A 70888-nucleotide genomic window follows, 5' to 3' on the forward strand; every position below is an offset into this window, starting at 1 on the left:
AAGCCCTTAAAATATAATTAGTAAACCAAAAACAATACGATAGGCTTAAAATTAGCCACATCAATAATTACATTAATGGAAATCAACTGAAACTTACAATATTTTAAGGACAATTCTGTAGAAGTTGCACGTAAGCTAGAGAAAACTGCCATCCTTCCATGACTGGGTATGGCTTATTCCCTCCTTGATATTTGTGTGCTAAGATTGCAAGTATGTAGGGGCACCTGCCTGGCTCGTCTGTGGTACATGCGACTCTTGTTCTTGGGGTTGTGATTTCAAGCCCCACATTGGGTGTAGAGATTACTTTTTAAAAAATCCCAGTAAAAAGGCAGAGTTTGTGATGAGCACTGTGTTTTGTATATAAGTGATGAATCATTAAATTCTGCACCTGGAACTAATATTTCACTGTAAGTGCACTAACTGGAAATTAAATTAAAACTTGGGAAGGAGGGAGGCAGAGGTTATTAGACTAGATAAACACAACAGGACAAAATTACAAATTATCCAGAAGAAATGCACTTTAAATATAACGGCACATATACATTGAAAGTTATTGGATCGAAAAAGCCATACCATGTAATAAGTAATCATACAAAGCCTAGAATGGTCTTACTAAAATTAGCCAAAATATACTTCAATTAAAGGAGTTTTTCACCCTAGAATACCAGAGATTTAAAAAAGGACATTTTTATAATGATAAAGAGACAATTCATCAAGAAAATATAACAATCCTAAATATGTATGGTCCTAATACAAAGCTTTAAATTACATGAAACAAAACTTATCTTCAATCACAGTTAAGAGATTTTAGTACCACTTAATAATTGACAGGAGCAGACGAAAATATCAGTTAATAGACGTTTTCAACAACCCTATTAATCAACTTCACCTACTTGAAAGGAAGTAAGTCTCACTATTTCAACATTACATTATGCTGGAAGTTTTAGCCAGTGCAATAATGCAAGGAAAAGAAATAAAGGCATAAAAGATTGGAAAAGAAGAAGTAAAACTGTCTTTATTTACAGATTAAATAATCTTTTGTGTGGAAAACTCTAATAAAACAATCAACAAAATGAAGGTACAACATATGGAATGGAAGAAAATGTTAGCAAACTGTGTATCAGATAAGGAATAAATATCTAGAATATATAAGGAACTCATGCAACTCAATAGCAAACAAACAAAAACCAAATAATCTAATTTAAAGATAGGCAGAAGACTTGAATAAACATTTTTCCAAAGAAGACATACAAATGACCAACAGGTACATGAAAAGCTATTCAACATAACTAATCTTCAGGGAAATGCAAATCAAAACCTCAGTGAGATTATCACCTCACACCTGTTAGAATGGCTAGTTTCATAAAGACAAGAAATAACAAGTGTTAGCAAGCATCTGGAGAAAATGAAACTTTTTTTCACTGTTAAAGGGCATGAAAATTGGTGCAACCACTAAGGAAAGCAATATGGAATTTCCTCAAAAAATTAAAAATACAACTACTATATGATCTAGCAATCCCACTTCCATCAAAAGAAACAAAATCACTGTCTCAAAGAGATATTTGTATAACCCATGCTCACTGCAGCATTATTCACACTAACCAAGACGTGAAAACAACCTAAGTGCTCACTGACAAATGAATGGGTAAAGAAAATGTGTTATATATGTATATATCCAGTGGGATGCTATTTAACCACAAAAAGGAAGCAAACCCTAACGTTTGCAACCACATGGATGAATCTTGAGAACATTATGCTAAGTGAAATCAACCAAAGACAAACATTTCATGATATCATTTTTAAAATTTCTCTTTTAATGTTTATTTGAGAGAGAGAGAGAATAGGTGAGCAGTCAAGGGACAGAGACAGAGAGAGAGAGAGAGAGAGAGAGAGAGACTGAGACAGAATCTGAAGCAGGCTCCAGTCTCTGAGCTGTCAACACAGAGCCTGACGTGGGGCTCTGACTCACAAGCCATGAGATCATGACCTGAGCTGAAGTTGGACACCCAACTGACTGAGCCACCCAGGTGTCCCTGTATGATATCATTTATATGTGTAATCTACAAAAAACCAAACTCATAGAAACAGGGAATAGAATGGTAGAATGGTGGTGTTTGCCAGGGGCTGAGGGGTAGAACTAGTGGAGGTTGTTGGCCAAAGTGTACAACCTTCCAGTTATGAGATAAATATGACTGGGGGATCTAATATAAAGAGTGGGGGGGAGACAGATTTGTTAGAACTAATAAGTGAATATAGTAAGATTTCAGGATATAAAGTCAATATATTAAACTCTAGTTTACTTTTGTATCCTAGCAGCAAATAATTGGAAATAAAATATCACTTATAATTCAACAAAATTATAAACTACTGAAGAATAAATTTAACAAAAGATATAAAAAATCTACACTGTAAATTATAAAACAGAGCATACACAAAAAAGGTCTAAATAAATGGAAAGCTATTTATGCCGTGTTCATAGATTAGAAGATGCAATATTGTGGAAATGAAAATTCTCTCCAAATTGATATGTATATTCAGTGCAATATCAAACAAAAATTCCAGCAAGCATTTTTCTTGAGAAACTGGTACATGCCTTACAACATTTATATAGATAAGCAAAGGAATTATCACAGCCCATATAATTTTAAAAAGGAAGAACAAAGTTGGAGGAATCACACCATCTGATTTCAACACTTATAAAGCCACATTAATGAGCACTTGTGGTATTGACATGAGAATAGGCAAATAGGTCCATGAAACCAAAAAAAGTACATCAATAGACACACATGTATACCATGAACTGAGTTTTGATAATGGCTTCTACGAAACTCAATAGAAAAAGATTTCAGAAAATTTTCCTGGAATAGCTGGATATCTATATGGAAACAAAAATAAAACAATGAAACTCACCCACTACTTTGAATGAGTCATAAGAATTTAATTTGTCACAGTCCATATCCCTAAACATAAAAGCTAAAAGTGTAAAGCTTCTAGAATTAAACACGAGAGAACATATTTCAACCTTGGAGTAGACAGTAATTTCTTAGAGGGGACATAAAAAAATTAATCATAAAAGAAAAATTTGGTAAATTGGACTTCATCAGAATTTAAAACTTCTCCTCAAAAACTTTCTTAAGAAAATGAAAATTTGGGATGCCTGGGTGGCTCGGTCCATAAACATCCCAGTCTTAATTTCAGCTCAGGTTATGATCTCACGGTTTGAGGATTGAGCCCTGCATCAGGCTCCGTGCTGACAGTGCAGAGCCTGCTTGGGATTCTCTTTCTCCTTCTTTCTCTGCCCTTTCCCTACTCATTCTCTCTCTCTCTCTCTCTCTCTCTCTCTCTCTCTCTCTCTCTCTCTTTCTCCCTGCCCCTCTCCCTCTCCTCTCTCTCAAAATAAATAAATAAACTTGAAAGAAAATGAAAATTGCAGCCGTCTGAAACTTGGCTGGGCTGCCATGTACAAGATGATCACTCACATGATTGTCAATTTGTGCTTTTAGCTGTGAGCTCAGCTGATATCAATGGATGTGAGCTCAGCTGATATCAATGGATATCAGCTGGAGTGCCTGGGTGTCTTCTATATGGTCTCTGAATATATCAGGTAGTGTGCCTGGGTTCTCTTCCATATGGTCTCTGCACACAGCTCAGAACTCTCACGGCATAGCCGTGGGGTTCCAAGAAGGAGCATTCCACCAAAAGACCAAGGTGAAAGCTGAAGATATACGTTTGTAAATTACACGGCATTGCTCCTGCAAAAGTATATTGATCAAAATGAGTAAGAGACACAGTTCACATGATGAGTATAAAAAATAGATGCCACATTTCAATGAGAAGAAAGGCAACAGATTTATGGCTATCTTTAGTCAACAATACACAAAAATATTTTATAATGTTTCTAGCTGCTTTATTCATAATAGCCAAATTGTTAACCAAAAACTGGAAATGGTCCAAATGTCCATCCACAAATGAATGGATAAACACATTTTCATATAGTTGAATAATTGAATACTTCACTTCAATTATTCAAGGCATATTCAACGTAATAAAAAGGAATATGTTACTATTATTCACGGTAACATGGATTTATCTCACAAAGTTTAGCAAAAGGAACCAAACATAAAAGAATACATATTGGATAGTTCCATTTATGCAAAGTCAGGTGTAGACCAAACTAAAAATCAGAATAGTAGTTTTCTTTGGAAATGATAGATTGAATTAAAAAGTAGAGGTTGTCTGAGACAATGAAAACAGTCTATATTTTAAGTAATTGTTTTCATTTTTCAAAATTCAACGATCTATATATTTATACTCAAGGTGTATGCATTTCACTGTGCAAATTTTATCTCAGTTGAAAACATAAAAATTAAGAAAATATTTTCAAAAGTTATCATAGCTATCCTGTTTGTTCCTTTCAATATAGCCTTGTGAAAAAAATAAAAGGTATTGGTAGTTTCATTTAAAGAAGTGATACATTTTTGTAAGATTACACATAAAGTTAGTGGCATAGAAAATAGATAGAATCCAAAAATAAATAAATAAATAAAAAATAAAAAATAAAAAATAAAAAAATAAAAGAAATTAAAAAAAAAAAGAAAGAAAATAGATAGAATCCAAATAAGGCAATAATTAATGACTGAAGAAATGTCTTTTTTCTTTTCAGAATTTAATTTTTAAATTTTTAAAATAGGCTTTATTTTTTTAGAGCAGTTTTAGGTTCACAGCAAAATTAAGAAGAAGGTACAGAGATTGCCTATGTATTCCCTTCCTTGACATATGCTTAGCCACCTCTGTTTTCAACACCCTCCCCCATCAGAGTGGTGCATTTGTTACAACTGATGACCTATATCTGGAGTCCACAGTTAACATTAGTGTTTACTCTTGGTGTTGTATATTCTATGGATTTGCACAAATATATAATGGCAGGTATCAACCATTACAGTATCACACGGAGTAGTTTCACTGCTCTAAATATCCTCTGTGCTCCTTCTCTCTAACACCTAACCCCCTGGCAACCATTGATCCTTTTACTGTCTCCACAGTTTGGCCTTTTCTAGAATGTCATATAGTGGGAATCGTATGGCTTTTCACATTGGCTTCTTTCGCTCATTAATACTCATTTAAGCTTTCTCCATGTCTTTTCTTCTCAGCCCTGAATAACACTCCACTGTCTGAATGTACCACAGTTTATTTGTTAATCTAATGAATCTTGCTTGTTTCCAACTTTTGGCAATTATGAATAAAGCTCCTATAAATACCCATTTGCAGATTTAAATGCAGACATAGTTTTCACCTCCTTTGGGTAAATACCAAGGAACATGATTGCTGGAGAGTCCTGTTTAGTTTTGTAAGAAACTGCCATTTTACATTCTCAACAGCAATGTATAAGAGTTTCTGTTGTTCCATGACTTCACCAGCTGTTGGTTACTGATATTCTGGATTTGACCATTCAAATAGGTGTGTGGTGATATTTCATTGTTTTTTTAATTTGCATTTCCCTGATGATATATGATGTGGACCATCTTTTCATATGCTCATTTGCCATCTGTATATATATTTTCAGTGTGGCGCCTATTAAGGTATTTGTGAGATTTTTCAATCATACCATTTGTTTTCTTATTGTTGAGTTTTAAGCATTCTTTGCCTATTTTGGACAACAGTCGTTTATCAGACATGTCTTTTGCAAGTATTTAATCCCAGTCTGTGGCTCAACTTTTCATTTTCTTGGTAGTGTCTCTACAGAACAGAAAATTTTAATGTTACTAAAGTTCAGCTTGCCAAGTTTTTCCTTCACCAATTGTACTGCCTCAATTTACATTATGATTTTATTTTCAAACCATCATAGAAAGCTAATTGGGTATACTTCATATACAACTTTCATAACTTTCATTTATTACAAAAAACTAACTTTCACATAATGACATTATAAAAGAAACCAGTGTTGGTCTTCTTCAAGTACATTAGAGATACTATTTTCATCTTTTCTATGACATAGTCCTTGGTCATAGCATTTATCATTCTGGTTCTCAAATTTAAAACAGGGAAAATTAAATTGTTTCCAAAAGGACATCCTGTTCCAAAGAAAATTACCTCCCATCTGATTTACTAATACTGAATTTTTGGGAAACCAAAATGATTCAAAGCAAAGCATTCTGGTGAAGTGGTTTCGTCGATTTACTCTCCAGCAAGAAGCCATGTTTTAAAATCTCAACTTGTTAATAAGATACTCATAGTTCAGCAGTAGCCAGAATTTCTAGGATTTTGTGACTTGCTTTGGCATTGCAACACTTCTATGTCAATGGGATCAATTTCCTAATTCTTAACAATTTTGTTTTAGTTATGTGTCCATTCTGACCCATTAACTGTGGCCAGGGAGAAAGGGGTTTTTTTCTTTCTTTCTTTCTTTTTTTTTTTTTTTTTTGGTAAATTTTTAATTAATCAAATGTTTTTAAATTGAAGTATAGTTGGCATACAACATTATATTAGTTTCAAGTGCACAACATATTGATTGGACAACTGTATACATTATGCTATGCTCACCACAAATGTAGCTACTATATGTCACCGTACAATGCTATTACAATATCATTGACTATATTCCCTATGCTGTACCTTTCATCCCCATGATTTCTTCATTCCACAACTGGAAGCTCCCATTTCCTTCACCCATTTTGCTTAACCCCCACTCCCTCCTTTTTGGCAATGTTTCAAAAATGCATAAAAGTAGTTATTCACTAAGAATTCATAATCAGATTTACGAAAAAATTTGTGGCAAGAAATCAACTATAAGATATGCTCTGTTCCTATTTTTCCCTTGATCTTATAAACAACAGAAATTTATTTCTCACAGTTCTGGACACTGGGAAGTTCAAGATCAAGGTGCTGGCAGGTTCAGTGTCTGGTGAGAGCCTGCTTCCTGGTTCATAGATGGCACCTCACTCGTGCCTTCACTTGGTAGGAAGGGGTGCAGGAGCTCTGTGGGGACTCTCTTATAAGGACGCTAATCGCATTCATGAGGGATCTGCCTGCATGACTTAATTACTTCCTAAAGGTCTAGCCTCCTATTACAATCCTACAATGTTAGGAATTTCAATATACGAATTTGGGGAGGGAAGCACAAACATTTAGACTGGAGTATTGTTGCCGTTGATGGTGGCGGTGTGTGTGTGTGTGTGTGTGTATGTGTGTGTGACTTTTAAGTTCATGGACATCAGCTATTCAAGTGATGACAAAGGAAGACAACAGAGAGGGTTTTGATTATCTACAGAGTATATAAGCCACAGACAGGCAAATACATCACAATTATTCCTACTAAATCAGCTATCAAGGAGATTCTAATACATGTTAAATGAGAATGAAAGATATTGTGAGTTCATGAAGAAATGGATATTCTCCTAAATTAAAAAAGAAAAGGTAGGAAGGTAAATGGTAGTCAAAACACAGTATAGTAAATGACCATTATTATGCAAGCATTAGAAGCCTAATTTTTCATAAAGGACTCCGCAGTCAGTATCAGATAAATGACATCTCAAAGAAGTTATTTAAAATAGCTAAACCCCTAAAAGACTTTTGTTGTTTTGCTGAGCCCAAAACAAATTTCTGAAGAAAGTAATGAATGCTTCCTATTTCTGAGAAATCCAGGGTTTTTCAAAACATTTATGTTTTTAATCCTCATCTTTGTATCTTCTCTTGTCAACAAAACATTTTGCATCTTTGCACAGAGGAACAAAAATTACTAGCTACCCCATCCAACCAGGAAATTTCAAGAAAATGTTCCCTTAGGGTTCTCTGGAGTCCTGCTGAGTTTGGATTCAATTAAGGTTCGTTGATTTACTCCTTTCTCAAGCAGATTTCATCTGAAATGGGCAGCAAGGCAAATTAGATAATGGACAATAGAAGGGAAAACATTCCTGACATTTCACAGTGCAATTGGGGCAACTTTGAAGCAATGCTGTTCCCTACATAATACTGTTTCTTCATGGGACTGCCAAGCCAGTGTGGAAGCAGACAGAATGCATGGATATTGCAAAGTTAACCCAAGATGTAGCTGGCTTCTTCCTTTTTTTTTTTTTTTTTTTTTTTTTTTTTTTTTGCGTGCAAGCAAGTAACTCTATCCTCTACTTAAACTCTTAGTGATTGAGAAATTCTTATACCGATATCCTTGATGCACCTAACCTGACAATTATATGTCTACATCTTTAATTACTGTAAGGCATATAGCATTTCTTAAAAGTAATATGAAGAGTAGTACAAATAAAGAACAATAGAAACTTAGAAAAATATTTTACAAGGCCTAAGGCATGATCATACAATTAAAGCTCTCTTTGATTATGTTGGAAGAGATCAATTTAGAATAATAGTCCCACTGTGAACATCCAATACAGCATAACTCAACCAGAAATTTCCCTTATCATTTATCTCCAACAATTTCTAAGTCCCAGAAAATACGTAATTTGGTTGATACTGTAGTTGTATCTGTACTGTTGATACTGTTTTCTTTCAATATCGAATATCCTGCTGGTTTCTGAACATTCTTTTGACTAGTTCAAGTTCCAAAGACTGAAAATATCATCTGAATTGTCCCTAATAATAATCAAGAAACAATTTCCAACACAGGCAAAGCTAATTCAAAATTGAGGAGTTCAAATGACTAATGTCAGCAAACCACCCTATTCTTTTCTCCTTGACTTTAACAGCCATTTGTAATTCAAAGAACACTGCAAAATAAAAGGTTATCATCATCTGTCATTAAATGTTCTTAGACTGTTACTGAACCTGGAACTTACAGAGATTAGGTGAAAGATGTAAGACATTACCACTGATCTTATTTTTTTAAGTTTTTATTTAAATTCAAGTTAGTTAAGGGGCACCTGGGTGGCTCAGCCCGTTCAGTGACTCTTGATTTTGGCTCAGATCATGATCCCAGGGTCACAGGATCGAGCACTGTTTCAGGCTCCAGTATGGAGTCTGCTTAAGATTCTCTCTCTCCCCGTCTCCCTCTGCTCCTCCCCTGCTTGTGCGCTTGCTCGCTCTCTCTCTCTCAAAATAAGTAAATAAACTTTAAAAAAAAACAAATTCCAGTTAGTTAATATACAATGTATTGGTTTCAGGTGTACAATGTAGTGATTCAACACTTCCATTGTCCCTGATTTATAGTTGACTGGAAAGAGACAAAAGCACAATTAAGGAATAAGTAAACTCTGTTAATCAGATAGTTATTGCAAGTACATTAGATGTTCAAAGGCTGAAGATGAAAAGAAAATACATATTAATTGGCTTTGTCAGGATAAACCTTTCTCAAAGAAGATGGGACTTCACACAGGTCTTGAAGGAAGAGAGGAATTTGGAAAGCAGGTGATGGTTTCAGGCTGGAGAACCTGGAAATCTCTCAGATGTTTGACATCATTGTTGCTTCAAAGGCTAGGAATACACAGACTGAGGATTTCAACAGATTAAAATATGGTTGTTGGGCAATACAAGTGGCTAACCAGATGTGGACAGCCATGGGGTATTTGCTAGTGACTGTGTAGAACATGGTTTGTAATCTGAAAAACATTAACATTTTTTTGTGAAAAGAAAAAATAAACAAATGGGATTACGTTAAAACAAAGAGCTCCTGCACAGCAAAAGAAATCATCATCAACCTATTGCATAGGAAAAGATTTTTGCAAATCATACGAAGATTTTTGCAACTCCTTATCCGTTACATAAGGAATTAATATCCAAAATATATAAAGACCTCATACAGTTCAAAAACAAAGAAAAAAATCCAATTTAAAAAATGGAAAGAGGATCTAAATAGACAGTTTTCCAAAGAGGACATGCAGATAGACAACAGCGTCCAACTTCGTCTCAGGTCATGATCTTGTGGTTTGTGGGTTCAAGTTCTCCCAAACTGTGAGATCATGACCTGAGCCGAAGTCAGACGCTTCACTGACTGAGCCACCCAGGTGTCCCCAAAAATCTATTGCTTCTGTCAAACAAATAAATCTTTCAGGCTATCAAGATATCAATGTCATTTTGCAGATTGTTTTATTATAGTTTGGGACAAAAATATCATGTTGCCTTTCTCCACTACCTAGACAGAGTGCCGGAAAGGCAAATGGCTTCCCTTTAAAAGGGGAATAAAGAAACAACTGCTTTTATTTTTTTTTTAAATAATTTATTGTCAAGTTGGTTTCCATACAACACCCAGTGCTCGTCCCAACAAGGGCCCTCCTCAATGAGCATCACCCACTTTCCCCTGTCCTCCGCCCCCCATCAACCCTCAGTTTGTTCTCTGTATTTAAGTCTCCTTGGGGCACCTGGGTGGCTCAGTTGGGTCATGATCTCATGGTTTGTGAGTTCGAGCCCCGCATCAGGCTCTGGGCTGACAGCTCAGAGCCTGGAAACTGCTTCGGATTCTGGGTCTCATTCGCTCTCCGCCCCTGCCCCACTTGTGCTCTGTCTCTCTCTCTCTCTGTCTCTCAAAAATAAATGTAAAAAAAAAAAAATTAACAGTCTCTTATGGTTTGCCTCCCTCCCTCTCTGTTTTTAACTTTTTTTTCCCCTTCCCCTCCTGCATGGTCTTCTGTTAAGCTTCTCAAGATCCACATATGAGTGAAAACATCTGATATCTATCTTTCTCTGACTGATTTATTTCACTTAGCATAATACCCTGCAGTTCCATCCACGTTGCTGCAAATGGCTTGGCCATGAGAAAGAAGAAACAACTGCTTTTAAAGAACTCTGCCTCCTATGGTACTTGGTGCTTTCATTCCCAACTGCAGGGAGTCTTTGGATCATCCCCATGCTTATCTGTCTTTGCAGAAGGCCCACACCAGCATTGCCTAGACAAGAGTTACACATGGGCAAAGGGCCAGCATGATTTCAGTGAGAACCCAGGTTAAGTTGCACACTGTTTCCCGGTTAGGTTGGGCAACCCAACAACCCACTTCTAGCGGGGACTTTCTATTATCTGCTTGCCAGCTGCAAAAAAAAATTTTTTTTGCCTTATATTTCACAAATAATCCACGGCAAGTTGATTCAGAGTACAAACCAAGTGAAGCAAGAAAAGCTATAAGAGTATCAGGAGGAACTGGAAATCACGTCTCATGACCGTTCTCCAAACTCACCATTTCATGCCAAAATAACTCATATGTTCATTTATATTTAAAATAGATTATTTGGAACTAACCTAAATACACACACACACACACACACACACACACACACACACACACCCCTCAATAACCTATGTCATTATGGTGGGTTTTTTCCCCCAGAGTCTTATCATATTGTGGTTTCCCCGCTTCGGTCAAGTTGAATTTAATTGCCCACGATTTTTAGTCACATTTTTGAACTTTTATTTTCTCCGTATCAGTGAGGTTTACCTTTGGTCTTTATATGCAGTCTAATCTCTAAAAAGCCAATCTAAAAAATCTGCAGGCTGTTTTCCCAGATTACCACTCCCTAGAAGGACGAAGGGTTGTATCAGCTGAGTCAGGTCTGATGCTGATGGTATCAGGAAGCTGTGCAGGATAGCGAACTTCCCATCTAGCTTCCCCACAAAGTGAGGCCAAGCCTCCCAGCCTCCCTCCACTAGAGAATTTTTCAAGTTTCCTTCCAGACCAAAAGTTCTAAAGGTTTATGAGACTTCCCCCTTGCCCGCCAAGGTGGTGGTGATGTTCTGCCCAGGAAGGTACATGGAGGAGTCAATGCAACTCCCCAGGGTCTTGAGGGACAAGGAAAGTAGTAGCTTCCAACTGCCATCATGTTTACCCATCGCCTTTGCTGGCCTACCGTGAGGACAAGGGTACCGAGAACAATCCCGAAGAGGATCTAGTTAGATTGCCATGAAAGAAAATCTAGGTGTCATTCCAATATCATACTCATGCCTTGCACGGAGGTAGACGCGTGAAAGGCCTGGCCATTAATACTTGAGTGTTCTAACCGTTTCCACAGTTATGAGAGAGGGTGAGGAAGGCACTTCACCTCTTAACTTCAGGGGGCAGCTCCGAGCTCACTTGGATTACAGCAGGCCTGTGCATTAAAGCAGCCACTAACCATGAAGCTAAATCATTCCAGAAGCCAATGTCTTTGATCCCCCTTTCCTTCTGTGAAGTTGAGTGAGGCCAGAGTGGGTGCTGTCTTGCTACGAAATTGATTCAAATGCCCAGACCAAACGCCCAGAAGAATCCCTCAGACTTGGCAGCCTGCCACAGCTTGGCCAAATTGGGTCAGTTACACACCTGGCTAGAGTCTGGAGCTGGACGAGGCTCAGCTCTCTGTCACCGCTTAAGTCTGCGCTCACCCAACCCCATCACATCCCCCAAAGACCGTACCTCCTCGGCTTCACTAGCGTACTGAACAGTGGAAAGCAAGTCACTATCTTCCAGGCCAGTTTGCTGAGTGAGCTGAGTGATTTTTGAAGATTTTTAAAGACCACCCGGACGCGCATATGCTTGCTGCAAACTACAAGGGTGGCATTTCCAGTTAGAATTGCTTTGGGAGTCCCTTCCTGCCACTGACTCCAAGCTGGAGTAGAGACACCTCCATCGAAGTATCTTGGCCTCTGAGGCTAGCCGAAGTCCAAAGGATGGTAAGTTGATTCGAAGAACCTAGAATGACCCGCCTGAAAGCAGGAGAGGAGTGCCTTTCAGTTCAGCGCAGTTTCCACCACCGCTGACATTTCCTGAATGGTGGTGGTGGTGGTGGTGATGATGATAAATAAGCAAGAAGGTTCAGAAATTTGTCTGAAGTCAAACCTGCCAGTTTGGTTCCGGTCTTCCTCTTCAGCCGGAAACCAGGGACAACCCGCAAAGGGCTCTGTCCCCAGGAGAAGCTGGCCTGCGCTTGCCCCGGCTGGCCTACGGGATGAAATCCCTGCAGGATCGCTCCCCACCGCCGGCGGGAGCAGCAGCTCCATCCTCCACGGGGCGCGGCTACCAAGTCCACCCACCGCGCCACCGGTGCAGGGAGCTCCTCCCAGCCGCCCTCCTCCTCAACTCCTTCTGCTCAGCCCCCCTCCACCCAGCCCCCTCCCCGCACCCCTCCTCCAGGGAGTTTCCCAAGCATCCCAAGGCTTGAGCTTCCTGCGGAGGGGGGAAGGGGCCCGTGCCGATAAAAGGGATGCGGAGAACTTGGGGAAGCCACAGTGCGAGGGAGCTTCAAATCCGGGCTCCTCTCCCGCCTCTGGAACCCGCACCCCTCGCCGCACTCGTGGCCGCCATGAGCCTCCCGCCGAGCCGCGCCGCCCGCGCCCCCCGCCTTTCGGGCTCGCTGTGCGCGCTGCTCCTGCTGCTGCTGCTGCTGACGCCGCCGGGGCCCCTCGCCAGCGGTGAGAGCGCACGGCACGCGGCACGCATCCGGGCAGGGCGGCGCGCCCAGCCTCCGCGGCCGCCCCGGGAGCGGGGAGGTGCCCCGGGCCGGCGGGCGCGGGGAGAGCTCTCCTCCCACCTGCCCTATAACGGTGTCTCTCTCCCTCTGTCTCTGTGCCCCAGCCGGTCCCGTCGCGGTCATAGTGAGGGAGCTGCGTTGCGTGTGTTTAACCACCACACCGGGGATTCATCCCAAAATGATCGCTAAAATGCAGGTGATCGCGGCCGGGCCACAGTGTCCCAAGGTGGAAGTCATGTAAGTCCTCGTGCGCCGCGGTGTCCACTGTGACCTTGACAGGAGAGAAGTCCCTCAGCCCGAGTCTTCAGCTCCCGTGGCTCGAGGGCTCATCCTTTTGTGTGTGTGTGTGTGTGTCTGCAGAGCCACCCTGAAGAACAAGAAGGAAGTCTGTCTGGACCCAGAAACCCCTGTGATGAAGAAAGCCATCCAGAAAATCTTAGACAGGTACACTGTCCCTTTGATCTTTGTGCTTTGTAATCTCTTTTGAGAGCGTAGACTTCTCAAGTTCCTTATTCTCTGCAACGGCTGTCTTTGCCTACCCGTTGGAGACCACGCTTGGGATAAAAGATCCTTGAAGAGGGGGCGGGGGGGGGGGGGGGACTGTTCAGCAAAGTCCTGGGGAAACTTTTTTATCACCAATCTAATTGTCATAGAGGGTTCCATAGAGATCGTGGCTGAAATGTATTCTGTTGTGAGTATAGTCCTTGAGTCCACCCTTGGCTTTTCATTGGGCTTAAGCTCTGTGTTCTGAAAACAGGTTGGAGTAGAGAGAGTGTGGAAATTCGGTTCAACTGATACAATTCTTTTCTCAACAGTGGGAAAAAGGCTGATTAAGAGAAAGGACCATGCGTTGGAAAAAATTGTCCAGTTCCTTGGCCAAGCCGTTTTCTGCGTGTCTCAGGACCCAGTGAAGACAAAAGCAAGGGCTGGTTTTCTCCAGGGAGTTAGGCTTCTTCATGAACTCCCTACTTGTGAGAGAAGGGCTGAGCGAAGATTTATTTTTGTCCTTCCAGCTTAATGGCCCGGTCCTGAAGTACTTCACATAGTATTCCCTGCTATTTATTTGCTGTTATTTTGCCTGCTGTGCTATTGAAACCTTTGGCAATTGACTGAACTGTAAGTCAAAAATCACTGGTTGTTAATCGTTCAAGGTGACTTTTGTCATTTTAGAATATATTCCTGATACTGTTACTGAGGAGGCTGGGGATTTCATGTGTGAATGGTATTTCATTAGAATGCTGTATGTGAAGATATATTGCTATTTTTACTCCTCATGAAATAGGAAATGTTTAGTATTGTTTCTTGGGGAATATGTCAGGAGAACTCCTTGCTCTTAGACCTGAAATGCTGAGTTGTATTGCCTTAGAAAGCTGAGCGTATCGTGCAGTTATCTGTATAAAATATATTTCCTTATTTAGAATTTTTAAATGTTTAAGTTCTATAAGGACTAATATATTCTTTTCCTATAACTTTAGACATTTGATGTCTTCTTAGTATGGCATAATGTCATGACTTACTTGTTAAACTTTGATTTTATGGTATATATTAACCATTTTGCTAGGAGTACTTTTATTCTAGTCACTAAAGATGTTTTGGATAAATGAAGAAGCTAGGAAATAGGTAAATTCCCTACTTCCAGTTTTTATAGAAATGCATTGTTTGCATTTTTTAGCAACAAAGGCAAACTTAACCATGACCTGTACTCCGGCAGTTTTGAAAGTGTATTTGCGCCATTTAAATATAGATTCACATTTGGTTTTCAAGAAATATACGCAGGTTGAGGTTTTGACCATTTTGTTATAAAGAATTACCTATGCATCACACCTGCAATGTCAAAATTACTTTTCATCATATGTCTTACTGGTTTATGGTACTTCTTCTGTTCTTTGGAAAAAATAAAAGATATATAAAATTTACTTATGTTGTTTCTTCCTTCTGATACTGTTGCAAAAACTTTGCTTTATCTTTAATTCTACATTATCTGAGAAATAACTATGCTGCTCTCTGGCTAGCAGAGAGGACCCTCATTTCCCCTGGGGCCCACTGTATAAGTTCAACCTTTCTCCAAGATCAGTCCCCTTCCAGTTACTCCTTCAGAGTACCATCAGCCTTTGGGCTGTTTAGAAAACACAAATTTAAGGTAAGGCTTCCTTGCCGTAAATCCTTAACTGGTTCCCTATTTCCTAGATGGGAAATAAAAATTGTGAAACATGGCATATTCGGTTCTGTCTCATCTGACTGACTCCTGATGACTACTTTAACTTCACGGGTCCTTTGCACCCTTGCAATCAAGAGCTTATTAGTTCCCTAATTGGGAGTGTTCTTTCCTGGGTCCACACCTTTGCATTTGGTAGGGCCTCTACCTGGAAGGGCCTCACCACTTTCTGCCTGTAGGAGGAAGCTTATTCATCCTTTAGAACTCAGCTCAAACAATGCTTCCCTCAGGGAGTCTTCCTTGGCACTCCCAGAAGAATTTGTGGTTTCCATTTTGGTGTTCTCCTAAGGATCTTCTAAATATTTCAGTGTTTTTGAATAGCAAATACTGTATCGTGGGGTTTTTTGTTTGTTTGTGAATTTCTTTATTCTTTATACGTAAGAGTTCTCCTCGATTGTCAACCATATGCATCTCTGCATCCCCAATACCTGCCACAGATTGACTTAAGGAATTAATAAATTATCCCGAACCTCAGGTTATTAGACAGTGCCCTAACATCAGTAACCTGCTCAATGTGATGTTGCATAAATGGTAATTCCTTTACTCTCTTTTCTTCAGCTTGTCTGCAAGTAATCTAACAAGAGCCCTGGGGTAGGTAGTCCCCTCAACCTGTAACATCTACTCCTCACTTTCACGTGGCTAACTCCATTCTCCCTTTGAGGTCAGTTGACCTGTCACTGAGGACCTCACTGATCCTTGCCCTCCCCAGATGAAGGCCTCTTTTACATCCTCTCATAGCACTTTGTTCTTTTCCTTCATAACATTTTGCCACTGACATGACTGTAGAATCCACAGAGACTAGATCCCTGTGGTCATTTATTTAGGGTCTATTCCAGCTTCACTGTGAGCTCCATGAGGGCCAGAATACCTTTGTCACATTCGTTGCTGTTTTTAGGCCATTGCCTAGCCCATAGTAGGTGCTTAAGCAGAAGACTGGTCCGGACTGAAGGAGTCCCACTGTCTCTCAGTATCAAAATAGCAATTTCATGTAAATAACTCATCCTTAGGAAAAGCAGGAAAATGAAAGGAAGGAGACTAATCCAATTGATATGCATATACACATACACCAACTGGATCAATATATATGCTTATATTGGTGCATATGTATTTATTAGTACATGCTACTATATTATTAACACATCTGTATCTAAGCTAAATTATTCTACATCTTTTCATCTCTCTCCTTATACATAAAACACCTATTAGATTAGTATATGTTATTAACATATTATTAATGTATTATTACAGTAATTATAGTAATACATCATTATTATGTATTAATATAGCTCTACGTAACACAGAAGAGGGAGAAAGACAGGAAGATACAAAGGTATGGAAAATTTTAAAGAGATGATTTACTGACCAATTTTTTAGCAATATTGAAAAAAACCAAAATACCTCAAAAATTTTTAAACTTTCATGATCTTTTTACTCTCCCAAGTAGTACTTTTTTCCCTTTGAACCTATGAATCATATACTAATATTAGGGAAACATTGAGAAAGCAAATCAAATTACCATAGATGTGTGAACTATAAATTTCAGTGTTTTAAATAATCTCCTATTTGTCATACCAGCCCCAAAATACTCATTGAGTCAGTGCCTGACAATAATAAATGAAAGCATATTAAATGTCCTTTCGAGAGGTGAAATGTACGTTCTGGAAGAAATAAACATTACTGATTACTTTTTTCTTTGCCATCATTCAAGATCTTTGTTTTACCCAGAAACAAGACTTATAAGTTTGGTTTCTTTATAGACCATAGAGTAAGACCTCATTTGTAGTATTCTTGCAATTCTGTTTGTCATGCTCATGCTATAATTGGTTGTTCTATAAAGAAAAGAGATGATATTACGGAAGTATAACCTATACAAGACCCTCATTGGCAGTTACTACTCACTAATAATAGCATTACCATTTATCTTACCACTAGCAAATTCAACGACTAATATATCTGGGGGAAATTAACCCACTGTAAGTCTTCTAGAGATACATTTTCCTCACACAAACTCCTAAATATCACATTCACTCTACTGTCTATCTGAAACTCACTCTCAGTTATGAAAGCACTAGGACTTGAACAAGAGGCCAGCTAAAATATCTGTTACTGCCCCCCTCCAGACAATTTCCAATGTTTAATTAATGCCCTTCATTTTACCACATTTTCCTGCTTGCCTCTGGGTGTGACACATTCACATAATCCTTCAATTCTTGAAGGTATGACAAGATCTATGATAAATCTGACTAGTGGCTTTGTTTTTCTATCATACTTGTAATTCTTGCATAAGGAAAATCACTGCGGGTAGCTCTCATATTGTATTTAACTTCAAAAGTCTTTCCTGGATGTTACAAATTGAGAAATTTACCAGACAGAATGAGTACCTGGGGATTTTGATTTGCCTCCCTGACTGAATCACAGAAGACAGAGAGAATGCACATGATTGTAATTTTGGCTGACCGTCCTGGTTTGCTTTTAGTCAGCAAAATTAATATTATATTCCCGAAAAGGATTGTTCATACTTCAAATATGTACAGTGAAATAATGACATAGGGAGACTTAGAGTTTACATGCAAAAGTTTCTTTCTATGAAGTCTAGAGTCCTATTTCGTAAATATTGAGAAATTGCAAGAACCCATACCTCCTCTGTAAAAACCACATTCTTTTTTTCTTAATTTTTTTTAAACGTTTATTTATTTTTGAGACAGAGAGAGACAGAGCATGAACAGGGGAGGGGCAGAGAGAGAGGGAGACACAGAATCTGAAACGGGCTCTAGGCTCTGAGGTGTCAGCACAGAGCCCCACGCGGGGCTTGAACTCACGGACCATGACCTGAGCCGAAGTTGGACGCTTAACTGACTGAGCCACCCAGGCGTCCCAAAAACCACATTCTTAAAAGATGTGATTCCACTGCCACATAAATGTGGGATGATTGTTTCTGACCCACCTCTAGGCTGAACAAAGAGAAAAATCGCTAACTGGTTTCCAGCTGGAGAGGTCAGTAATTGTAATTCTTTACAGTTTGTGGTACAATACAAAGTCAGGGTAATTATGTTTCAAATCTGGTTTTGAGTACTTCCAGCTATTTGACCTTGGCAATTTATTTAACATCTCCATCCCTTGGGTTTCTCATCTGTAAAATCAGTACAGTAATAATATCTGTCTCACAGGCACTAAGGGCTGATCCTGGAACAGAGTAGGTACTTGACAAATATTAGTTCCTATTCCCTAATTTAAAGTCAGAAAACTGAGAGCTCTGTAGCTTAAGTGCCATCTTTTTGTTCAAGTGTATCTGTATTCTTTCTATCTATGCATGGATCCTTAAGTTTTAGCGCAGGATTTGTTTCCACAACTCATTTTTAAGAAGCTTCTGGGAACAATGTATTCATATTCTCTGTATTTTTTTTCTGTCATTCATGTGTTAGTATTACCAACATATACGGTATATTTTTCTTCTTATAAATATTCATCCATCAATACCCATTTATTGATAATCTTGTTACAGAATAGACCCAGTACAGGATTCTTGAGATACGGAGATTACAAAAATGAGAAGCTTTCAGCCTAAGTTAAGGTCTTATGGCGGCCAATATACTGAATTCTCTCTGACAAAGCTTTACTCGAAAGCTGAATGATAAGGGACTAGATTTTTTTAAAAGAGAGAGAAAGAGTCTCTTGGGTGGGATTCCCCAGAATCAAACCCTGAGAGGACCTTTGTGTGCAGGAAGTTTACTGAGGAGTGCTCTAAAGATTAACATCTGTCAGGAAGTAAAGAACCGGAGAGAAGGAGAGCTGTTGTTACAATAGAAGACCAGGCGATCCTATGAGACGCTTTGGGGCTGGGGTAGCCTTCCAGAGTTATTCTGAATTGTGGCAAGGGAGCAGACCTCCAAACTCTCCCACTGACAGGTCATTAGATGTGGGCTACCTCTGGGGAGTGGGGACAACTTTGGGTGAGACATTTCCCTGGGGCCCTGGGCTGTGCCCAGAGAAGGTCTCAGTTGTGAGCTGACTGCAGCCATCATTTCCGGCAACTGGAGACAGCTGTGGTGCACCATCCAGAGGATCCTGAAAGGGAAGGAGTGTGGGTGGTGCATCTGGGTTTCAGGGACAGGGGAGGGGAGAAAAAAGGAGAAGAGAAGAGGTGGGGGAGGAAAGGTCAGAGAAGGGGAGAGGCCGGGAGGGGATGAGAGGAGATGGAAAAGATTGGGGGGAACAGAGGGGGCAAGGAGGAGAGGACAGTAGGGGAAGGAAGTGGGGGAGAGTGGAGGGCCTTTGTCTTACCTTTTCTTTTTACTTTTCTTCCTTCCTTCTTTTCCCTTCCCAGATCTCCTTTCTCCTCCCTCCTTCCTTCTATCGTTTTCTCCCTTCCTTCCTTCTTTCCACTCTTTCTGTTCTCCTGAGAAGTACAATAATGCTACTTGAAAGAGAAGGAGGAGCAGGGGGATGAAGTTACCCCAACAGCCGGCACAAGGCCCTTCCATGTGGGGGACTTCTCAGCGTTTCCAGTTGTGCTCTGATGACACCCACTTAAGTGAGGTCCAAGTACCACTCATTAACATATGGAACCATCAGAAATAATATATTGTCGTAAGCCACTAAATTTGGGCTTGACTTGTTACACGAGAGGGTCGTTATGCATTTGACACTCAATGGCTAATATTAATTGGCATTAAATTAAAGTGAAAATTCCCAGCTCCTTGAACCTTTGTGGAGCTTCTGTCCAACAGCACCCAGGAAGACACTCCCCCTCAATTCTTCCGCCCTCCCTACTCCTTCCCTGACCCCACCCCACCCCAGGCTTCACCTCTGGGTGCCGAGTGCCAGAGTAACTAAGGTCTGGGTTCTTCTTGTCAACTGAGAATTATACAGAAAACATATTTGGTTTCAGCACATAGAGGAAATCTTTTATCCTCTAGTATTTCAATTGATTACTTAAGGTGCTTTGACAGCAAGACCCCAAATTGCATTATCCCCAAGATCTTCTGTACTAATTGCTTTTATGACTAATTTGCAAATGACAGCTTATTTCCTTCATACTTGGGAGATGTCAGTTCAAAATCTTTTACGTATGACAGTTAATCTATGCTTTATTTTAGTGGGTAATGCTCCTCCAATGTTTAGATATTTTCTTTCAAAAGAGCTAACAGATAAGTTGTTTGAGTCTTTGAAACCTTGCTAGTTTCCTAAATGACTGGGACTCTGCTATTTATACAATGACTTAAAGGAAAAAGAGATAAAGTAACTTACCACACCAGAAGAATTAAACTAATAAACAGCGTGACAATGTTGGATCCATAAAAAGGCTGCCCAGTTATTTTAAAACCCAAAAACTTTGACACTAACTTTCTAGCATTTGTTTAAACATACTATTTTGTATAAGCTTCTTTTCATTGAATAACTGACTTCAAAGTATCTTTTATCCACTTAGTAAGCCAGTTTTTCAGAGTTTGTATTGTGTTTCTCTTCATGGAAACAAAAACAAAAACAGAAACAACCTACCGGGTGCAAATGACAGTAATACAGTTAGCACAGTTAGCAGTATAGTGGTAACGACAGCACATTGGTATTGGTGACCCATTGCTTTGCACCAGTATTTGAGGTCTCACTGTAAAAAAAAAAAATTATGTGTATTTATTTTTGAAAGAGAGAGACAGAGACTGAGCATGAGCGAGGGAGGGGCAGAGAGAGCAGGAGACAGAATCCCAAGCAGGCTCCAGGCTCAGAGCTGTCAGCACAGAGCCCGACGTGGGGCTTGAACCCACAAACCGCGAGGTCATGACCTGAGACGAAGTTGGACACTTCACCGACTGAGCCGCCTTCGGGTGCCCTGAGGTCTCATTTTTAAAAAAAAGAAATAGCACAATGACCAAGTCACCCAATGCGGAGAACTTTTAAACATCTGGCACATACTAGATACTTAATATTTACTGAATCAGCAAAAGCTAGCAAAACATTATTTACCTCAAGTGCCAACTAATAGGCTTGTGAAATTTCAGTGACTCAAGAAATTTGTTAATGCTTCCTCATGAACCTTGCTGACGTTGTATCTTTTGTGACAAATATGTTGATTAAGACAATGGCTTAATGATACTCTGCGACATGCCTACCGCTTTCCTGGTACTAAATGAACCAGGAAAGAAATTTGGATAGTGTGTGTATAGAGGGAAAAGTGTCCAGTGAAACTAATAAATACAGCAAACAATATGTGTTGGGGCTGTGATGGATGGGGGAAAAAAAAAAAAAGACACTATAATACTTAAAAAAAAAAAAACCACAACACTTTATATCTTGATCTGAAAATGCTTTTGAGTTTACATTTGAATAAAATATATCTGACCAGAGAATGAATAACATTTCAATCACAATAATGAGGAAAGACTATAAAGTCATCGCTCAGGAAGAACTAGAAAGGCGTTCACTCTCCTTACTCTGTTTCCTGCTGAGAATCTCTCTTTATTCACTCCACATCTCAGCTCTAAGAAGGATAGGCATTTTCAGCTTAACCTTTTTCTTGACTTTGCTTCTTAGACTATGAATTTCTGAGTTGGAAGAGGTGGAAAATCAATTTAATATGTTCTACTGCCAGACTGTAAGATACATGGGGAAAGCTAAAGGGGTGAGAAAGAGAAATACATTTACAAAACAGGGCAGATGAACTTAAGTAGGTGTCGTCTAACTTAAACAAGAGGGAGAATTGGCTTTAAAGTTGAAAGAAAAAAACAACTGGAAACAATAATTGACTGTATGCATTCTTTTGATAGAAAATGTAATTTTGTACATTTGAATATTTTGAGTTTCTTCCAAAATGTTAAAGGTATAAAACATAAGCAAATAATGAGAAGTTTAAATCACATTGTGTAAGATTTGTACATAGTTGTAATAGGAAGACAGCTTGTGGCTAGAACCTTGTCCGTTATTCCCAGGCTTCCAAATCACCTCTTTATACTATAGGTACTTGGGACCAGATGGAGTTTGGTCTGAGGATTGTCTGATTAAAAACTTTCCTTCATACGATACTCATTGATCTACTCACCAACACTGTTTAAGACCCACTGTGTAATGTATTATCCTACACACCAAAAAATCCCTAAAGCATTCAAAGAAACCTAGGACATGCCTCTACCTTCAAAAGTGTATGGTCCAGGGGCGCCTGGGTGGCGCAGTCGGTTGAGCGTCCGACTTCAGCTCAGGTCACGATCTCGCGGTCCGTGAGTTCGAGCCCGCGTCAGGCTCTGGGCTGATGGCTCGGAGCCTGGAGCCTGCTTCCGATTCTGTGTCTCCCTCTCTCTCTGCCCCTCCCCCATTCATGCTCTGTCTCTCTCTGTCCCAAAAATAAATTAAAAACGTTGAAAAAAAATTAAAAAAAAAAAAAAAAGAACAAAAGTGTATGGTCCAGTTGAGGAAGCAAGGCTCATAGAAGAAAGCGAGATCCAGACAACAACACACACAAGCCAGTCTGTGATGTGCAGGTGCTTTCTCTATATCACCTAGGGTTTGAGATCAAGACTCTTGATTGCGCTCTGAGAATTGAGGAACAGAGATTTTGTTGCAGTTTGTAATACTGCAAACCTGGAAACACCCTCAAGGTCACCAATAAGACAGAGGTTGGTTGAGGATTGCCCATGCCATACAATGTCACGCAGCCATTAAAAAGGATGGGGAAAGATGACCTTGGGGTAGCATGAAAGGAGGCTGAAGGCGTATTTCTGAAGGGCAAAAGCAAACCATCTAATGATCCCATTTATATTAAGAAATCTATGTCTACCTCTGTCGATATATGTGTTTCTCTACGAGTGACGTGTGTCTGTCTATATACACATATGTGTGTATATAAATGTAGACAGAACAGAAAACTAATATCAAATTGTTATCTAAGGTTTCCACTGGAGAGCGAGGATACAGAATAATGATGAAGAGAAATTTACATGTTTTATTCCACATACATCTGCAGTGTATGAACCTTTCACAGTGAATTATATTACCTACTTCCCTGAAATATTAAAAATAAAAGAAAAAGGAAATATGCTGGGTGTTGTTTTTTAGAGTAGACGCAACAAGCAGTTTATTTTACAACACGAGGGAGGAGGTGCTTTTCTTCTAGTTTCTGGATGATATTAGAAAAAAATAATACATTCTGAAAACAGAAAGCAACCCACAAACTAATATGCAAAGTGGGCCTTTGGCGGTAATTGGCTCCTACTTTATGCACATACTACAAACAAATCCTAACATTTACCAACAACCAAGTTAGGAATATCTGCTTTCTTTGGCTACTGGAAAGGGCCATATATGTATGCTCTCAGATAGTCATAAAGTGTCTGTTAAGCCCATAAATTGCCTTATAGGAAAAGCAGAGTGTTATCATGTAGATATACAAAGAAAATTTGTGTAAGACTTCAGTTTAGTTCTTACCTCCCTACGTGGAAGGTTATATTCGTGTAAAGGATATGGGTACTAAGAATGGGGGAAGGGGGCTGTGGAGAGCACAGTGTGAAGGGAAGTATAAATAAAATTGAGCAGGAACCCCGACCTGCCTGGTGTTTATCTGGGTTGAGCACAACTTGCCCATCCTCCCACATGTATTTCCACACACCATCCCTTCTTCCCTATCTTTTTTCTCCTTGCTGGCCTCGAGGGGCTTGTATAAAAGGCATCGGGAGAGCATGAGACACCATGACCGCAGACTGGAGGCAGCAATTCGCCCTCACACCGAGGCCTCCAGGACCGACTCCAGCTTAGTCTCCACCATGGGCCTCAGTCCTACCTCCTCCTGCTCCAGCACCAGCCGGCTTCCCGTCCTACAGGGCTTGCTACTGCTGTCGCTGTTCCTGAGCACGCTGGTTCCCTCTGGGTTAAGTAAGAGAAACTGCGGGAGGGAGCGCTGAGAGTGGAGTCCCTGCCTCTCTGCAGCTGTGGCTGCTTCTGCTGCAGCAGGGCCTGGGGGAAAGTCTGCACTGTCGCTCCTGGGGCTGGAGAGGCCGTTATACCAGTACCTCCGGGAGGAGAGGGTATGCTTAGTGGGCACTTCACGTGTGCCAAGGCATTCTGCCAGGGTACTTTACTAAAGATCGGAAGGTCATAGACGCAGCGACTTTAGGAGAGCGGCACAGTTAACAAATAAGGGGCTAAGGAAACAACCCACTAGATAAGATCTCCGCAAGAATCGGGACCACTAACAGAGTCACGCTTTCTACCCTAGCTAAAAGTGCAGACGTGGAGCCGTTCATTGAACTTCGCTGCCTGTGTATGAAAACCGTCTCTGGCATTCACCCAAGTAACATCCAGAATTTGGAGGTGCTCAGGGCAGGACCCCACTGTGCCAAGGTCGAAGTGATGTAAGTCCCTGTTTTTGTACCATTGCCTCATTGGGCATTAGGGAAACTCTCCGCTTCTGTCCCCACCGACGCAGTTTTATCCATCCAGCCCGGTGAATGGCTTCTGAGGGTCAGGCCAGGGCACTCACAGATCATTCCATTCCCTCTTGCAGAGCCACGCTGAAGAACGGGAACAAAGTCTGCCTGGACCCAGAAGCTCCCAAAATCAAGAAAATAGTCCAGAAAATTTTGGAAAGTAGTGGGTCAATGGCTTAATCTGTTCGCTTTCTGTCAAATCTTTCTATCTCCCAAGAAGAGTAGGAGTTTGAAGGTTTGACTTTCTGGAGTTCTTATTTATCCAAAATACCTATTCATATTGTATTAAACTTTGGATATGTGTTCAATTCTGCCTCGAAAAGTCGCATGACATTCTGAGAAGGCTGGTTCATAGATGACAGAAAGAAGATAACAGTAAGCAAACTTACTGCCAAAATATAATATATGGTTTGTTCCCTAACTCTTGGCTAAATGTGGCACTATGCTTTGCATTCCTTTATTTAAAATTTTCTTTCCAAATACTCACATGTGTGTTAACCTCTCTTGCTCTACTTGACTGTGAGACTAGCTATACTCATGATGATTAATAGATTCCATAATGGCCATTGTTATTAGGAATCACACAGAGCCCAGAATAGAGCACTTGCTCAATAAATGTTTGTTGATTTATTTAGGGACTTAATAGAGTTTTTCATTGTCTTCGTCTTAGGATACTTTGCCTCCAAGCATTTTTGAAAGGTTTTTCTAGTGTTTATTTCAGCCTTCAAACCCTAAAAAATAATAAAGTTGTAGAATGTGAGTCTTGTAAGCTGTGGTTACTTACTTTAAAGTGAATATATTTAATACTATAGAATAAAAAAATATATGATGAACAGCATTAACATTCTCTCTATTAAAAACACTCCAGTATTTTCAATAATAATCCTAATAATAACATAGGTTCTCTATGGTGTTAAATGTTTTAACCTGGAATGTTCGTATATATTTGCATTCACATCCTGTCTGCTTACAATTTTTGTGGTGGAATCAACCTTGCGAATACGAAAATAAAAAATTCACACTTTGGCAGACTTCTAATCATTGTTTTATAAGAAACAGAGCTTTCATTTTTTTTTTTTACATTTTTTTTATTTGAATATAGCTGATAGCCAAAGTTGCATTCATTTCGGCAGAGTGACTGACCATCTCTCTCCCTTGTGCTGTGTGCTCCCCAAGTGCTGCTACCCCCCTGACACCGTACAACATCATTACAACACCATCGACTACATTCCCCACACTGTGCTTTTTATCCCCGTGGCCTAGTCATTCCATAACTGGAAGCCTGGACTTCCTATTCCCCTTCACCCATTTTGCCCATTCTTTCCCCGCTCCCTCTGGTTCTTTCTTTCTTTCTTTCTTTCTTTCTTTCTTTCTTTCAACGTTTATTTATTTTTGAGACAGAGACAGAGCATGAACAGGAGAATCTGAAACGGGCTCCAGGCTCTGAGCTGTCAGCACAGAGCCTGACACGGGGCTCGAACTCACAGACCATGAGATCATGACCTGAGCCGAAGTCGGACGCTTAACTGACTGAGCCACCCAGGCACCCCTGGTCATTTATTTCTTAATCCCTTAAATTTATACCCACACTATCCTCACAGAAATATTAACATGAAATCAAAACTTGTTGTTGCTTTGCAGTCATATATTATTAATTTTAACAGAATTGTTGAGGGGAAAAAGCCTTACTAACCCATCCCCCTTTTTTTTACACTTCATTTATTTCTCAATACAGCACACAAAATCACTAGTTGATGATCTGTGTCAATTTTAGATTTTTTAATATATTATTATTATTTAAAAAAATTTTTTAAACATTTATTCATTTCTGAGAGAGAGAGAGAGCACCAGTGGGGTAGGGCCATAAAGAGAGGAAGACACAGAATCTGAAGCAGGATCCAGGCTCTTAGCTGTCAGCATAGAGCCTGATGCAGGGCTCGAACTCACAAGTTGTGAGATTATGACCTGAGCTAAAGTTGGACGCTTAACCGACTGAGCCACCCAGACGCCCCCATTATTATTATTTTTTAAGTTTATTTGTTTATTTTTGAGAGAGAGCAAAAAATAGCATGTACGTGCAAGCAGGAGAGGGGCAGAGAGAGAGGGAGAGAGAGAATCCCAAGCAGTCTCCATGCTATCAGCACAGACAGAGTCCGATGCGGGGTTTAATCTCCTCAACTGTGAGATCATGACCCGAGCTGAAATCAAGAGTCAGACGCTTAACCTACTGAGCCACCCACATGCCACTGATGTGTGTCATTCTTAATTTATTATAATAGTGAAAATTTTTGGATACATTTTAATATGCCTGGCATACTAAGTGTTTTGTATGGATGAATTAAATGATTCTCACAAGATAGATATGATCTGGTTAAGAGTTCATCCTCTGTAAAGAGAATAATTGGGTGAATTAGCTCTACCCCTTACTAGCTGTGTAACTTTGGACAGGTTGCATAACCACTCTGTGCCTTAGTTTCTTCATCTCTAAAATGGGATAATAATATTGCCTGTCTGACAATCGATGTGAAAATTAAGAGTTAACAGATTCAAAGGGCTAGAAGCCCCACAAGAACCCCTATATAAATGTTAGCTATTATTTTATTTGTTGTACTATTAGCATTCCCAGTGTTCTACAGAAGAATACTGAAATTCAAAGAGATTAGGAAATTTGCCGCAAGATCAGATAAATAAGTAGGTGACAGAGTGAGTAATTGAAGCTCTGCTCTTAACCACCACACCACGTTCCGCGATTCTTCTTTCTCTAATGAAGAGATTATATTCTATATCGCGATGTTATTGGCACACAAAAATAGGAACCTGATCACGAGCAGCATACTTTGATGGTTGAAGGAGAAACAAGTTCACCAACCCCAATCTGTAGATGGACTTTGGGGGAACACTCACGTATTAAGCATTTAGTTCACAAATTTTGTATATGAAGATCTACTTTTATTATCTCCTCATCAGTATAGGCTCAGTGCCTTAAAATGTTTTGTCTACAAAATAAATGCATTTATTAAATGATAGTTAATATATACACACATATATATAAACATATAATAAAGCAGTAAGTGGGGATTGCAATCGTTTTCATTAGTTTTTCTCCAACAATTCACAAGAGCTCAGACATTTCATTCATTTCTCTAGTGGTTTCCTCCTGCTACCAACAGGGTCAGCTCCTGAAACATGACACAGGTTTTTTCCACTATGCGATACCTCCTAAGATGCACATGTCTTTCGTTTTTGTGTGCATTAAACTATTTCATGTAATGCAGAGAAAGAATCATTTAATGACACTTACTACTTCCTGTAAATATTGACATCTGGGGGTAAGGTTGTAAAATCCAATATGCCACCCATTCATATCCCAAACCATCTCTCCTATCCATCCCCTCTGCCACTAACCCTATTTGGGATCTCAAGTTTTAGTGCAATACACTTGTGTAAGTTACAGCACCTTCTGGATCATCCATTTGCATTGGATGCTGGATGTTCAACATATGTAAGTCCCAGAGAATTGTCCTTGAAGAGATCACTGTCTGGTTGGAGGGGCTGACAGGTTGACAAATAATCACAACCTGATGGGACACCTGCAGATATAGAGGTCTGCTCTAACTGTGTGAAGAAACTGACAGAGGAGCAAGCCAAAGCCTCAGCATCATCATTTTCAACATTATCTTCATGAATATAGTACTTTATATTGAGTCCTTACCCATGTTCTAGAACAGTGATATACATTATGACCGCTCACCTCATACAGCTTTGCATGTGGGGAGATAAAACATTAAAAAAAATTTTTTAATGTTTATTTTTGAGAGAGAGACAGACAGAGTGCAAGCAGGGGAGGGACAGAGAGAGAAGGAGACACAGAATCTGAGACACAGAGCCCGACTTGGGGCTTGAACCCACAAACCATGAGATCATGACCTGAGCTGAAGTTGGACACTTAACCGACTGAGCCACCCAGGCACCCCAGAAAACATTTTAAACACTTTCAAACACACACACACACACACACACACACACTCGCGCACATGCATATGTATCTACATGTATAATATCTATATCAGTGAGAGATCTCAAATGCAGTGATGCTACAAGACACAACAGGGAACACAATTAGCTGTAGCTGTCAGGAAAGGCCTCCCTGAGGAAGTGATGTTAGGTAGACACCAGAAATTTGAAGGGACTTAGCCGAAAGGCAAGTGGTGGGATACTAAGAGAAAGAACATTGTAGGTGGAGGAGGGACATTGCATAGCCCTGCAGAAGCCTGGTCCTCCTGAGCATTCAGAAGTCAGCTAGTTTCCTGCCGTGGACCACTGATGCCCTTCACCACTGTTAATCAGTGCAACAGAAAACCTCTGGCTTTGAGATGAGGGCATACTTTGCCCTATTTAAGAGCCCAAGTAAAGGCACCTGGATGGCTCAGTCGGTTAAGCACCTGACTCTTGATTTCGATTCAGGTCATGATCTCACAGTTCATGAGTTTGAGCCCTAAATCAGGCTCTGCGCTGACAGCACAGAGCCTGCTTGGGATTCCCTCTCTCTCTGTGTGTCCCTCCCCTGCTCTCTTTCTCTTCTCTCTCTCTCTCAAGAAAAATAAACTTAAAAAAACTAAAAAAAAAAAAAAAAAAAGAGCCCAAGTCATCCTTTTTTCAGGGAAGGGAAGATGGTCCATATCGATTTCTTGACCTTTACTTTGCGGATTTTGTTACCTACCCTCCACCCCTCTTCCACATCTTTCTACACTCCACTCCCAGAAGCTCTGTGCCCTCTTTAGAACATCACTGATCCAGCCACAGTGCAGCCTGACTTAAACTGGCACTTGTCCAGGTCACAGCAGGCTCTGGGAAATGTGGCCTGGAAACTCTCCTGCTTGACCTCATTTCTGGGGCAAGCCCAACGCAGTAACATGGGCACCAAGTTTTTACAGAATGAATGCATTCCAATATTACTTTCATAATTTTTCTCCCGGTAAGAGGATAGACTGGGGTAACAGACTTTGCTTGCTAGAGGGTGGCTGGTAGGGCAGGGTAGATCCTGTTCAAGAGACCAAGGAAACTTCACATTCGGGGGAAATTCAGAGCTGAGTCATCCCAAAGACCAATTCAAGTTTTTACGAGCAAGAAAACAATTACGAAGACACACCTTTAACACACACAGCCACAAAGCTCAACTCTGTGGTAATCAGGACACGCTGGCAGAAATAAGCAGTTCTTGAAAAGGCAGTTTGTTGCCAGTTGGGAAAGAAACAGAAACTGTCTAGGGTCTGAAGGCACCACCTGTATAAATGGCAACATAGTGATCACAGAGAACTCTACAATAACACATAACAAAGGCAACAGACAGGTTCAAATACTGGCTCTAACTGCACCCATGTGCACGTACATGAATTTAGATTGAGGGTGTTGCTCCTGCTCCCAGCTCCCAGCCAAAACAGCTGACCCCAGTCTTTTTCTTCTTCTTTTTTTTTTTTTCCCCTCCTAATCTTGGCTGGCCAGAGCCTAACCCTTCCCAGAAGTGTCTCCACTTCCCCCACCATCCGCCCCAGTTTTCCGGACAGGACAGGACTGACAGTGGGGATAAAACCGGCCTGGAGAGTCTTGGGAGCCACTGGCCTGCAAAGCCTCGGCCCCAACTGCCCTTGCACTCTCGGCTCCTACTGGCACCTGCTGGACATGAGGCTTCGAGTGGGTGCCCGCGCCCCCAGTCCCCTGCCCAGCTCGGGGCTCCTGCTCCTGGGACTGCTGCTCTTGCCAGCTGTGGTCTCCCTCCCCAGAGGTAAGAGCTAAAGGAAGGCATGGAGGGGACGGGGGCAGACAACAGGCAGTCGGGGAACCCCCAGGGCTGGGGTGGAATTTTTATAATCTTCTGAGCTCTGCCTAGGTGTGCGGGCGCTGTGCCATGAGCTGCCCGGTGCACTTTACCATCTTGTCAGTAACACTTCTCTCTGAGGGAGGTATGATTTATGGGTGAGGAAATGAAAGCCAAACGCAATGAAAAATGATCCCTAAGGTAAGTTCGAAGGTTCACTGACTCACCGCTCTCTCCTCCGCCACCTCCCCGCCCCCCCACCAACCCTCAGAGGACCCAGAAGATGAGCACCTGCGCTGCGTGTGCGTGAAGACCACCTCCGAAGTCCGTCCCAAGTATATCCGCAGCCTGGAGGTGATGGGTGCGACAGTCCACTGCCCCGTTCCCCAGATGATGTGAGTCCCTGCACTGGCTTCGGGGGCCCTACCCTCTGCCTCCTTTGCCTTAGCCTGCGCTCCTCCACACCCCGCTTCACTACGCGTCTAACCCCACGTTCAAATCTTTTCTCTGGCAGAGCTTCTCTGAAGAATGGTAGGAAAATATGCCTGGACCCGAACGCCCCCCTGTATAAGAAAATACTGCGGAAGCTTTTGGAGAGCTAGCTACCAGCTGCCTCGCTCTGTACAGTTGCAATGCAGCATGTTTTCTGTTTTATTCATTTTCAAGCTAATGGTGGAAAAATCTCCTGATGTTTTTTTTCTTTATTGTCCTCCAAGTTCTAAATAAATAAAATAAATCGACGTGTCGTGTATTTCTTAATAGAGCAAAGAAATAGTGTTGACTCAATTTCATTTAAAAGAAAATCTCCAGAATTTTAAGCAAAAAATATATTTGAAGGGAAGTTGGGTTTAATAAGGACTGGTTCATTTAGTGTGACACGTTCACTGATATATATTTGCATATTTACGTGATTGCATTACTTTATTTACATATTAATGTTATAATTAGCTTTGCCAGTAAATATTAATCACACTGAAACGTCACAGGCTTTTTTAATTAATTAAATAAATAAATAAATAAATAAATAAATAAATAAATAAGTAAGTCAGGCTCTCTTTTATGCCCTTAAGATTTATACTCAACCGGGGTGCCTGGGTGGCTCAGTCAGTTGAGCGACTGACTTCGGCTCAGGTCATAATCAAACGGTTTGTGACTTTGAGCCCCGCGTCAGGCTCTGTGCTGACAGCTCAGAGCCTGGAGCCTGTTTTGGATTCTGTGTCTGTCTCTCTCTCTGCCCCTCCCCTTCTCATGCTCTGTCTCTCTCTGTCTCAGAAATAAATACACACTAAAAAAAAATTTTAAAGATTTATATTCAACCTAAGTATTAGAAAAAATAATACAAATGAAACTAGGATTCTCTACTACTTAGTGGAAATATATTTATACTTTCCAGAGAATTACATTAAACTATTTCACTCTTTATTGGTGCTTTGATAATATGGACATGTCACCAAGGCAAAATGTTAAAAATAGTTCTGATACCCACATAACTACCTTAGTGAATCCCACATTTGTCAAACCTACAGAATTGGGTTTTGCTACACCCCATTAATATGCTGTGAATGTTCCTGTAAGCCTGCAAATGTCTTGAACAGATGTTCTCCTTGGTATTCTCACGTTCGGTAAACATTTCTTTGCAGCCTACCACTGTTCCATGAATCCCTTGACATTGGAGAAATCACGAATGTATGTTAAACAGCTGTGGAAAATAGAGAGGTGCACAATTGTACATGTTTCATGTTTCGGGAAGACACCACTATACCTTGGGGAGGAAGGAGGGTGCTTCCAGATAGGCGTGTTAGTTACCTATTGCTTCTGTACCAAAGTACCATGAACACAATGGCTTAAACAATACACATTTATTATCTTACGGTCCTGGAAGTCAGAAGCCCAATTTGGGGCTCACAGGCTAAACTCAGGGTGTCCTCAGAGCTGCTTTCCTTCTACAGGCTCTAGGGCATAATCCGTTCCCTTGCCTTTCTTAGCTTCTAGAGGCCACCTGTAGTGCTGTGCTGGATGATCTCTTCCTTCATCTCCAAACTACATCCCTCCAACCTCTGTTTCTGTTGTCACATTTCCTCTATGACACTTCTTATACCCTGCTTGTCTCTCTAAACAAAACAAAACAAAACAAAACACCTGTGATTACATTGGGCCCATTCGGATAGTCCAGGATAATCTCCTCTCAAGACCCTTAACACATCTGCAAACTCTTTTTTTTTTCCATATAAGGTAACATTTTCACACATTCCAGGGATTAAGGCATGGAAATCTCTGGGAAAGAATAGTGCTGTTCAGCCAACCATTCATGGGCAAGGAAGTAGAATCTAGTGGAAGCAGGAGAAAACTATAGACCCTTGCTTGTGACTTAATGTCATTTCAACCTAATACAACAATATGTAGAGGTAGGATTGGACGGCTAACAGAAAAAGGAGACTGGTACAATTCATTCTCCTTGGGTGTGGGGAGGGCCTCTGAGATGACAAACTACTTAAGTAAACTCTATTTATAGAGGTTTTCGAAGTTTCAGAGTGTCATCTAAATTTCCGCACCCCCTTCTCGTGTTATGTAGTATTATTCCCACTGCAGAATTGAGGTAAGTCTCGGAAACCTAAGAAATGTCCCAAAGCCACAGCTTGTTAGAGGCTGAGCAGATGCTTCTGACGCCCAAATCCCTCTACGCTGCCATTCACACAGGCCATTGACCTCTTAACTACGTCTCTCTGGAGGGACTGTCCACGCATAGCGCTTGGAGGTGGAGTAGGAATTTGCTGGAGGCAAAGGGAAGAATGGAATTGCCACAAGATGAAAAATAAGTAGAAAGACGTAAGACCATTAATTCCTCAGCACGACCGGAGGGCAGTCTATGATTCTGCAGAGCCGAGGTGTCTATGGGGAACGAACGATGGTCTTCCAACTAGTTTTCACCCATCTGGTGTTTTTACCTTCAGCCCAACTCACTCAAGCCACCTGGATTAGCTTTCCAAAATACAGATACTTTTTTGCATAACCTTCAAGGTGTAAAGTCTCAGCCTGGCACCCAATGCTTTGCCAGAGCTTTGCCTGAGTTTCCTCATCTGTGGAGTGAGAATAGTATGAGTGTCTACCTCATAGATGACCGTGGGGACCAAACAGATGATGTGGGCAAAACACCCAATGCAGTTCCTCCTGCTAAGGCTGTACTTAAAAATTAGCAACTATAGGGGCGCCTGGGTGGCTCAGTCGGTTGAGCGTCCGACTTCGGCTCAGGTCCAGATCTCGCAGTTGATGAGTTTGAGCCCTGCGACGGGCTCTGTGCTGACAGCTCAGAGCCCGGAGCCTGTTTCAGATTCTGTGTCTCCCTCTCTCTGCCCCTTCCCCACTCGTGCTCTGTCTCTCTCTGTCTCTCAAAAATGAATAAACATTTTAAAAAATTTAAAAACAAATTAGCAACTATATCAGGATGCCTGCATGGCTCAGTTGGTTGAGCGTCTGACTTCTGCTTAGGTCACGATCTGCGGTTTGTGAGTTCAAGCCCCACATCGTCAGGCTCTCTGCTGTACGTGCAGAGTCCACTTTGGATCCTCTGTCGCCCTCTGTCTCTGCCCCTCCCCAACTCGCTTGCTCTCTCTCAAAAATAAATAAACATTAAAAAAAATCAGCAACTATAATGATTATTGTTGCTCTGAATATTGCTTTCAGTGTACCACCCTAGTCAGTCCAGAGTGTAGACTGAGGCATTTAACAGACTGATTCTTGGTGGTAAGCAGCAAGATATCGTTGCAATATAAATCAAAGTTCCTTAAGTCAAATGAACTTTGAGAGAGAAAATACTGTAAATGGAGTATGGGAGGTATGGGAGGTAAGATCCTGTTTTGTTTTGTTTTTTGCTTCTTTTCCTTTTATGGCTTGCCTCCAACAATATACTTAGTTAGAGTCAGTTAAGTGGGACTCAAAGGACTAAAACAAATTTTGCAAAGTCAACCCATGCAGAGGCCTTGCAAATCCTTCCTTCGAAATTGCCAGAGAACACTTTCAAGTGGCCGCCTTTATCAGCAATGGTGTTGGGAAAAAACTTTCCTATTCAGGCAGCAATTTGTTTGCTGTAGCTCCCGCTGTTGAAATATTTACGGAGTGATAAGGATTCAATGCACTCAAACTTTTTTTTTTTTTCCTGCAGAAAATATACAAACTATACACTTACTGCACAGTCATGGACCTTATCAACAAAACCAAACCAAAACCACCAAAAGATATTTTGCTCTTGAAAGTTGCTCTGCAGTTTTAAATGTATTGTTTTTTTTTTCCCTTTGAAGGCCTTTGTGGTAAGAAAAAAAAAAAAAAAAAAAAAAAAAAAACCACCACAGTTTCCTTTTCAGTACATGGAGCACTGAGGGTTTAGTTGTTTTAAAAGATACATCCATATTTTTTCTTATTATAAAAAACAATGAACACATGCTCGTTACGGATAACGTAGAAAACATAGTGGAAACTATAAGGAAAAATTTTTAAACAACTGTAATTTTGCCACTCAAAACTACCCTGTTTTTTTTTTTCCAAAATATTAGTTATTGGATATTGGTTGCAAGGTGAACTGCTAATTTTCAATAAATTCTCACTGCACACAATTATAAGGAAATGGGAATTACTTTATTGTTAGGGAGGGTTCCTATCTCAATCTTACATGGAAGAAACCAAGTCCTGGGGTAATAAATTTTTCCTTGGTCACAGAAAGGTGTCAAACTCAGGAGATTAAGCATTCACTTACATATTTATAAATATTGTGTGTGCATGTATCCACTGTGTGTGTGTTTATGTATTTACACACATACACATACCCCTAACACAAGTTCACAATACAATACTTACATTTCCTTTGTACAATGTGTTTGATATTTCGTTTTCTGTACTATCCTCCTTTATCCATTTTTGAGACATTTGGCGACAAGCTTGTGAAGTATTTCACAACCCATTAATGTATCATAACTTGTCGTTTTAAAACATTGTTATAAAATGAATGAATGAATGAATGAATGAATGAATAAAATATTGCTCTAGTTCTTTGGTTAAAGACTCAAGTTTTACCATTTCGTGTTCGAGTCCATACGCTAATTAATGCTTCTCAAGATACTTGGAGAGGGATGGGAAGCTCAGGGCCAGCTGGATAGTTAACTCTCCTTGCCTGTGGTCTGCTTTTGCTCTCATTCTCGAGGGCTGACCTGGGGCTGGTGTCTCTGGGAACCCCATGAGGATCAGATTTCGAGGGGAAGATGTAAGGCCAGAGAGGCAACTGTCTGGATTGTTGAGATTTTCTGTCTTTTTCAGCTTGGGGCTCTTCCTTATACTCACTCCCCATTGAGCGTCAGCCTTGCTATCCTGGTTTGGTCCCTAATGTAAAATAAACTGAGAGCAGAAAATACCTTACTTCCTAGGGGGGCTGGGGAAAAGTAAACACATTTTGTAAATTTAATTGGTGGTTTGATACCTATTTCTCCTTTGCCTACAGTTCTTTTCCTTATCCTTGAAGTCGCTGGCTTTATTTAGCCCAGTGGGGTTTTGTATAAGACAATCTTGACTACAGAGTTTTGACTCTGTGTGACCTGGGTCTCTCAGTTTTCTCGTCTGAAAAACAAAGGCAGTAATATCCACCTCACAGGGAACTGGGAAAGGTAAGTGTCACTTACAAGGGGGAGCCATCAGGGGTCTGACTCAGAATTGGGATCTAACGAGTTAAAGTTACTCTTCCCTTTTTCTTGGAGTTTTGCTTTCAAAGCACATATCATTTCCAAGCAGTAGTGGCCACATCCTTGACTTGTACAAGGAACCATTAAGAACATGTCCAACAAGCCAGAACTTTCCCTGCACAGAACCACAACTCAAAGTTTGGGTGCAGATAACCAGAGCAGTCATCCCTTTCTGTGGTTTTGTGTTCCTTGGTTTCAATTACCCACTGTCACCCGTGGTCTGAAAACTGTGAAAGCAGATGGTTCTCCTGACTTATGGGCAGAAGGCCAATAGTAGCCCAATGCTATATCACAATGCCTATGTCATTCACCTCACTTCATCTCATTATGCAGGCATTTTATCATCTCACATCATCACAAGAAGTAGGATGAATACAATGCAATATTTCGAGAGACCACACTCAGATAACTTTTCTTGCAATATATTGTTAGTGATTGTTCTATTTCATTATTGTTGTTAATCTCTTACTGTGCCAGATTTGTAAGTTAAACTTTATCATAGTTATGTATGTATAGGAGAAAATGGCATATATAGGGTTCAGTACCCTCCATGGTTTCAGACAGCCACTGGGGGGCTTAGAATGTACCCCCTGTGGATAAACGGGGACGACTGTAGATTAGAAAAAAGTTTAACATGACAGGGGTACCAGGGTGGCTCTGTCGGTTAAGCGTCCAACTTCGGCTCAGGTCATGATCTCACGGCTCATGGGTTCGAGCCCCACGTTGGGCTCTGTGCTGACAGCTCAGAGCCTGAAGGCTGCTTCAGATTCTATGTCCCCATCTCTCTCTGTCCCTCTTCCACTTGTGTCCTGTTTGTGTCTCTCAAAAATAAGTAAATATTAAAAAAAAATAAAAATAAATTAAAAAGTTTAACATGACAGATACAAGTTGTATTTTCCATTCATGGTAACAGCTAAAAGAAAATCAAATAACAAAACCACAATGCTTATCAACCAGCATATAAGATTCTAAAATTATAAAAGTATAAGATTATAAAACATTCAGGAGATTTGGTGATTGGGAGCCTGGCGAAACTGTTTACTCAGTAAAGAAAACAAGGAGAAGAAAGGAACTTTGGCTGTAACCTTGTGAAATGTTTATCTCTTTGCTGAAGCAGACACGTGGGCATTAGGCTCTTATTAGCCAGGGTTGCCATAAGAGATAGTAAAACTTGAAAGCAGAGTTGGAGGAATCAGCTCTTATCAGCTGTGTGGGAGAATCAGTTTTCTTGTTGCAGTAATTCTAAGGATGAAGATGGGATCAGTGGGGAAAAAAGGCAATAAAGCAGTTTATCCATCTCACCAATAGAAAAATGATTAGACTCCATTGCAATTATTTATCTGCTCCTTCTTTTAGATCAGGGAATAAGGATCTTGCCTTCTCTTCATTCTCTCTTCCAGAAAAATGCCTAGCAGAGTAGATGCTAAAGAAATGTTGGTTTATATTTATTAACTACATGGAAACAGGAATGCAGTTAGTGCTACGACACAGAGGTGCAGTGGGGTGCTGGATAAGGCATCTTGCCAAGAGAAAGTGGGTTCAACATTAAAGACTCTGTTTTCCCTCACCTGACTTTGTGAGGCCCAGAGATTTCGCCCAGTCATTCGTAGACATTACAACACCTTCATGCCATTTACCCTATTGATGATTTGCATGATTTTTAAAAAATTTTTAATGTTTATTTATTTTTGAGATAGAGAGAGACAGAGCATGAGCAGGGCGGGGGCAGAGACAGGGAGACGTAGAATCTGAAGCAGGCTCCAGGCTCTGAGCTGTCAGCACAGAGCCCAACAGGGGGCTCGAACTCACGCTCAACCAACAAGACCTGGGCCGAAGTCAGACGCTTAACTTACTGAGCCACCCAGACGCCTTGGTATGATTTTTTAGTTAGAGCCACATCTATAGCTATCAGGAAATCTGCCCCCTTCATCTGTCCAACCGCACCCTTCCATCACACAGAGATGCTATAAATCATACTCATTACACATGATTTGACTGCAGATATTCACAGCCGATGTGTAACATACACATAATTAAAGTACACACAACCAAGCCACCCTTTCTCCACTTCTACCATAATTCCCACCATATTTAACTGTATCTCATATTTCTTTAACATCCTCAACTACTTCGGGAGTATCAATCAATGAACTAGCACAGTCACACATCAGCCGAACGACCCCTTTGAAATAACTATTATTCAGAATCCTCTGTCTCCCAGATTACCCGAGTATATGGACAGAGCCTAGAAGGAAAAGATAAAAACAAAATATTTCGGGCCAAAAAATGTTAGGTAATGAATACTGGAATATTGTAGCTAGTGAATATTGGAAAATACTGTGGACAGCGTGCTCAATATCTAGTTTTTATGATGATTCATACATTTCCTAAGTTGAAATCTGTATCTTTATGCCATGCGTGCAGTTTTGTTTTTTATGCTTTATACATTCATCTTTTGACTTCCTAAATTTTGTTTTCATAATACCATAATGTCATGATGGTGTTTTCATCTCCCAAACAAATTCCTTGTGTGATTATTTCTAAGAAAACTTTTTTCACTTCCTTATTCTTTTGCAATTTTGGCAAGCCTGTATTTCTTCCTGTTACTCTATATGATCATGATGTCATTCATTTACTGAGCACCGCTTCTGGAAAGTTCAGGAAACAATTTTAAGAAAATGGAGACAAAAAGCAATTTACAAAAACATTTTAAGAACCAATAAACCTCAAAAAATCTGACAAAAACTAATGTATCAAATGGTTCTCAGTGTTTACTGAATGATTTTAAGTATTTGTAGACCGATCATACCATCAGATGATCATGTCAGCAACAGAAAAATGAGTGATCTTACATTGCAGAAGAAAGCAGACAGGATAAATAAATTTATGTTAGAAACTGACTTCATCCAATGTCATATCTCCTAGTATAACTATCACTGTGCCTAGCACACATAGATGGATCAAAAAAAAAAAAAAAAATACATGAGTTAAATAGCAATTATCCATTCACTTTCTGCCCAGATCTTGTACCTTTAATTAAATGGACCTGCCCATCTATCATGAAGCAGATGGTCTATAAAGGTCAAACACATTCCAACTCCATATGTGGCAGTCAACCTGGACCTCCTTTGCTTAATTCCTGACATGGTTCCGGTGCTCTGGCTTTGAATATATTTGTGGGTCCTACTTGTGTTTTTTGGACATGTTGGCAGACCATGGCCTCAGAATTTTCTAGAGAATTTGGTTCAGACTCATTTCTCTGGCTCCCCCAGATAAGATACTCTTCAATTCTTACACTGTAATTTAAATTCTGGCTCATCTGGGTTCACCCATGTCCCCAGAAAGGTTTTACTCAGATGCTGAGTGTCAAAAGAGGCAAAAGTAAGGAAATCTAAGCTGTTGGCAATCCTTCAAAGATGGTTCCCTGATGTCCCAACGTCAGGACACATTGGTTACATGAAACAGTGGCCTGAAACCATTTATTCATGCATTGTTTCAAAAACATTAGTCAAATACTTTATATGAACCACACTCATACTGGAGATGGGATGCAAAGAGAAATGAGATATGATAGCTTCTTTGCAGAATACATAATCCAACATAGGAGTAGGTAAACCAGTGGTTCCCAACAACATGATCTGTATCCAAGGGCCAAGATAATCCCTTGGACAGCGTTATGAACTTTCTGATGGAAGTGACATTTGAAATGGTTCCTGAGTGACAAGCAGACACCTCTGGGCCGGGCCTAAATTCCTGTTCTCTCTGCACTTCCTGCTTCAATGTTAAACTCCAACCTAAAAAAATAAACTGCTTATTTTTGTAGTCATGTCATACCACACTGCTTCCAGCTTCCATGTCTTTGCTTATTTGGTCCTCTGTTTCTGGAATGGGTCCCCTACCCACTCACCTTAGGTAGCACCCTCCTCCAGAATGTTTTCTCTGACAGCTCCCACCCTTCCAAGAAAGGGAATCAGAGCCCCCCGCCTCCTCTGAGTGTCTATAAAGTTCTGTGCATCGCCATGTATCGTGGACTTCCAGGCAACTCCTTATCTTTTTGTCTTCCTTCTATAGACTGTGAGTTTGGTAGTGACAGAGAATATCTTTTTCCCTCTATGAAGCCTAATTTATTCCTTAGCTTGTAAGTGGTAGGTAAATGTTGAAGGAATAAATGGATAAGTGGGTTAAAAATAGAGTAAATAGAACTACTTGTGTTGGCAAGTTATCTGTAGCAGAAATATGACAGATGAATGGTGTTAAGCCAGACTAGCAAGAGACAGATACCTAATTTAAATGGTGTGAAAGAAAGAGAAAGAGAGAGGAAGGAAGGAAGGAAGGAAGGAAGGAAGGAAGGAAGGAAGGAATCAGGTAGGCAGGAAGGGAATGTTGGCTTACATAGATAGCATCCACAAATAAATCAGAGCCACCTAGAGGCCATGGGTGCCCAAACAACGTCCTTTGTAATTTTCTCCCATGTCATGTGCCTTCCTCCGGGCCAGTTTCATTCTCAGACAGACTCTCCCCAAGCACTGGCTCGCCTCTGGGTCCCATGTTGCCAGTTTAGCAGCCCTAGGAAGAATTAAGGACTTCTTTTTCAATTATTTCAACAAAAATTCTAAGGATTGCTTCTCATTTGAAAGGGCTTAGGTGACTTGCCCATCTCTGAGTCAATCAGCAGGGCTTGAGGGTGGGCCCCAACAGGAAGGAACTGAGAAATGGGTCATCCCCTGAACTTCATGGATTGAGAGCAGGTGAAACTAGGGTGTGTTACCAGGCAAAAGAGAAAGAGGAGCCCAACACACCGTATCTGAGGAGACTGAATAGAGAGGTTGGCCCGATTCCTGGTACACACTAATGCCTTTGGCCTGTATGGTGAATGGATCCAGGAATTTAATACCATGTTCAGACATGGTCACTCTTCTCCCCTCAGAGCCAGAATTATTACATCAGAAGAGATCATTTTAGGCAAGCTATGCCCTTTCCTGCTTGCCAATCAGCATGGGCAGCAGTGTCTCAGCCTGGGTGCCCACCTGCCCTCCCCCCCCCCCCCCCCGCCCCCAAAGCAGAACCTGAGTCATCAGCTCGCCATACAGGCAGATTTATTCGAGGAAATGTTCCCAAGGCTGGGACGGGAGAACTGGGAAGAGTGAAACAGAGCGTAGGCATCTGGGTTCAGTCCTCCTGGGGATCTTGTGAGAAGTCATGTACAGTATCTGCCTAAAACATGAAAGAGGAGGAAATATTTATCGTTGCCTCCTGTCCCAAATTGGCAAGAGATTTTCCACAGCAGTGACAGAGAAACTTTGCAGCAAAAAGGCGTCTGGCGCAGCTATGGCGAGGACTTGTAAATGTATACCTGCACGCAGCTGGTTGCGTGCGTTTACCAGGGTAAAACAGTGGGCCTAGATGATGTAACATCCTAGATTTTACTAATTGTTGATTCCAAAAGATTGGTAAGAAGTACTGGGGGCAAATGGAATTTAACCACCAAAGCATCCATTTTTGAAAAAAGACTCTCCATTTCTTAAGAGTCTTGCTTGTATTGGTTTAAAGCAATGTGCACAAAGGGGCACCTGAGTGGCTCAGTTGGTTAAGGATCCGGCTCTTGGTTTCAGCTCAGGTCATCATCTCAAGGTTCATGAGTTCCAGAACCCACCAACCGCCCCCCCTCCTCCCTGCCTGCTTGAGATTCTCTCTCCCCATCTCTCCCTGCCCCTCCCCCACTCACTCTGTCTGTCTCTCTCAAAATAAACTTAAAAAAAACGAATGTGCATAAAACCTTGATGTTTAACTCTTGCGGAAGTAATTGACTCAGAGAAGCACACAGTCAAACAAGAGAATGGATTTGTTCGTTGTAGTAGGCCGTAGCAGTCCTGTGCTTATAAATATTTCTGCATTTTGGTTGAGAAAGATTTCATGGATTTAAGTGGCATATTACAGAAAAAATAACAACCAAAAAGGAACCTTTTCCTTTTTACCTCATTTTCAAGAACAAGCGGCATTAAATCGTTCCTGGAAGTTTAATTCTGCACAAGCCACAAGTGTTTGCTGCTTCTTGACATGCTCCATTTACTTCTACTTTTTTTTGTTTGTTTGTTTTGGCAGCTTCTGTAGATAAATTGGAGTTTCTGATGTCCCTGAACACCCTCGTTTACGTCAGTTTTAGGTCAGTCTGGAGATCATTACAGCAAAAACACTTTCTGTTTTTCTTTTTCTGTTTTTAAAAAATTTTTTTAAAGTGTTTATTTTTGAGAGAGAGAGAGAGACAGACAGAGACAGAGTGTGAGCTGGTGAGGATCAGAGAAAGAGGAAGACACAGAATCTGAAGCAGGCTCCAGGCTCTAAGCTGTCAGCACAGAGCCCAATGCGCGCTCGAACTCACGAGACTTGAAATCATGAGCTGAGCTCAATTTGGACGGACGCCCAACTGACTGAGCCACCCAGGCACCCCCTTTGTTGTTTTTTTTTTTATTTACATGAAGTTGAGAGATTTGTACAGTATGACTTGTGCTGAAGCCCAACTATTTGAGCCTATAAAACATGATGAAATGTTCAAACGGGGTAGCAGATATTTCAGATTTTCATACCTGAGCAAATACGAACTCAACAAACATTCACTTTTCTTTAAGAAGCTACCAGTAAAGCATGCATGTCCACTGATTTCATTTTGGTGGTGTTCGAAATTGATACAGAGAACAAACTTTTTTAAAAAATGATCTTTTTATTTTGAAGTAATTTTAAGTTCACAAAATTTGTAAAAATAGTACAGTTTCTGTGCACCCTTCACTCAGTTTCCCGGGTTGCAAACACTTGACATTAACAGGGAACATTTGCCAAAGCTTAAGAAACCAAAATTGGCACATTATTATTATTATTTTAAGTTTATTCATTTGTGAGAGAGAGAGAGAGAGAAAGAGAGAGACAGAGCGTGAGTGGGAGAGGGGCAGAGAGGGAGACATAGAATCCAAAGCAGGCTCCAGCTCTGAGCTGTCAGCACAGAGCCCTTCGAGGGGCTCGAACCCACGAACTTGCACATCATGACCTGAGCCGAAGTTGGACACTTAACCGACAGAGCCACATGGCACATTATTACTACTATTAATGAAAACTCCAGACTTGATTGGACTTCACCAGATTTTCCACTTATTGTCCACTTTCTGCTCCAGGACCCAACCCAGGATGCCACCCTCAGTGAGTTATGTCCCCCACTTCCCTCTGAACTGTGACAGTCTCTGAGTCTTTCCTTATTTGTCATGACTTTGACGTTTTTGAAGAGTTCTAGTCAGCTATTTAATATTCCTCAATTTAGGTTTAAAGGATGTTTTCTCATGGCTAGATAGAGTTACAAACTCTGGGGGAAAGTACCAAAGAGCTGAAGTGCCCTTTTCATCATATCATATCAGGAGGTACATGATATCCACTTAATACCGAGTGACACCATTAACCTTTATCCTTTAGTTAAGGGGAGGTTTACCAGATTTCTCCACGTTCAAATTACTTGGTTTTCGGAATTGGACAATTTAAGAAAATGCAACAACGTATATGAACAGGTTATAACAGGAGAGAATTATGCTATTAGTGAAACAAAACCATGCAAGATGTATGATCATTTTGCTGTGCTCACAGTTTAAAATATTAAATTTGAACCACTCGGCTAGGAGGATAACAGTGTTTTTTTTGTTTTTGTTTTTGATTTTGTTAAATCACTCCTCTCTAGGAATTCTTAACTGTGTATCACAGAGCATCTTTATCATAGCATTATGGTTAAAAGCCATTCTCTCTGAGTGTGAGTGCTGGACTCAATATCCTGTGACTTTGGGAAAGTTACTTAACCTCTCTTCGCTTTAGTTTTTATATTTGTAAACTTAAAGCCCCATAAACATAACCTTAAAGTCCCATAATAATATCTATTTCACAGGGTTGTTTGGAAGATTGAATGAGTCAATATTTGTAAAAACCCTTAGAAAAGCACCTGCAATTAAGCACAAAATAAATGTGCTGCACCTTGGAGTAGGTGCAGAGGCTTAGTAACTAACCCATAGTATGTGGCAACTAAATAAAGGAAGTGGTCTGTTTCGTATTTACTCAGAATCCTGTAGACTCTTATTCATTAGCTACTATGTTTGTTGAATAAAAACTCAAATTTTCAGCGACTTTGTTAAAGTTTATTCTGCAGAACAAACAAAAGTTAAGAGATTATAGAAAAAATAGTCTCTTCATGACTTTCTGATTTTATAAACTTCATAAAATGAGGCTGTCTTACATTTACAAGTAGAAAACAAAGCAATGCACCTTTCAAGTTTTAAAGAATGCTTTTGGATTATTGGCCAGTTTCACATCAAATCCCAGAGCACAATTTATATATAACAAGGGGAGACCCACACAGACTCAATTACTCATAAGCTAGTCTCATATTTACAACTTTCAGGATTTTTTGTTCTCCCTTCTTACTGCTTAACACAAATTTTGATCTTTCAATTTCCCTAGTTTTTCCTGTCAGGAACATACTGACAAAGGCTAGAATGTCTTTAAAGATAGTCATCTTTTCCAACAAATGCGATGAAGAGTCTTTAAGTCAAACTCCTTTTTATAGATGAAGTGATTGGAACTAGGACCACAAACTAAATCAGTGGTAGAGCTCAACAGTAAAATTGGAAAATTGAAAACTCCCGGGTAAGTGTATCTCCTGGTAGAGTACAGTTGTGCCTTCCTTTCAGGAAGCCTAATACAGAACATTTTTTTGGGGGGCGGGGGGGGGCTAAAATATTTTGATCTGCAATAGACAAGATATTTTCATTTATAAGGGTACAGATGATTTTACATTCACTAGTAGTACTTCACAGCAAATGAAATACAGTATGTAATTAACTAAGCAACATCCATAGGCTATTGCTCCCCCTTCAAAAGTTCCTGAAAGTCTTAGTTCTCATGATAGCACAGGATCCCTGCATATAACTTCGTTTTACCCTATATTCACTCAACACCTTCTGTTTTCCCGAATTTTGTCCCTATTTCACACTTTCATGACTTTTTTTAAAAACTAAAGCAAAATTAGTGAGGAAAAATGTTCACAATTACTTGGAGAACTGTGTAGCTTTGAGTTTTGAGTGTGTAGGAAACAATTGGTTTACAACATCTGATAGATTTCGTTTTCATTGCCATGTTAGAGTAACTATTTCTCCCCAAGAGGGAGAGATTCAACAAGTAAGTATTTAAAAAGAAGAAAAAGGAGAGGAAGAAAAGGAAGAGAAGGAAAAGAAGAAAAGGAAGAGAAAAGGGAGAAAGAAATTTTTGTTCTTGTCTTTGTCTATTCTTGTGGTAGTTGGTTTTCCTTTTTGTTTTTTAAAAGTAAACTCTACCCTCAACTTGGGGCTCGAGCTCAGGCTCTGAGATCAAGAGTCCAATACTCTTCCAACTGAGGTAGCCAGGTATCTCTGTTTTAGTCTTTTAAGGTGAATATGTTCATTTTCATTTTTACACATGAATTGAAATTACTTCGTCTTTTTTTTATTTTTTTGCCTTTGTCCTGTGTTTGCTGTTTATTATTTTATTATTTTTTTAATTTTATTTTTTAATTTTTTTACATCCAAATTTACATTACAAATTTTAAATTTACATCCAAATTAGTTAACATATAGTGCAACAATGATTTCAGGAGTAGATTCCTTAGGGCCCCTTAACCATTTAGCCCATCCCCCCCCCCCCCACAATCCCTCCAGTAACCCTCAGTTTGTTCTCCATATTTATGAGTCTCTTCTGTTTTGCCCCCCTCCCTGTTTTTATATTATTTTTGTTTCCCTTCCCTTATGTTCATCTGTTTTGTCTCCTAAAGTCCTCATATGAGTGAAGTCATGTGATATTTGTCTTTCTCTGACTAATTTCACTTAGCATAATACTCATGTAGTTGCAAATGGCAAGATTTCATTCTTTTTGATTGCCGAGTAATATGCCATTGTGCATATATATATATATATATATATATATATATATATATATCACCTCTTCTTTATCCATTCATCCATCAACGGACATTTGGGCTCTTTCCATACTTTGGCTATTGTTGATAGTGCTGCTATAAACATGGGGGTGCATGTGCCTCTTCAAAACAGCACACCTGTATCCCTTGGATAAATGCCTAGTAGTGCAATTGCTGGGTCTAGGGTAGTTCTATTTTTAGTTTTTTGAGGAACCTCCATACTGTTTTCCAGAGTGGCTGTACCAGCTTGCATTCCCACTAATACAGAACATTTTAAATGTGAAAAGAAAAATTGGGGAGTGAACCTTTCCATTACAATTGTTTTTTTTTCTTTATGGAAGGATTTACAACGGGTTGAGTTTCTGTTTGGGCAATGCTGGGAAAAGTTATTCCACTCACTTAATGAACATTTATAAAGTGTTTAATCTGCACCACCTCTCACAAATGTTGACTCATTTCTCATAACTATCTTGGTGTGGACAGAGAAATGTTTAACAACTTGCAGGTGATAGGTGGTTTCGCTAAGGGCTCAGTGGCCAGCTGCCGGGAGCAGGCTCTTACCCACTAAGCTGGGCAGTCTGGGAGCCCTGTTCCTACATACCCATCTCTGGGCCAGAGGTCATTCTTGTTTGTTCCCCCCTTCCCGCATGGGATTCCACGTGTCCAAGAGGTCTGAATCCAACCTGGAGAATTACACTTAAACCCTCTCTACCTAATATTGAATTCGTCAGATTTCTCTAAAACTTCTGGTGAAAAAATAGCAAAGGTGTCAGCTTCAGAGACTGAAATTCCTAGTACGAAAACAGACAAGTCACTGTTGCTAGAGAAAGGGAGACCAGCCCTGAGGGTTGTGTGGTAACGGATTTTTGAGGGTGATGTGGCGGTTCATGTGAGGGTGCCACACAGCAGGTACCCGCTCACTGGGGACCTTGTGCTGCTTTGTTCCCGGAAAGACCAGAACTCGTGAATTCCGGGAGCCTGGCCAACTTGCCCCTCTCCAGCTTGAGACTGATGGCCGGTCCCGTATTCCATAGCTCAAATTTGAACCTCTCATGCATGGAAAAAGAGATTTTCCGGGATTTAGGGCATTCCAACATTTTGGAGTACAAGGAAGTTCAGCAGTATACAAAAGAAGAACAAAAAGGTCATGTTACAGCCCTCTCCTTTCACTGAAATCCACACTGGAATCGACTCTAGACACTGATTCTTATTCCCACCAAATGGAAAACATAACCAAGGTAATCTAAGTGTGGTTTGAGAATATACAAGAGAAACAGTTTGAACATTTTTCTCTGGAATCCGAGACGCTGGCTGTATTTTTGACAGCATTCCTTTCAGGCGTAGGACCTGTGCAAGACGGAATTCAGAGACAGAATATACAGAGACGGAAGGTAGAGAGCTAAGCAAAATTTACCCCCTCGCTATCCTTAATTCCCCCAAATCTGATCACTAACAAGGCAGAACTCTCCCTCCAAAACTGCCGCGCCACCCCTGTCCCGGGCTCACAGATCCGCCCCCAGCTCCTCTCCCAGCGCCCGGGGATCCCTGGGCGCCCACGGTCGCCGCACCCTCCCCCGCGGTGGCAGCCGCCGCCGGGCGGCCACTCACGCCCCCTTTGCGCATTGGGGCGGACAACGGTCTCTGAGTCGCTGGCACCCGCGGGCGGGTCCCCCTCCACCCCGGGGGCGGGGCCGCGCGAACCTTCCGCACCCGGGAATGACCCGGGGCGCCGGGAATTTCCCTGCCCCCCCACTGCGCCCTGCGCCGCGCCGCACCGAGTAGACAGGGGATAAAAGCGGTTCTCCCGGCTCGGGGAGCCACAGAGTCCGCTCCGCCAGCCCTCCCGCTAGCCGTCCAGCTCCAGCCACCGCCGCCGCGACTCCCCGAGCTGAGCCCCATGGCCCGCACCGCGACCCGCGCTCCCCGGCTCCTCGGCGCCGCGCTGCTGCTCCTGCTCCTGGTCCCCGCCGCCCGGCGCGCCGCAGGTGAGGCCCGGAGCCCGCGGGGGGACGGGGTGGGGGAGGGGTGCGCGCCCCGGGGCCGCTCGCTCACCCGGCCTGCTCTCCCCGCAGGGGCGCCCGTCGTCACCGAGCTGCGCTGCCAGTGCCTGCAGACCGTGCAGGGCATTCACCTCAAGAACATCCAGAGCGTCAAGGTGACGCCGTCGGGCCCCCACTGCGCCCACACCGAAGTCATGTAAGTGACGCCCCGCGCTGCCGCCGTCCTGGCCGTTCCCCCCGCCCCTGTGCCCCCCACCCGCGGCCCGGCCTCCCGCCAACGGGGACTCTGCCTTGTCTCCGCAGAGCCACTCTCAAGAACGGACACCAAGCCTGTCTCAACCCCGAAGGCCCCACGGTCAAGAGAATCATCGAAAAGATGCTAAGCAAGTGAGTTATGCTTTCTGTTGACGCGTGCCGCTAGAGTCCTTGGTCACGGATCCTGGCAAATGCGTCCGGGAAGTTTGATCAAGAAAACTTGATCAGTCCTTTGCTGAAGGACTGAAAAATCTGTTTCACACTAAATTTGCTGTTCAGGTTATTCATCCGCTTTGTTGCGGGAAGAATATTTCTAGTGCCCTTTCTCCCCATTCAAACGAATGTGGGTAAACCTGCTTTTATTACAGTTATTGGTGTTGGTCAGTTACATTAAAAAGCTTTCCACCTGTTAAGAAACATAGGCATGCCCCCCCCCCCCCCATTCCTTCTGGGCTTCACGTCTGCAAAGCAAAATCCTTGGTGTAGTGCAACATAGGCTCTAAAGCTTAGAGGTGAAGAGCAGGCACCTCGTAGTGACACTGTACTAGGAGCAAATCTGGATTCTTTCACCTATCAGACATGTGACCCAAGGATGATGACGATGACGATGATGATGATGAATCTAAAGCTTCTGTATGCCCAGGAAAAGAGTAAACCGTAGTAACTACCATATGGGGTTGCTATGAGGCTGAAGGGAGGCCCAGTGTGACAGAGAGAAACACGTTGTGGCTGTTTGTAGCCAATAATTGAGCCGAGACCACAGGCTCCACCTACATTCCCAAATGAAAGCATCCAAGAGCTTAGAGGTCTCTGCCACACAGTGTAGGCAGTAGCCTTTAGATGCCAGGCTGGGGAAACTAGCTTCAGAAAACTCTGGAACGTCACGGTTGGGACAGGAGAGGGGTGCTGTGCCAGCCAGCTTTCCTGAGCAGTACTAAGGATGACATTTTTCTCATTATTGGGCAGCTCCAACTGACCAGAGGAAGGCGGAAGCAGACTGGTGGCTGCACCTGAATCCGGCCTTGCCCTTACAGGAATCAAAGAGGAAAAAGTGGAATCGTCAGCGCCCAGTGCCACCAGAATTGGGTCTCATACGTTTTGAGCGTCTCTTAGGAGAAGCCTCCGATTTATTTATTTATTTATTTGTTGGTGGGCTGGTTTTCAGAGATTCTCTGCCACTATTTTACATGCAACGTAATTATAGGCTGCGATTGAATCTCTTTGCGGCACTGTGCCGTTATTTTTATTGTTTATTTTATGTTAAACCCAGCTTAGTTCAACCCTGATTTTTATTTACTTTGAAGGTAAAGGTTTGCACATATACCCAGTCATTAAATTAATACTTCTGAGGAACCCACAGCATACCAGCCACTGCGACAGTGGCTGGGGCATCCAAGTAGAGAGTGAGGTTGTTATCAGGCTGGGGGAATGTATGTGCACAACTATTTTTGTAATTGTTTAAAAGAATGGTTGTTATTTATTGAAATGATGTCACAGTATGTGGTCAACATTTCTCATGTTGAAGCTTTAGGAACTACAATGTTCTACATATCCTGTGGACATTTTATGTCTTTCCTGTAAGGCATAATGCCTTATTTATTGTTAAATATGCAGTGTTTCTCTATGTCTTATAACAGAGAGGCTCACATATTTATGGCTGTTTTTGAAAAGAACTTGAAAATAAAGTATTTCAAAATAAAAAAAAATGTTTGTTTCATTTAGGGGCAAAAAGTCTATCTTTACTGGATCATCTGATGATTTATAGGAATATTTCTTGGCCTTTTTAAAAATTGTTTTTCCTCCTGGGCATTCAATTTGCTACACAGACAAGTCAAACTATAATTTATGCTTGACTTTACCTGATGATAGCTGTCATTTCATTTACCCAGGAATATGCTTGGGTTTCATTTACCCAGGAATATGCTTTTCCCAAGTATGGGTTTCCCTCTGTCCCTCAGTGTAAGAGTCACTGATATTTATTGCCATTTGTTACAAAGAGCTCCTCTCTACCCTACTACTCAATTTTCTCTCCTCAAAAGCATTTACATTCTTAGAGCAATCTTAACAAGGAGTCTCATTTAATTGCTTTTGCTAAATGAGTCTTCAAACAATTATTGACAATTTAATGAAGCTGGCAGGGAAATGGCGGTAAAGTGAATTTTTTCTTCAAACCTCAAATAAGTTGGGTCACCAGTAGAAGCACAAAAAGTGAATAGCTGAGTACTTTGTGTACAAAAAGATATAATTGACATTTGTCTTCAATTTTCTAACCTTCATTTATAAGTAACTGACACTAGGGTGCCTGAGTGGGTCAGTCGGTTGAGATCCCAACTCTTGATTGTGCTCAGGTCATGAACCCAGGGTGGCAGGATGGGGTTTGACCCTGAGTGTGAAGCCTGCTTAAGTCTCTCTCTCCCTCTCTCTCTCTCTCTCTCTCTCTCTCCCTCTCCCTCTCTTTCCCCCTCTCCCCCACCCAGGTGTTCTCTATCTCAATAGAAAAATAAATAAATATATATATATATATATATATATATATATATATATATATATATCTGCCACTGAGTTTAATGTTACTCCAATTCTTTATATCAATTTATCAAATAGTTTTAAGGTTTGAGTATATTCGTTCCCATCCTTCCTAGTGCAAATTTTATGGAACCTGATAGATTGTTTAGCCTGAGAAAGCCCTCTGGAAGTTGGTATCCAACTGCCCCAGGATGACACCAAGCACTTGATGTTTCCAAGACAAACAAGATTTGTACGTAAAGAGAGGAAAGATGCCTATGATCTGAAACCACACTCCAAACCAGGAAAGGAAGAATGTTCGTGAATGTGTGGGGTGTGCTTGTCTCTGACTCAGGACTCATTCAGGAAATCCTGAGCCCTAGGTAAAAGTCTTCAGCAGAGGCCAGAAGGCAGGGCCGGCAGCCTCCATACCTAAGATCAGATTCTGCTTTGCCCAAGTAGCTGGGTAAATAAGGATTCTAAGTAGCAAGAAACAACCTGTGTGAGCTTTTTTTTCATAAAGTTAAAAATGGGAACCTCTTTGTAACTGCAGTGTTATTAGTTATCACTGAGATAAGAAGGAAGAAAATTTGTGAATGGTACAGAAGTAAATAAGGTAAAACGTTGCATTGCGAGTAACTTGTTCTGCGAGTGTTCCGCAAAAGGAGCAAACATTAACCTGATAAATGAGCCATGTCTTGAAATACGAGTAGTACGTGATGCCAAATGTCACATGATCACAATTGAGACAATGGTTCCTTCTCTCTTTCTCTGTCACACACACACACACACACACACACACACACACACACTGTGGGATTGTAGGTGATCGTCTTCCATGCTCGGATGCTCGGTCTCAGGCTGTGGTGTTTGGCAGAAATCAGTGATTTTTCGGAACGTTGGAAGGTGCCCACAACTGTCACTAGTGTGTTTTTTGTCGCTTCAAAGCACCTATGGACAGTCCTTTGCTTTTCCATATAAGAGTAAGCTTAGGAATGCTCTGCTTCATTCTAGGTCAGGCTGCTTCCAGATAGAGACCCTTTCCTCAGCAGTCGTATCACCAGTCACATTAAATACAGATAGGACAAGAGTTGATTCATACTGTACTGTAGTCAACACCTGTTAGTGATAGTGAAAATCATCCTACTTAATAACCCTCCTCCCTCTTGTCTCCCTCACACTAGTCACAAAGGTTTTCAAAGGTAAGTGTAGGTTAATTTATTTTTCTTCATATTTTGTATTTTCTTTATTATTTTGTATCATATTACAGTATTGTAATCATTTTTAGATGAATATTTTTGGGTTTGGGATGAATCATCTGCGTTTCCATTTTTTCTTATGGGGAAATTCGCTTTGATATACAAGTGCTTTGGATTACACGCATGTTTCCAGAACGAATTATGCTCGCAAACCAAAGTTTTACTGTAAATGCAAACCATTATTGAAGCTCCACAAATGCTAACATTTACTCCCTCACCCCAAGGTACGGGACATTGGAAACTATTTATAAGAGGGACCCCGAGGGCTCAATAACACCCTCACACCTAAGACCAGTTCTTACATTCAAACACTGGCTTGAGCCTGCTGTACTGGCCACTGAGCTTTTGTCAGTATGGAACACACAACATAGAAAGGAGAAAGGAGATGTTCTGTTCATATGGTGGTTAAGGACATATGTTTCAAAGAATTGGGTAAACTTTGGATAAATTCCAGCTCTATCACTTGTTGACTGTGCGATCTTGGGCATGTTTCTTGACTTCACTCAGCCTCATGTCCCTTGCTACAGAATGAAGGGAATAAAAGAACACACTTTCTCAAGTTTTTGCAGGGATTAAGCATTATCAGTGGCTCCAGAAATCTGCCATTGGTCCTTAGGCCAATTCTATGGACATCGTTTCAGTGCCTGTCCTCAATCAAGTGGATATGTACTATACTTTTCCCACCAAATCAACCTGAGACTTTGCAAGTACAAGGCAGTCTCCCATTAAGAGTGATATGGCAGGAAATGGGACACAAGGGGTGTAAGGTGGTGGTCATGAGTTTAAGTAGGAAAAGAATACTGGGTGACACATCACAACTTTGAAAGATCATCAGCAGGAAATAACTATGGCAACATTGACTAAAGTTTCTTGAGCAATGTTACCAAAGGAGCTAAACCCAGAAAGGAGTCATTATGTCATTATGAGTCCTTCTTTGTGAATGCAATGGAGATGTCCTCTCAGGATTTCAAGAAGTAACTGGAAGGACACTGGGGAATGGTGGAAGTGGCAAACCTGAAATAGCATAATGGAGACAGTCCAGAATAACAGATGATACCGTTTCTCTTTTCTTCCTGACTACCCACACAAATAATCCTATCTTCACCATTGATGCCCCCGTTCATATTTCCTTTACTTACCAATGAGTTGCACCGTTACAATGGGCAGCATATATACTTGGTGACAGCTTTCCAACTCAAGCCCCCTGTCCTTCTGATCCTCTTCCTGAGGGCTATCTCCATTTGGTGTGGGGAGGAGAGCATGGCAGAGAGAGTTTGCTCAGCTCAGAGGCAGGATGGCCTGTGATTTAATGCCCTAAGAGGCCACACTCATTCAGGGGCAGGACTTAGTAGATGAAAATCTATTTTCCTGTCCTTTGGTTGGACAATTCTGGAAAATACACTATATAAATATGAAGGAGTTCCTGTCTACCTTGATACTCAACTCTATCTCCTCAAAAACATTTACATTCTTATAGCTACCTTAGCAAGGACTCTCATTTCATTGCTTTGCTAAATGATTTATTTATAAATATATTTATTATATATATAAACTTTCCACTTCTCTCCTCATTATGTTCACATTTTCTCTTAAACCCTTGAGCATATTTGTAATAGCTAGTTTAAAATCCTTGTCTATTAATTCATTTTAATTTTTATTAAAAAATTTTTTTAAGTTTATCTATTTTTGAGAGAGACAGCATGAGAGCGGGAGGGGCAGAGAGAGAGGGAGAGAGAATCCCAAGCAGGCTCCATACTGTCAGTGCAGAGCCTGATATGGGACTCAAACTCATGAACTGTGAGATCATGACCTGAGCTGAAGCCAAGAGTTGGAAGCTTAACTGACTGAGCCACCCAGGTGCCCCAAAACCTTGTCTACTAATTCTATCATTGTGTCATTTTTATTTCTATTGACTGATCTCCACCACCCCCCTCCCATTATGGATCATGCTTTTCTTCCCGGCATGTTTAGTAATTTTTGATTGGATGAGGGAAATTTTGAATCCTATGTTGTTAAGTGTCAAGATTTTGTTTTCTTACTTTCCGATTTTGGCCTCTGCTATGACGGGCAGTTAAGTTACTAGAGAACCAGCTTGATATTTTTGAGGCTTGTTTTTAAGCTTCATTAGGGTGGTCTACAGAGAGTTCTTTGCCCCAAGGCTTGTTTAACTGTACTGCTAAGTCATGCCCTTCCTGTGCCTCTGCCAAATGCCCTGAATGCTCACAAGCTCCCTCCACTCTAACAAGTCTGAACTCAAGTATCTCCCCACCCCATGCAGTCTAAGAATTGCTCAGCTTATAGATCTCTGGCCCCTCTCTGCTTGACCCAGTGGAGTTTCATCATATGCATGTGTGACTTAGCATTGATCAGAGAGACCCAATGGAACCTCAGTATAGATTTCCAGAGCTCTGTTTTCATGCATGCAGCTCTCCTTCCTGCAACCCTACTCCATAACTTGTAGTCACCTCAGTTTCCCTTAATTCAAATCTGTGTCTCCTCAAGTCAGCAAAACCACTGTGCTCTGCTTGGGATCCCCCCACCCCCACCCCCTGCCAAACCATGGTCCAGAATTGCTCCAGCAAAAAAGCCAGGGTGATCATGAACCTGACCTTCTTTATTTCCTTTTCTCAGGGAGCCTAGTCTTCTGTTGCTTATTTTCTAGTGTCTAAAAGCAGTTGTTCAACATGTTCTGTTGAGTTTTCTAGTTGTTCATGGCAGGAAGTTAGGACTGTTCCCTTTTATATGGCTGGAAAGTCTTGGTGGCACAATTCTGAGGAACATTTTACAAAATTCCTCAGCGGCTCCATAGCAAGATTAGTCTCTACTTACTTAACAGTGACAGCTCATTTATTACATAGACTGTATCGGTATTTTTCTCTTCCCTACCCTACACTCCCTCATTCCCTCACTTGCTCTTTGTATGGTTCTTTCAAAGGTAAACTACTGCACTCAAGGGATTGTATCAGAATCTGCTTTCAGCGAAACTTGGTCACTTGGATTCCCCAGAAGTTAGATCCCAGTGTTGACTCATGTACAATTATTTTAGTAAGGAGTATAATACCAGAGAATCAGGAGGAAGGAAAATGTGAAGTGGGCAGGGAAAAAGTAAAAACCTAGAAGTTTGGTCCATAAGGCCTTGAAATGGATGTGTGTGTGTGTGGGGGGGGGGTAGAATCTACCAACCCCACATCCAGCACCTTATCTTCTCCTGTGAAAAGGATAGTACACCTATTGACATTTTGTCCTCAAAATTAAAATGATAAATATTTTCTCTTTTAAGTGAGAAGTAGTCGGAAGTATTTCCTTAGCTCTCAGGGGTTCCCTGAAAAAAAAAAACAACACATAGTTTGAAGAGGAATAAACAAGTCACAAATTAAAACCAGGAACTGGTCTTTTAGCAGGCAGATAAGAGTTTAGTTCAAAACCTTGGAGATCACACAAAAAAATCAGTTCTCTCATTTTATAGATGGGACTGTGGAGGCTCAGAGACCCCCAAGGAATTACCAAATGTCACAGAACAGTCCTATTTCAAAATGAGTTAGGACTCAGCTTTCTGATATTTAGTATAGGACTATTTCATTAACTAGATTATTATTAAATTTATTTAGTTGTGGTTCTAGGGTTGGCTTTCTAAAATTTGTAGAATCAGTATCAGGGCACTAATTAATAACTAAGAGCCCATTCACACCACAAGTTTTTGTAGGGTATTCTAAAGGAAATATGATGATTATTATGGCCAATTTGAGGTAAAAAATGGGGTCAGCTACATTGGGTGATCTGCTGAGTTACTCTCTCAGTTATCTATCACCTCCCCAAAATGTAGTGGCTGAAAGCACCAACCATTTTATCTTGGCTCATGACCCTGTAGGTCATCAGATTGGGCTAAGTGATGCCACAGCTGGACTGGGCTCAGCTGGGTGATTCTTCTGATGGTCTCTCCTGGGTCACTCATGTGGCTACAGTCATCTGTGGCTTGAGCGGGTCTGCCTTGCTCACTAGTATGGTGCTTGGTGCTGGCTGTTGGCTGGGCTTCGTGTCTCCAGCAGAGGAGCTCTGCCCTGTTCTTATGGTGGCAGCAGCATTTCAAGATTGCAGAAGTGGAAACATTTTTTTTCCTATTTATTTATTCAAGTGTAAATTACATAGAATGTTATATTAGTTTCAGGTATACAATATAGTGATTCAACAATTCCATACAATCCTTAGTGCTCATCACAGTAAGCGTACTCTTTTTTTTTAATTTTTTTTTTTAACGTTTATTTATTTTTGAGACAGAGAGAGACAGAACATGAACGGGGGAGGGGCAGAGAGAGAGGGAGACACAGAATCTGAAACAGGCTCCAGGCTCTGAGCGGTCAGCACAGAGCCCGACGCGGGGCTCGAACTCACAGACCGTGAGATCATGACCTGAGCCGAAGTCGGCCGCTCAACCGACTGAGCCACCCAGGCACCCCACAGTAAGCGTACTCTTAATCCCCTTTATGTATTTCACCCTTTCTCCCACCCACCTACCTTCCAGGGTTCTGGAATTTTTGCTTTGAAGTATCCACATCCCTTCTACCACATTCTATGGCCCAAAGCAGTATCAGCATGGAGCTAAGGGGTTTGGGAAGTAGGTTTCACTTCTTGAAGTGAGGAGCTCTTAAAAATTTGTGGTTATTTTTAATCTTTCATCATTATTTAACCTCTCTGGGACATTCAATTCTCTCATCTATAAGACACAAGCATCCCTTGTAAGGTGTCCAGATAATACACAGAAAGTTCATTGAGTTGTGTTGACACAAAGCAGGACTCAATTAGTGGTTGTTACTACCATTAAATTATATTGCAGCTCTGTTAGAGTAGGTAAATATTTTTAAGAAAGAAACATAAGATTACAGTTAAAAATAGGATTTTGTGTATGTGTGTGACTTACATGTGTGTACGGGTCTCAGGCTTGTGTGAAAATTCAACTAATAAAGTAGATTGTCTGTGAAATTTAAGAAGCCGACAATCTGAGCATTTCAAACAATCTAGATCCAACTGTACTTTAATTTTGCTCCAGATCTGGCATGGATTTTGGCAGGTCTAGGACAAGAGACCCATATTTGATAAGGAAGATCTCCAGATCTTTTATCACTATGTCCAAAGCCTGTTTTTGAAGTTTTGGAAAACTAAATTATTTTGAATCTTTCAATAGTTGATTATCTTATCTTTGCATACGTCCTTGTTATCATCACAATATCTAGACATGTGGATAACACAGCATTTCACTTGGTACAGGTGGAAAATAAGACTCAAAGAAATCAAGATTGTGTCTGAATAGTGTTTCTATAAAGGCCAATATCTGATCAGTCACTTGAATGTTGTCAAGATACTAAAACTTACCTAATTTTGAGATTGGAATAACTTGTTACTCTTCCTTAGTACACGAAGACCGTTGTCTTAGTTTGTCCAGGCTGTTGTAAGAAAATACAATGGGCCTGTGGCTTATACACAACAGGAATTTATTTCTCACGCTTCTGGAAGCTGGAAGTCTGAGATCAAGGTACCAACATGGTTGAGCAACGGCTCCCTTGGATCTTAGACTGGTCTTGTCTCACATGGCAGAAGGCGCAGGGGAGTTCTGGGGTCTCTTTTACAAGGCCACTAATTTCACACACGAGGTTTCCATCCTCATAACCTAATAACCGCACCTTCTAACACCATCACCTTGGGGCTTAGGATTCAAAAGTGTAAATTTGGAGGAGACACAAATATTCAGACCACAGCAACCCTTTGTGAATCTGTGCCTTTGTATGCGTTTCTCTGTCTGGAACGTTCTGTCAGCCTTTCGTTTTGATGCACTTCCTTTCACCTTCAGCAACTCCAATGTTACTTCCCAGGTGAAGTCTTCTCTCCCCGCTCTCGCCTCTAAGTCCTCCCTCCTCTGCCTGCCGAGGGCCCCAGGTATACATCTAGGTTAACACAGATCACCTTCTAGTTTAGTCTATTTACATGTCTGTCTCCAAACAGGCTCTGAATTCCTCAAGAGCTGACACTCCATTTTTATTCTTTGACTATTCAATGTCCCGCAAAGGCTTTGGCAGGTGACACACGTTCACTGATGATTGTCAACAGAAAACACCTTATTATTATTACTGAGGCTAGGTTTACCTTCAGGCCACATTGGCCCTTCAGTAATCACTGATTCTTCAGCTAAATGCTGTTGTGGGTTGAATTATGGCCCCTCACGGCCACTCCGCAGACCCATAGGTTAAAGTCCTAACCCACAGTACCTCATTGAGAGGCAAGATCTTTCCAAATTAGAGCGAGGTCAGGAGGATGGCCCCAATCCAATATGTCTGGTGTCTCTATACAAAGGGGAAATCCAGAGGCAGACAATCACACAGGGAGAACACCGTGTGAAAATGAAGACAACCACCTCTAAGCCGAGGAGAGAGGCTTGGCACAGCTCCTTCCATCTGAGCCCTCAGAAAGAACCGACTTTGTGTGCACTATGATTTGGGGCTTCTGGCCTCCAGAACTCCAAGACAAAAAACGGGTTCTTGTTTAAGCCACCCAGTCTGTGGTTCTTGGTCATGACAGAGTGAGGAGAATAATGCCAGTGCTTGGATATTTGATTTGTTCATTCAGGCAAACAAAAACAAAAACAAAAAAAATCCGACAACGTGGCCAGTGTGGAATAACAATGAAGGTCACTTATAAAATTACTTAAGGAAAAAAATGGGAGCTCCTAGTTCACTGTTACTTATTTCAGCTTCAAACCCATTAAAACTGCTGCTTTCATACCACAAGTAAACTGTGGTTTGCTATTTTTGACAGGACAAGAGTTATTATAGCCTGAACTTCAGTTTCTTTGTAGGTTACTTATGCTATAAGTGCGCCTGGAGCTTGGCAGATTCTATTATCACCTTGAGTGGGATTATGCCAAGTAGGCCTAAAAGCTAAAAGCAAATACCACACTGGGGAAAAGCATCTTAATTACTTACTTTGTACAAACATGACCTTTAAAAAGTACATAGACATTCTTACTCCATTGTGTAAGCCACTGTTAACTGACTGGCATGGAACTCTTCACAATTATGCAGTTTCCCTCCCTAGGAAATAACAGGTTCATTTGTCCTTTCAATGAATTCATATCCTGCCCCCTAACGTCAACCCCCCTTTCCCTTACGACAACAAAGCTTGAAAAGCAAACCCAGTTTCCTTATTGGCTTGTGGCAAACACACTACTTAATAAACTGCTCCTTTCATCCTTCAATGAAGAGGGAGTGCATGAACAACAAAAAATTCCCAGGGCTACAGAAAGCACATAAAAGAGGGCTGCGGTGTTGATTCCACCATTCAGACTAGGATCAAGATCAAGCACTGACATGGCTGCTGAGAGCTCACAAAGAAGATTCCTCCTGCTGGCTGTCTTTGCACTGAGCATCTTTGGTAAAGCAGCTACAGCTTTTGTATTTTCCTTCTAGGCATTGCAAAAATTTAGAAAAGATTCGAGAGCTGATGAGATTGTATTTAGCATTGAGCAAAATATAGCAACTGTAAAATTGAAACCTTGGCAGAACATGTATTTAGATTGTGGGGTGTCAAAGAATTTCTTGTTGGATTAATTTTAAAAATATGTTTAGCTTCCTGGATTTATTGAACTGGAAGGATCTGTGCTTGTCTTACTCAAGATAACAGCAGGAGCATTACTGCAAATAAGTTTAGGGGTATTTATTGCAATGATAGTGGACAGATAGAAAGTGCCTCTTTCAACTGATAGAATTCACATAAAATTTTTATGTCGAAAACTTTTCATAGAAGGAAATCAAGTTGATTGTATCTGTAAATAAGTTATTTTATTGACCATGCATACTTTTAAGCAATGAATTATTGGTCTAGTGCGCGTATCCATTCCTCAAACATCGTAGATGCTTAATAAATGTTTGTTTATAAAAATAGCAGGTGATTAGATTTGCATGCTTGTCTCTCTAAATTAGCCTACCGGTACTTATTTTGGGAACTGGGCGTCCTGCTGCATGGATAAAGGAAAAACATAACCGCTATCTTTGTTCTTACTCGGGGTTTTGCCATTCTTTTCTTACACAGCCAATCTCTGTGAGGGGCAAGAGTTGCGATGTCAGTGTATTCAGACACATTCTGATCTTATTTCTCCGAAATTCATTAAACATGTCCAGTTGATACCCGAAGGTGTTCACTGCAGCAGGAAAGAAATCATGTAAGTAGTAAAGGTGCGGAGGAGAATGGTAGCCTCTAGGATTGGGCTTTGCAACGCGGACATTCGCATTAAAAAAAATACAGTACGTTGGGAGTACCAGAGACCAGGGCCCTGAGCATGATTCATGTACAGTGTGGGAAGATAAGTGTCCAGTGGTTATGCTCTCGGAAAATGTCATGTACCCTCTCCAAAAAAGTAAAATGCTCTCAAATGGGAACATGATTAGTGTGTGAACTCTTTTGAGTGGCCTTTGAAGTCAAAGAACATGTGCAAGAAGCAAAGTTACATGGTCCTCAGTAAGAATACATGGGTGATTCTTGATTTTCTAGAGATCTCTCTATTATACACTTGGGCAACATAGTGAGTCCGTATGGCTTAGTGGCTCTCAAAGCCGGTGTGACAATCTTTCTGAAGCATCAGAAATAAGCTCAACAAATATAGAGCTTAGAGGCTGGGGAGAACACTTCTGCATTTTATTGAAACTTTTTAAAATTTTGAACTATATCATACATAGTGTTTTGGTTCACTCCTAAGTAATAAATTATCACAACTCAGTGGCATAGAATAAACCCATTTATTATCTCAAAGTTCTGTAAGTCGGTAGGCCAATGGCTTGACCAGTTTCTTTGCTTAGGGTTTCATAAAGCTTAAATTAAGATGTCAGCTGGGCTGAAGTCTTGTCTGGAGGATCTGGGAGGAACCCACTTCCAAGGTGATCTATGTTGTTGGCGGAAATCAGTTCTCTGCAGTTGTAGGGTTGAGGTATCCATATTCTTTCTGGCCATTGGCTCATGGTCACTCGAAGCTCTTAGAGGCTACTCTCAGTTTCTTCCGCGTAGCTTCTTCCATATCCACGACTAAGAATCTATCCCACACTGATCTGATCTCATGCTTCAAATATCTCTCTTCAGCTACTAACCAGAGATAACTCTGCTTTTAGGGCCCACGTGGTTACATGTGAATTATCTCTCTTTGGATTAATTTAGTCAACTCATCAGTAACCTTAATTGCATCTGCCAAATCCCTTTGCCATGTAACATGACATAATCATGGATGTAATATCTCATTGTCTTCCTGGAGACGAGGGAGGAAAGCTTGGTGAGTCTTAGGATTCTGTCTAACATGCATACAAAAGAGTATATAAATATATATACATGCAGTTTAAAGATCAGTAATAAAACAAAATCTGTTCACTTGCCACCCAGGCCAAAATCTAGAATATAATTCGTATATCAGAAGCCTGAACATGCAAAACACCTACTTGGTGTTTGGGTTGAATTGTGTCCTCTCTAAATTTGTATTTTGAAGTCTTACCAACCAAAAGCTCAGAGTGTGACTGTATTTGGGGATAAGATCATTAAAGAGGTAACTAAGGTTGAGTGAGGTCATAAGGCTGGGCCCTAATCCAACATGACTAGTGTCCTTATAAGAGGAATAGACACTAGAAATGCACACACACACACAAAGAAAAGGACTGTGAGGACACAGCAAGAAAATGGCCATCTGCAAGCTAAGGTGAGAGGCCTCAGAAGAAACTAAACCTGCCAATACCTTGATCTTGAACTTAAAGCCTCCATCCTGTGAGATACTAAGTTTCTGTTGTTCAGGCCACCCCGTCTGTGGTATATTGTTGCAGTCCTAGCAAACTAATACACCTTCGGAATCATATACCCATCCCAAGCTAAGAAATAACTACTATTTGAGCTGCTGTTTCTTGCTTTTTAAAAATCATTATACCATCTATGTATGAAATCTAAAACAATTACAGTTTTGCCTGTGTTGTGGATTGAATGTGCGTGAATTGAATGTGGATTGAATGAATGCACCCCCGAATTCATATGTTGAAATCCTAAGCCACAGCGTTACAGTTATTAGGAGGAGGAAACATTGGGAGGTGATTGGGTCATGAGGGTGGGGCCCTCATCACTCAACAAAGGGATTAGTGCCCTTAAAAAAGAGACCACAGAGAGCTCCCTAACCTTCCGACATGTGAGGACAGAGTAAGAATGTGGCCTTCTATGAACTAGGAAGCAGGTTCTCACCAGACACCAAATCCATGGCACTTTGACCAAGAACTTCCCAACCTCCAGAACTGTGAGAAATAGTATTTGTTAAGCCACCCAGTCTGTGGTGTTTTTTATATATATATAGCAGCCAAAATGGACTAAGACAGCCTGCTTTTGAACTTCAGGACATCATGCTGTATATACTCTTTGACTTAATTCTATTATTCAACATTTTATTCTGCAATACATGCATTCTGATATGTTTAGCTGTCCTTTATTCAGTTTAAATGACACTTAGTATCCCGTTGTAGGAATACTAACTCAACAAATACCAAATTTGCTTATCCAGTCCACTGTTGGATAAGCACATTTGGGTTCTACCCACGTTTTTGCGATTATCAACATCCTCCATATATGGTTCAGGTATATGAGCGTTTCTCATATTACTTGCTGGGTTTCATTTAAGGTTTGCACATCTTTGACCTTATTAGGTTATGCCACACTGTATTACAAAGTAACAGTACCAATGAACACTCCTTCCTACATAAAACCATTTGTTGTTTCACATTTGGCCAATATCTGGTGTTGTTAACCTGATGGGTATATAACGGTATCTTTTATTGCTCGTTTAATTTGCATTTCTCTGTTATTAATGACGTTGAGTGTTTTTTTTCCATGTGTTCATAAGCATGTATGTTCCCTTTTATGTGAAATTTCTGTTCATTTCTTTGCTTCTTTTCCCACTAGGATACTATCATTTCCCTATTGGTTCACAGGTATTTTTTTACATATTCTGGGTATTAATCGCTTGTCAGATTTAGGGATAGCAAAACTCATTTTCCAATTTGCGGCTCGTATTTTCCTTCTTTCTATGGTGTCCTTTCAATTAATGTAAATTTGTATTTTTTACATACCGAGTTAAACAATATGCTTTTTTTTTTTTTCTGGTTGGCACATTTAGTGTCTTGTTTCAAAAAAACTTTCCTTCACAGACTTCACAGAAATATTCTGCTATATTGTCCTCTAAAACTTTTACAATTTTTTTCCATTGTATTTAAGACTTTAACCCACCTGGAACTGATTTTAGTATGTGATGTGAGAGATTGGTTCAATTTTATTTTATTTTTCCGAATAGTTCATCAATTATTCCAGCACTACTTATTAAGATATCATCATTTCCCCACTGATACGCAGGGCTAATTCTTCCGTAAATTGAGTTCCCCTCAATTCTGAACCCTCTATTCTGTCCCATTAATTGATTTGTCTTTACTTGTGCACTATCTTTAACATTTTATAGTAATTCTTAACATAAAGAAAGGAAAATTCTTCCATTGTCTTCAGAGCACATTTTCTTGGATTTTTGCTCTTCCATATAAATATTAAAATCAGCTTGCAAATTTGCACTAATTACATCATAATTTTGAGTTTCTTTGACATTATAGATTAATTTGTGAATTATTGACATCCTCATGATTCTGAGTTATTTCAAGAACATAGAATCCCCAAAAAAAAAAAAAAAACAAAAAAAAAAAAAAAAAAAAAGAACATAGAATCCCATTTTATCAATCCCGTAGAAACCCACTTTATCAAGGTCTTCTTTTAACGTCTTGAACCAAAGTTTTATGATTTTCTCCATAAAGGTCTCCATTTCTTTTGTATTATTAAAAAAAAAACCCACATTTCTAGTCATTTTATATATTTTTAAAAATTTTTTTCATGTTTATTTATTTTTGACAGAGAGAGACAGAGCATGAGTGGGGGAGGGGCAGAGAGAGAGGGAGACACAGAATCCAAAGCAGGCTCTAGGTCCCGAGCTGGCAGTACAGAGCCTGACGCGGGGCTCGAACTCACGGACTGTGAGATCATGACCTGAGCCGAAGTCGAAACGCTCAACCGACTGAGCCACCCAGGCGCCCCCATTTTATATTTTTTGATGCTATTGTAAAGAATAACTTTATAAAATTTTGTTCTAGTTGTTATTAGCATTTAGACCAAATTTTGTATTGATTTTGTAACCACCAACTCTTTACTTGAGTAGTTTATCTGGCAATAATGGCAGTTTACTTTCCTCCTTTGCAACTTTATGCCTTTTATCTTTCTAGCTTTGTGGAAATGACTGTGGTGATAGCATGTATCCTTATCTTCTTTCTGCTTTCAAATGAAATACTTTCGAGGTTTTACCACTATGTATGATGCTTTGTGGCTATCTGTGTATTAGTAATTTGCTAAGGGGTTATTATTACGTTATTATCATTATCGTTTTTATTATGATCTGGTCCTCCATTCATGCAATGAACTTCAAAGAGGTAGAGATTTGTGGTTCTGCGAAGTAGAGTTTAAGACTATAGAAGCAGGGTGTCCTAGCGGCTCGGGTGGTTAGGCATCCGCTCCCGATTTTGGCTGAAGTCATGATCTCACAGTTTCCTGAGTTTGGCCCTGCATCAGGCTCTGCGCTGACAGTGCAGAGCCTGCTTGGGATTCTCTCTTTCTCCCTCTCTCCCTCTCCCACTCAGCTGTCTCTCTCTCAAAATAAATAAATAAACTTAAAAAAAAAAAAAAACTATAGAAGCAACTTAAGCTTCAGAATTAATTTAAATAAGCAATTTATGTTCTCCTCTCCCCCAGTAATAAATGAGACTTTAATGAGGTCCCAAAAGCTAACACAATTAGCCCAGGTATAATGATAAAGAATATAGAGTAAGTGGTTGATAACTGGAATCCCGGAAGATATCACCCTTGTGTAGATTTTCCAGTCTAACAATTGTGTAGCATAAGTCTACTAAATGTTTGCTGCATACTTGATATCTGAAAAACTTTAAGAAAAAATTTTATCTTTAATTGATTTTTAAAATTTCATTGTGTATACTGGTATGACTGAAAGTCATATTCCAATAATAGTATTAATGTAGTTTGAGAAATCCATATGTCCATTTTAAGTATAAAATTTCATGTTGATATCATTTTAATCAATACATTTAAAACATTATTCAATTATGTACAATTATTACTTAACCAAAATGCTCTTTTTTTTTTTTTTTTCCAGAGTCACATTGGAAGATGGGAAATTAATTTGTTTGGATCCTAACGCTGAATGGGTGATGATTATTATCAAAAAGATTATCAACAGGTATAATTAACGCCAAGGATTCTCATATTCGAAGGATTCTCATATTCAAACTCCCTTTCTTTTCTTTTAATTAAAGATATCTATGAATATATACAGACTCTGCCATAGATTAGAATAAAATTACAGTAAGATTAGAATGAGTCTATACCGGAGAATCCAAAAGTGTGGTCCCAAGACCAGCAGAATTATCATCACCTGGCAACTTGTTAGAAATTCACATTCTTAGGCCTCAGCTTAGACATACTGAAATCAGAAACTGGGTGTCGGGCCCAAACATCTGTGTTTTAGTAAGCCCTCCAGGAGATTCTGATGCATGACCAAGTTTGAGAACCATTGGTTCTTACCTTCTATTTAACATGATATCCAAGTTGACCTGTGTTATAAGTATCCCCATTAAATATAAAAATGATCTAATATTGCTAGAAACTATCTTATGCAGATAAGGTAGGCAGGCAATAGACACATTTGGTGAAAGAAGTTTTAAGGAAAAAAAAATCCCTTTAGAAAAAAAAATTTACTTCCAGCATAACATTTCTAGAATCTAGACTTCACATGGAATTTGCAAATTGGTGAATGGAGAAGATACATTAAGGACAGGCAGGTGATAATGGGAGTGTATTTGGATTAACTTGTGGGAAAAAAAGTCATGGTAGGATTTCTAAACCAACGCAGTGCATAAGACAGAGATTATGACTCATATTAGAAAAACTAAATTTTGTGGGTTTTTAAATTAAAAAATGAAAAGGGAGTGCCTGGGCGCCTCAGTCAGTTGAGTGTCCCACTCCTGATTTCGACTCAGGTCATGATCCCAGGGTTATGGGATCACCAACCACCCCCGCCCCCCCCACCGCCGCCCCGACCCCACCATCAGGCTCCTCACTGAGCTTGGAGCCTGCTTAAGATTCTCTCGCTCCCTCTCCCTTTGCCCCTTTCCCCCACTGACACTCTCTGTCTCTAAAATAAAAACAGTTAATTAATTAATTAATTTAAAAAAGGAAAACGAATTAAGGGTATGTGGAACTATGATTCACCAGGGGATCACCTTGGCAATTGAGTAGTATAATGTGGTGGGAAGAGCTCGGGTTTGTGACTCATAGAGCTATGGGTTAGTGTTCCAGATCCACAACTATAATTTATGTCATTTTGGATAACTCACTTAACATCGAGATTTACATGATTTCATTTGTTCTTACTTTGCTCTATCATGGGATAATACATGTAAAGTGCTTAATTATGGCTGCTATCTGTTTTTAGCTTACCAAATACATGAGATTTTTTTCTTTATTCTTCTGGGTTTTTTCTTATTTTCTTACAAGGGGCCACACATGGGAAATCCTGTGTATCTGTATAGTCACCTGTTACTCTGTTTGTATTGTAGTGCCCCTAACTGATGGTCACACAAGGAACATCACATCCTGTGGATATCGGAAGCCCTCGGTATCATCGTGAGCTTGGACATCCTCCAGAGGTTTCTTTCAGAGTAGCATCAAGTTATGCTAATTTCTGACTAAAATGAACTGCCTTCTTTACTTATTCTGACAACCTAAACATTATTTTCAGGCAGGTGGTTGGCTACTTGTGAGGGAATAATGGAAGGGAGGGTTATGAAATTTCCATTATGTTGTAAGAATACTCTCTAAACTCATATAGTAGGTTAGAGGTTTCCTAGTTAGGCTCACTACATCTTAGTAGAGTCCACTTTTTCCATGCTGTTCCCTACCAGTTAACTTCCTAAGGCACTCTGGCATTTGATCACTGCTTTTCACTTGACCCTATCCTTTGATATTATTCTCAATGACATCAACATTTTTTTGATTAACTTATCAACACTCTGGCCTATGGATTGCTTGAACTTTTAAGTTCCAAAGGCTTTAACTTGCTCCCCATTTTAGTCATCCACAACCTTGGATCTCAGTATAAATAAGGTTGTTTATCTACAGCTGTCAAAACTGCAATGCTCCTTTTACAGGAATTTTTCATTCATTATAAGATCTATGCATTTAATAAGAAGAAAATGGGGTTCATACAGTTGTATGATAGACTGGTCTTAAATTTTAAGAATTTACTCTTAAATAAAGCAAACCTGATAGATAACCTCAGCCAAGAGTAGAGGCAACCCACCCTAGGAAACTGTAAAGTCATCAGGTTGGAAGAGGAAGGGAAGGAAATTTAAGACCATTGAGACCCAAGGAAGATCATGAGGATGATGCCTCGGAAAGATGAAATAGGAAATGCAGAACTAAGGCTGTGTTTTAACCATTTAACTTCTTTTAGGTAGAATTTCTGGATATGCAACACCATATTGAGAGAATATATATGTATATAATTTTTTTTATCGTTCTGAAAATAAAAATGTTTTAACAGATGAGTGATGTTCTCAGTTGGGGCTGCTAACAAATTACCCTAGACTGGGTGGCTTGAACAACAACTTATTTCTCATAGTTCTGGGAGCCAGGAGTCCAAGATCAGGGTGCCAGAAAGGCCAAGTACTTGAAAAGGTCCTCTTCCTGGTTTACAAATAGCTATTTCCTTGCTGTGTCTTCACATGGAGGAAGAAGAGAGCTAGCTCTCTGACCATTTTTTTTAAATAAGGGCACTAATACCATACATGAGGGTTCTACTCTCATGACCCAGTTACTTTCCAAAGGCCGCACCTCCAAGCACGATCACATTGAGGTTAAGATTTCCACATACGAACTTTGGAGGGACGCAAACATTCAGTCCATAGCGGAAATGAATTCGGTCCCTAGACACTGGAGTCCTCAGGACTTCCTCTTGTCATCTGTTATGTTTTTGCCTCTCTCTGCTGGCCTGGGGTTTCTCTTTTTTCTCTGATTTTTGGGTCTCTATGACAAGTCATCCACAAAAAAATAACTTGCTTTCCCTAAGATTCAATGTCTGATTCCCGAAAGAGAAGATCTCATTGGCTATATCGAGCCAGGTGTCCACAGAGGTCCAATAAACTGTGGCAAGGGATAGTGGTCGCATGGTACAAACATGGAATCTGGGACTCACCACTGTAGAATGAAGAAATGGTTCTCAGGGAAGCAAGAGTTTTTATGAATTGAATCCTTCGAAGGATTCGATCACTCCATGTGTGTCTTCATGCGTGAAAGGGAAACACAAAGACAAATGAGAAAATGCATTTCCTCAGGAGAGACTCTTGTGCCTTCAAGAGGTGATATGCATGCATTGGAAGAGCCCTGGGCAAAAGGTCGAAGGTCTGCAATTCTGAACAAGTATCTTCACTTCTCTACACTCCATTGTAAATGTGAAAACGTGGCAAACAAAACAAAATCAAATCCTTTTCGTTCCTGCTCAGGATTGTTAAGAGGAGATGCTAAAATAAAATTGCTTTGAAAATAAGTGTGAAAAATCATGAAGTATTGTATATCAACAATTAGCCCTCAAGTCGGGCTTGCTGCAGGAACTATCTCAGGACCACAAGCACAAGACTGAATATTTTAGAATATCAAATTCCAAATTTCAAGAGAAAGGGATCTAATCGGCACAGTTTATGTCATGTATCCACTCAGGGTCTAGCACCCTAGAACAGAAGAGTGTAAACACACCACGGAGACATGGTCAGGAGCCACCCCAGGATGAGGCAGGCCATTTCCGGAGTAGCTGGTAGACAGCTCCGTGGGCTTAAGCAATAGATTAGATTCAGCTAGAGAGACCATTGTTTTACGTGAATCTAAGATGCGCTAGAGAGATGCAAATACAGAATGTACAAAAAGAAGATTGAGACTTCAAGAATGGTATTGAGAATATCTAAATTACTTCTGAAACGAATTCCAGGCAATGAGGGGAGAAGAATGGATGAAAAGTAATATTTGAAACAATAATGACTAAGAATTTTGCAGACAGATGAAATTGTCACTAATGACTAAGAATTTTGTAGACAGATGAAATTTTCATATTTAGAAGCCCAACAAATTCTAAGCATCATAGAAACATAAAATTCACACCTCACTACATTGTAATAAACCTGCCAGATCCAAAATACAGAGAAAAGACCTTAGAATGAATAAGCATGACCTATACCGTGTGGCAAGTGTTTCCAGAAGGAGGGCTCAAGGAAAGGTCACACCTGCGGTACGTCTTTGGAATACGTACGTGGTTTTTTAAAAACGGAATTGCTGTGGGAGCGCCTGGGTGGCTCAGCCCACTCTTAGTTTCGACTCAGGTTTCTCACAGTTTCTCACAGTTTTCGTGGGTTTGAGCCCCCCTCTTTCTCCCTTACTCTCTGCCCCTCCTCCACTCGCCCTGTCTATACGTCTCCCTCAAAATAAATAAAATAAACTTAAAAAATAAACTAAAATGGAATTGCTGTGGATGAAATAGTTGTAAAAGAATATCAGATTGCTGTGGCCTTTTATGCACATTTATGAAGAATCAAGGTCACCAAATTTGGCTTGTGTTAATTATGCCTAAAGGATACAGTGAACTCCTAAGAAGAAGCCACGGTTAGTGATTCATTTATGTGACTAATTTTACTAGAAATCTTTTACTTCCTTATGTTGGTGGTTTGACACCGTCTCACACATGTTACATTTTTTCACTATGATTTTCTTAGGTTCAACGAATTTTTCAAAATGTAACCTGCTTGGATGTATTGAGAAAAGTGTACCTTCATTACTGCCCCTCCACCACCACCCTGCCCCACCCCTCTTCATGTGTTCTTCTGGGGAAGTGGTAAAAATCGGTAGTTAAAACAGGATTTGAGGCAGATAGATCCTATTTCAGAATTTCAGTGTCTTCTTCTATAAAATGTCAACACTAGTATGTATTTTAGAAAGCAAATGAAAAGAACTAAAGAGGTGAATGCCTTTCATCTCTTTCTGCTCTAGGGACCACATCACACTGCTCGTACTTGTGAAGCTAGTCTCCGTTTCTTGGCTTAAAGCTCATATTCATACTGTTGTCTCCGCTTAAATTGGTTCCCCTTGCCCTGCCTCCTTCCCCTGAACCTGACCTAACATACAAAGGAACTAAGATTTGAGGGATGATCCTA

At 40.6% G+C, this 70888-nt stretch overlaps 5 protein-coding genes and 1 long non-coding RNA gene across 6 annotated transcripts; 5 read left to right on the forward strand and 1 right to left on the reverse strand.

The window, feature by feature from the left end:
- The first annotated feature begins 13067 nt into the window (after positions 1-13067).
- On the forward strand, positions 13068-15293 carry LOC132692429 (alveolar macrophage chemotactic factor). The gene is made up of 4 exons (XM_060654875.3): positions 13068-13318; positions 13482-13614; positions 13738-13821; positions 14193-15293. Exons 1-4 carry the CDS (start codon positions 13111-13113, stop codon positions 14209-14211), a joined length of 444 nt encoding a protein of 147 aa, XP_060510858.1. The 5' UTR covers positions 13068-13110; the 3' UTR covers positions 14212-15293.
- Positions 15294-18332: 3039 nt separating this feature from the next.
- LOC132692437 (uncharacterized) lies at positions 18333-48680 on the reverse strand. Its single transcript, XR_013555241.1, has 4 exons — positions 48566-48680; positions 21092-21197; positions 19874-19988; positions 18333-19657 (listed from the first exon to the last, which is right to left on the reverse strand). It is a non-coding gene; the product is annotated as an uncharacterized LOC132692437 (long non-coding RNA).
- Positions 24195-26040, forward strand: LOC132692432 (platelet basic protein-like). The gene is made up of 3 exons (XM_060654878.3): positions 24195-24448; positions 24792-24927; positions 25080-26040. Exons 1-3 carry the CDS (start codon positions 24256-24258, stop codon positions 25180-25182), a joined length of 432 nt encoding a protein of 143 aa, XP_060510861.1. The 5' UTR covers positions 24195-24255; the 3' UTR covers positions 25183-26040.
- LOC132692433 (platelet factor 4-like) lies at positions 30522-31557 on the forward strand. Its single transcript, XM_060654879.3, has 3 exons — positions 30522-30784; positions 31089-31212; positions 31332-31557. The coding sequence occupies exons 1-3, from the start codon at positions 30682-30684 to the stop codon at positions 31417-31419; spliced, it is 315 nt and encodes a 104-aa protein (XP_060510862.1). The 5' UTR covers positions 30522-30681; the 3' UTR covers positions 31420-31557.
- Positions 48279-50455, forward strand: LOC132692434 (growth-regulated alpha protein-like). Its single transcript, XM_060654880.3, has 4 exons — positions 48279-48498; positions 48586-48709; positions 48817-48900; positions 49735-50455. The coding sequence occupies exons 1-4, from the start codon at positions 48411-48413 to the stop codon at positions 49742-49744; spliced, it is 306 nt and encodes a 101-aa protein (XP_060510863.3). The 5' UTR covers positions 48279-48410; the 3' UTR covers positions 49745-50455.
- A 9310-nt stretch (positions 50456-59765) lies between these two features.
- LOC132692436 (interleukin-8-like) lies at positions 59766-68236 on the forward strand. Its single transcript, XM_060654882.3, has 4 exons — positions 59766-59951; positions 60609-60738; positions 65788-65871; positions 67250-68236. The coding sequence occupies exons 1-4, from the start codon at positions 59888-59890 to the stop codon at positions 67260-67262; spliced, it is 291 nt and encodes a 96-aa protein (XP_060510865.1). The 5' UTR covers positions 59766-59887; the 3' UTR covers positions 67263-68236.
- Positions 68237-70888: the final 2652 nt, after the last annotated feature.

The sequence above is a fragment of the Panthera onca genome, chromosome B1 (genome assembly GCF_046562875.1).
Source record: "Panthera onca isolate mPanOnc1 chromosome B1, mPanOnc1 haplotype 2, whole genome shotgun sequence".
NCBI lineage: Eukaryota > Metazoa > Chordata > Mammalia > Carnivora > Felidae > Panthera > Panthera onca.

Coding starts and splice junctions, on each gene's coding strand:
- LOC132692429 (XM_060654875.3), top strand. CDS start 13,111: ATGCGGAGAACTTGGGGAAGCCACAGTGCGAGGGAGCTTCAAATCCGG. Junction 13,319..13,481: donor GCCGGGGCCCCTCGCCAGCG/GTGAGAGCGCAC, acceptor TCTGTGCCCCAG/CCGGTCCCGTCGCGGTCATA. Junction 13,615..13,737: donor TGTCCCAAGGTGGAAGTCAT/GTAAGTCCTCGT, acceptor GTGTGTCTGCAG/AGCCACCCTGAAGAACAAGA.
- LOC132692434 (XM_060654880.3), top strand. CDS start 48,411: ATGGCCCGCACCGCGACCCGCGCTCCCCGGCTCCTCGGCGCCGCGCTG. Junction 48,499..48,585: donor CGCCGCCCGGCGCGCCGCAG/GTGAGGCCCGGA, acceptor CTCTCCCCGCAG/GGGCGCCCGTCGTCACCGAG. Junction 48,710..48,816: donor TGCGCCCACACCGAAGTCAT/GTAAGTGACGCC, acceptor TTGTCTCCGCAG/AGCCACTCTCAAGAACGGAC.
- LOC132692432 (XM_060654878.3), top strand. CDS start 24,256: ATGAGACACCATGACCGCAGACTGGAGGCAGCAATTCGCCCTCACACC. Junction 24,449..24,791: donor GCTGGTTCCCTCTGGGTTAA/GTAAGAGAAACT, acceptor TTTCTACCCTAG/CTAAAAGTGCAGACGTGGAG. Junction 24,928..25,079: donor TGTGCCAAGGTCGAAGTGAT/GTAAGTCCCTGT, acceptor TCCCTCTTGCAG/AGCCACGCTGAAGAACGGGA.
- LOC132692433 (XM_060654879.3), top strand. CDS start 30,682: ATGAGGCTTCGAGTGGGTGCCCGCGCCCCCAGTCCCCTGCCCAGCTCG. Junction 30,785..31,088: donor TGTGGTCTCCCTCCCCAGAG/GTAAGAGCTAAA, acceptor ACCAACCCTCAG/AGGACCCAGAAGATGAGCAC. Junction 31,213..31,331: donor TGCCCCGTTCCCCAGATGAT/GTGAGTCCCTGC, acceptor TTTCTCTGGCAG/AGCTTCTCTGAAGAATGGTA.
- LOC132692436 (XM_060654882.3), top strand. CDS start 59,888: ATGGCTGCTGAGAGCTCACAAAGAAGATTCCTCCTGCTGGCTGTCTTT. Junction 59,952..60,608: donor CTTTGCACTGAGCATCTTTG/GTAAAGCAGCTA, acceptor TTTCTTACACAG/CCAATCTCTGTGAGGGGCAA. Junction 60,739..65,787: donor TGCAGCAGGAAAGAAATCAT/GTAAGTAGTAAA, acceptor TTTTTTTTCCAG/AGTCACATTGGAAGATGGGA.